The 72089-nt window shown below is 40.4% G+C and overlaps 1 protein-coding gene across 1 annotated transcript; it reads right to left on the bottom strand.

The window, feature by feature from the left end:
* Positions 1-19989: 19989 nt before the first annotated feature.
* LOC135513884 (secreted frizzled-related protein 1-like) lies at positions 19990-50219 on the bottom strand. The gene is made up of 3 exons (XM_064936876.1): positions 49412-50219; positions 39648-39728; positions 19990-22145 (listed from the first exon to the last, which is right to left on the bottom strand). The coding sequence occupies exons 1-3, from the start codon at positions 49935-49937 to the stop codon at positions 21820-21822; spliced, it is 933 nt and encodes a 310-aa protein (XP_064792948.1). The 5' UTR covers positions 49938-50219; the 3' UTR covers positions 19990-21819.
* Positions 50220-72089: the final 21870 nt, after the last annotated feature.

The following is a 72089-nucleotide window of genomic DNA, read 5'->3' as shown; positions in this document are numbered from 1 at the left end:
CATGTAGTTTATGACTGGTCTATGGTATAGCAACATATAGTTCATGACTGGTCTATGGTATAGCCTGCATGTAGTTTATGACTGGTCTATGGTATAGCTACATATAGTTCATGACTGGTCTATGGTATAGCCTGCATGTAGTTTATGACTGGTCTATGGTATAGCTACATATAGTTCATGACTGGTCTATGGTATAGCCTGCATGTAGTTTATGACTGGTCTATGGTATAGCCTGCATGTAGTTTATGACTGGTCTATGGTATAGCCTACATATAGTTTATGACTTGGCTATGGTATAGCCTACATATAGTTCATGACTGGTCTATGGTATAGCCTACATGTAGTTTATGACTGGTCTATGGTATAGCCTGCATGTAGTTTATGACTTGGCTATGGTATAGCCTGCATGTAGTTTATGACTGGTCTATGGTATAGCCTACATGTAGTTCATGACTGGTCTATGGTATAGCTACATATAGTTCATGACTGGTCTATGGTATAGCTACATATAGTTCATGACTGGTCTATGGTATAGCTACATATAGTTCATGACTGGTCTATGGTTTAGCCTACATGTAGTTTATGACTGGTCTATGGTATAGCCTGCATGTAGTTTATGACTTGGCTATGGTATAGCCTGCATGTAGTTTATGACTTGGCTATGGTATAGCCTGCATGACTGGCATAGTTTATGACTTGGCTATGGTATAGCTACATATAGTTCATGACTGGTCTATGGTATAGCTACATATAGTTCATGACTGGTCTATGGTATAGCCTGCATGTAGTTTATGACTTGGCTATGGTATAGCTACATATAGTTCATGACTGGTCTATGGTATAGCTACATATAGTTCATGACTGGTCTATGGTATAGCCTGCATGTAGTTTATGACTTGGCTATGGTATAGCTACATATAGTTCATGACTGGTCTATGGTATAGCCTGCATGTAGTTTATGACTTGGCTATGGTATAGCCTACATACAGTTCATGACTGGTCTATGGTATAGCCTGCATGTAATTTATGACTTGGCTATGGTATAGCTAGCTACATATAGTTCATGACTGGTCTATGGTATAGCTACATATAGTTCATGACTGGTCTATGGTATAGCTACATATAGTTCATGACTGGTCTATGGTATAGCCTGCATGTAGTTTATGACTTGGCTATGGTATAGCCTACATATAGTTTATGACTGGTCTATGGTATAGCTACATATAGTTTATGACTTGGCTATGGTATAGCCTACATGTAGTTTATGACTTGGCTATGGTAGTTCATGACTGGTCTATGGTATAGCCTACATGTAGTTTATGACTTGGCTATGGTATAGCTACATATAGTTCATGACTGGTCTATGGTATAGCCTACATGTAGTTTATGACTTGGCTATGGTATAGCTACATATAGTTCATGACTGGTCTATGGTATAGCCTACATATAGTTTATGACTTGGCTATGGTATAGCTACATATAGTTCATGACTGGTCTATGGTATAGCCTGCATGTAGTTTATGACTGGTCTATGGTATAGCAACATATAGTTCATGACTGGTCTATGGTATAGCCTGCATGTAGTTTATGACTGGTCTATGGTATAGCTACATATAGTTCATGACTGGTCTATGGTATAGCCTGCATGTAGTTTATGACTTGGCTACTTGGCTATGATAGCTACATATAGTTCATGACTGGTCTATGGTATAGCCTGCATGTAGTTTATGACTGGTCTATGGTATAGCCTGCATGTAGTTTATGACTGGTCTATGGTATAGCCTACATATAGTTTATGACTGGTCTATGGTATAGCCTGCATGTAGTTTATGACTTGGCTATGGTATAGCCTGCATGTAGTTTATGACTGGTCTATGGTATAGCCTACATGTAGTTCATGACTGGTCTATGGTATAGCTACATATAGTTCATGACTGGTCTATGGTATAGCTACATATAGTTCATGACTGGTCTATGGTATAGCTAAATATAGTTCATGACTGGTCTATGGTATAGCCTACATGTAGTTTATGACTGGTCTATGGTATAGCCTGCATGTAGTTTATGACTTGGCTATGGTATAGCCTGCATGTAGTTTATGACTTGGCTATGGTATAGCCTGCATGTAGTTTATGACTTGGCTATGGTATAGCTACATATAGTTCATGACTGGTCTATGGTATAGCTACATATAGTTCATGACTGGTCTATGGTATAGCCTGCATGTAGTTTATGACTTGGCTATGGTATAGCTACATATAGTTCATGACTGGTCTATGGTATAGCCTGCATGTAGTTTATGACTTGGCTATGGTATAGCCTACATACAGTTCATGACTGGTCTATGGTATAGCCTGCATGTAGTTTATGACTTGGCTATGGTATAGCTAGCTACATATAGTTCATGACTGGTCTATGGTATAGCTACATATAGTTCATGACTGGTCTATGGTATAGCTACATATAGTTCATGACTGGTCTATGGTATAGCCTGCATGTAGTTTATGACTTGGCTATGGTATAGCCTACATATAGTTTATGACTGGTCTATGGTATAGCTACATATAGTTTATGACTTGGCTATGGTATAGCCTACATGTAGTTTATGACTGGTCTATGGTATAGCTACATATAGTTCATGACTGGTCTATGGTATAGCCTGCATGTAGTTTATGACTGGTCTATGGTATAGCTACATATAGTTCATGACTGGTCTATGGTATAGCCTGCGTGTAGTTTATGACTGGTCTATGGTATAGCCTGCATGTATTTTATGACTGGTCTATGGTATAGCCTACATATAGTTTATGACTTGGCTATGGTATAGCCTACATATAGTTCATGACTGGTCTATGGTATAGCCTACATATAGTTTATGACTTGGCTATGGTACAGCCTGCATGTAGTTTATGACTTGGCTATGGTATAGCCTACATGTAGTTTATGACTTGGCTATGGTATAGCCTGCATGTAGTTTATGACTGGTCTATGGTATAGCCTACATGTAGTTCATGACTGGTCTATGGTATAGCTACATATAGTTCATGACTGGTCTATGGTATAGCTACATATAGTTCATGACTGGTCTATGGTATAGCTACATATAGTTTATGACTTGGCTATGGTATAGCCTACATGTAGTTTATGACTTGGCTATGGTATAGCTACATATAGTTCATGACTGGTCTATGGTATAGCCTACATGTAGTTTATGACTTGGCTATGGTATAGCTACATATAGTTCATGACTGGTCTATGGTATAGCCTACATATAGTTTATGACTTGGCTATGGTATAGCTACATATAGTTCATGACTGGTCTATGGTATAGCCTGCATGTAGTTTATGACTGGTCTATGGTATAGCTACATATAGTTCATGACTGGTCTATGGTATAGCCTGCATGTAGTTTATGACTGGTCTATGGTATAGCTACATATAGTTCATGACTGGTCTATGGTATAGCCTGCATGTAGTTTATGACTGGTCTATGGTATAGCTACATATAGTTCATGACTGGTCTATGGAATAGCCTGCATGTAGTTTATGACTTGGCTATGGTATAGCCTACATATAGTTTATGACTGGTCTATGGTATAGCTACATATAGTTTATGACTTGGCTATGGTATAGCCTACATGTAGTTTATGACTTGGCTATGGTATAGCTACATATAGTTCATGACTGGTCTATGGTATAGCCTACATGTAGTTTATGACTTGGCTATGGTATAGCTACATATAGTTCATGACTGGTCTATGGTATAGCCTACATATAGTTTATGACTTGGCTATGGTATAGCTACATATAGTTCATGACTGGTCTATGGTATAGCCTGCATGTAGTTTATGACTGGTCTATGGTATAGCCTGCATGTAGTTTATGACTGGTCTATGGTATAGCCTACATATAGTTTATGACTTGGCTATGGTATAGCCTACATATAGTTCATGACTGGTCTATGGTATAGCCTACATATAGTTTATGACTTGGCTATGGTATAGCCTACATATAGTTCATGACTGGTCTATGGTATAGCCTACATATAGTTTATGACTTGGCTATGGTATAGCCTGCATGTAGTTTATGACTTGACTATGGTATAGCCTGCATGTAGTTTATGACTGGTCTATGGTATAGCTACATATAGTTTATGACTGGTCTATGGTATAGCTACATGTAGTTTATGACTGGTCTATGGTATAGCCTACATATAGTTTATGACTTGACTATGGTATAGCCTGCATGTAGTTTATGACTGGTCTATGGTATAGCTAAATATAGTTTATGACTGGTCTATGGTATAGCTACATGTAGTTTATGACTGGTCTATGGTATAGCCTACATATAGTTTATGACTTGACTATGGTATAGCTACATATAGTTCATGACTGGTCTATGGTATAGCCTACATGTAGTTTATGACTTGACTATGGTATAGCCTGCATGTAGTTTTTGACTTGACTATGGTATAGCTACATATAGTTCATGACTGGTCTATGGTATAGCCTGCATGTAGTTTATGACTGGTCTATGGTATAGCTACATATATTTCATGACTGGTCTATGGTATAGCCTGCATGTAGTTTATGACTGGTCTATGGTATAGCTACATATAGTTCATGACTGGTCTATGGTATAGCCTGCATGTAGTTTATGACTGGTCTATGGTATAGCTACATATAGTTCATGACTGGTCTATGGTATAGCCTGCATGTAGTTTATGACTGGTCTATGGTATAGCTACATATAGTTCATGACTGGTCTATGGAATAGCCTGCATGTAGTTTATGACTTGGCTATGGTATAGCCTACATATAGTTTATGACTGGTCTATGGTATAGCTACATATAGTTTATGACTTGGCTATGGTATAGCCTACATGTAGTTTATGACTTGGCTATGGTATAGCTACATATAGTTCATGACTGGTCTATGGTATAGCCTACATGTAGTTTATGACTTGGCTATGGTATAGCTACATATAGTTCATGACTGGTCTATGGTATAGCCTACATATAGTTTATGACTTGGCTATGGTATAGCTACATATAGTTCATGACTGGTCTATGGTATAGCCTGCATGTAGTTTATGACTGGTCTATGGTATAGCCTGCATGTAGTTTATGACTGGTCTATGGTATAGCCTACATATAGTTTATGACTTGGCTATGGTATAGCCTACATATAGTTCATGACTGGTCTATGGTATAGCCTACATATAGTTTATGACTTGGCTATGGTATAGCCTACATATAGTTCATGACTGGTCTATGGTATAGCCTACATATAGTTTATGACTTGGCTATGGTATAGCCTGCATGTAGTTTATGACTTGACTATGGTATAGCCTGCATGTAGTTTATGACTGGTCTATGGTATAGCTACATATAGTTTATGACTGGTCTATGGTATAGCTACATTTAGTTTATGACTGGTCTATGGTATAGCCTACATATAGTTTATGACTTGACTATGGTATAGCCTGCATGTAGTTTATGACTGGTCTATGGTATAGCTAAATATAGTTTATGACTGGTCTATGGTATAGCTACATGTAGTTTATGACTGGTCTATGGTATAGCCTACATATAGTTTATGACTTGACTATGGTATAGCTACATATAGTTCATGACTGGTCTATGGTATAGCCTACATGTAGTTTATGACTTGACTATGGTATAGCCTGCATGTAGTTTTTGACTTGACTATGGTATAGCTACATATAGTTCATGACTGGTCTATGGTATAGCCTGCATGTAGTTTATGACTGGTCTATGGTATAGCTACATATATTTCATGACTGGTCTATGGTATAGCCTGCATGTAGTTTATGACTGGTCTATTGTATAGCTACATATATTTCATGACTGGTCTATGGTATAGCCTGCATGAAGTTTATGACTTGACTATGGTATAGTCTGCATGTAGTTTATGACTGGTCTATGGTATAGCTACATATAGTTTATGACTGGTCTATGGTATAGCTACATGTAGTTTATGACTGGTCTATGGTATAGCCTACATATAGTTTATGACTTGGCTATGGTATAGCTACATATAGTTTATGACTTGGCTATGGTATAGCTACATATAGTTTATGACTGGTCTATGGTATAGCTACATATAGTTCATGACTGGTCTATGGTAAAGCTACATATAGTTTATGACTTGGCTATGGTATAGCTACATATAGTTTATGACTGGTCTATGGTATAGCTACATATAGTTTATGACTGGTCTATGGTATAGCTACATATAGTTTATGACTGGTCTATGGTATAGCTACATGTAGTTTATGACTGGTCTATGGTATAGCTACATGTAGTTTATGATTGGTCTATGGTATAGCCTACATATAGTTTATGACTTGGCTATGGTATAGCTACATATAGTTTATGACTTGGCTATGGTATAGCCTACATGTAGTTTATGACTTGGCTATGGTATAGCTACATATAGTTCATGACTGGTCTATGGTATAGCCTACATGTAGTTTATGACTTGGCTATGGTATAGCTACATATAGTTCATGACTGGTCTATGGTATAGCCTACATATAGTTTATGACTTGGCTATGGTATAGCTACATATAGTTCATGACTGGTCTATGGTATAGCCTGCATGTAGTTTATGACTGGTCTATGGTATAGCCTGCATGTAGTTTATGACTGGTCTATGGTATAGCCTACATATAGTTTATGACTTGGCTATGGTATAGCCTACATATAGTTCATGACTGGTCTATGGTATAGCCTACATATAGTTTATGACTTGGCTATGGTATAGCCTACATATAGTTCATGACTGGTCTATGGTATAGCCTACATATAGTTTATGACTTGGCTATGGTATAGCCTGCATGTAGTTTATGACTTGACTATGGTATAGCCTGCATGTAGTTTATGACTGGTCTATGGTATAGCTACATATAGTTTATGACTGGTCTATGGTATAGCTACATGTAGTTTATGACTGGTCTATGGTATAGCCTACATATAGTTTATGACTTGACTATGGTATAGCCTGCATGTAGTTTATGACTGGTCTATGGTATAGCTAAATATAGTTTATGACTGGTCTATGGTATAGCTACATGTAGTTTATGACTGGTCTATGGTATAGCCTACATATAGTTTATGACTTGACTATGGTATAGCTACATATAGTTCATGACTGGTCTATGGTATAGCCTGCATGTAGTTTATGACTGGTCTATGGTATAGCTACATATATTTCATGACTGGTCTATGGTATAGCCTGCATGTAGTTTATGACTGGTCTATTGTATAGCTACATATATTTCATGACTGGTCTATGGTATAGCCTGCATGAAGTTTATGACTTGACTATGGTATAGTCTGCATGTAGTTTATGACTGGTCTATGGTATAGCTACATATAGTTTATGACTGGTCTATGGTATAGCTACATGTAGTTTATGACTGGTCTATGGTATAGCTACATGTAGTTTATGACTGGTCTATGGTATAGCCTACATATAGTTTATGACTTGGCTATGGTATAGCTACATATAGTTTATGACTTGGCTATGGTATAGCTACATATAGTTTATGACTGGTCTATGGTATAGCTACATATAGTTCATGACTGGTCTATGGTAAAGCTACATATAGTTTATGACTTGGCTATGGTATAGCTACATATAGTTTATGACTGGTCTATGGTATAGCTACATATAGTTTATGACTGGTCTATGGTATAGCTACATATAGTTTATGACTGGTCTATGGTATAGCTACATGTAGTTTATGACTGGTCTATGGTATAGCTACATGTAGTTTATGATTGGTCTATGGTATAGCCTACATATAGTTTATGACTTGGCTATGGTATAGCTACATATAGTTTATGACTTGGCTATGGTATAGCTACATATAGTTTATGACTGGTCTATGGTATAGCTACATATAGTTTATGACTGGTCTATGGTATAGCTACATATAGTTCATGACTGGTCTATGGTATAGCTACATATAGTTTATGACTGGTCTATGGTATAGCTACATGTAGTTTATGACTGGTCTATGGTATAGCTACATGTAGTTTATGACTGGTCTATGGTATAGCTACATATAGTTTATGACTGGTCTATGGTATAGCTACATGTAGTTTATGACTGGTCTATGTTATAGCTACATGTAGTTTATGACTGGTCTATGGTATAGCTACATATAGTTCATGACTGGTCTATGGTATAGCCTACATATAGTTTATGACTGGTCTATGGTATAGCTACATATAGTTTATGACTGGTCTATGGTATAGCTACATGTAGTTTATGACTGGTCTATGGTATAGCTACATATAGTTCATGACTGGTCTATGGTATAGCTACATATAGTTTATGACTTGGCTATGGTATAGCTACATATAGTTCATGACTGGTCTATGGTATAGCTACATATAGTTCATGACTGGTCTATGGTATAGCTACATATAGTTTATGACTGGTCTATGGTATAGCTACATGTAGTTTATGACTTGGCTATGGTATAGCTACATATAGTTTATGACTGGTCTATGGTATAGCTACATATAGTTTATGACTGGTCTATGGTATAGCTACATATAGTTCATGACTGGTCTATGGTATAGCTACATATAGTTTATGACTGGTCTATGGTATAGCTACATGTAGTTGATTACTGGTACATGTAGTTTATGACTATGGTATAGCTACATATAGTTTATGACTGGTCTATGGTATAGCTACATATAGTTTATGACTGGTCTATGGTATAGCTACATGTAGTTTATGACTGGTCTATGGTATAGCCTACATGTAGTTTATGACTGGTCTATGGTATAGCTACATATAGTTCATGACTGGTCTATGGTATACCTGCATGTAGTTTATGACTGGTCTATGGCATAGCCTACATATAGTTTATGACTGGTCTATGGTATAGCCTGCATGTAGTTTATGACTGGTCTATGGTATAGCCTGCATGTAGTTTATGACTGGTCTATGGTATAGCTACATATAGTTTATGACTGGTCTATTGTATAGCCTACATATAGTTCATGACTGGTCTATGGTATAGCTACATGTAGTTTATGACTGGTCTATGTTATAGCCTACATATAGTTTATGACTGGTCTATGGTATAGCCTGCATGTAGTTTATGACTGGTCTATGGTATAGCTACATATAGTTTATGACTGGTCTATGGTATAGCTACATATAGTTTATGAGTGGTCTATGGTATAGCTACATATAGTTTATGACTGGTCTATGGTATAGCTACATATAGTTTATGACTTGACTATGGTATAGCCTGCATGTAGTTTATGACTGGTCTATGGTATAGCTACATATAGTTTATGACTGGTCTATGGTATAGCTACATATAGTTCATGACTGGTCTATGGTATAGCTACATATAGTTTATGACTGGTCTATGGTATAGCTACATGTAGTTTATGACTGGTCTATGGTATAGCTACATGTAGTTTATGACTGGTCTATGGTATAGCTACATATAGTTCATGACTGGTCTATGGTATAGCTACATATAGTTTATGACTTCGCTATGGTATAGCTACATATAATTCATGACTGGTCTATGGTATAGCTACATATAGTTCATGACTGGTCTATGGTATAGCTACATATAGTTTATGACTGGTCTATGGTATAGCTACATGTAGTTTATGACTGGTCTATGGTATAGCTACATGTAGTTTATGACTGGTCTATGGTATAGCTACATATAGTTTATGACTTGGCTATGGTATAGCTACATATAGTTTATGACTGGTCTATGGTATAGCTACATATAGTTTATGACTGGTCTATGGTATAGCTACATATAGTTCATGACTGGTCTATGGTATAGCTACATATAGTTTATGACTGGTCTATGGTATAGCTACATGTAGTTTATGACTGGTCTATGGTATAGCTACATATAGTTTATGACTGGTCTATGGTATAGCTACATGTAGTTTATGACTGGTCTATGGTATAGCCTACATGTAGTTTATGACTGGTCTATGGTATAGCTACATATAGTTCATGACTGGTCTATGGTATAGCCTGCATGTAGTTTATGACTGGTCTATGGTATAGCCTACATATAGTTTATGACTGGTCTATGGTATAGCCTACATATAGTTCATGACTGGTCTATGGTATAGCTACATGTAGTTTATGACTGGTCTATGGTATAGCCTACATATAGTTTATGACTGGTCTATGGTATAGCCTGCATGTAGTTTATGACTGGTCTATGGTATAGCTACATATAGTTTATGACTGGTCTATGGTATAGCCACATATAGTTTATGACTGGTCTATGTTATAGCTACATATAGTTTATGACTGGTCTATGGTATAGCTACATATAGTTTATGACTTGACTATGGTATAGCCTGCATGTAGTTTATGACTGGTCCTGCATATAGTTTATGACTGGTCTATGGTATAGCTACATATAGTTTATGACTGGTCTATGGTATAGCTACATATAGTTTATGACTGGTCTATGGTATAGCCTGGTCATGTAGTTTATGACTGGTCTATGGTATAGCTACATATAGTTCATGACTGGTCTATGGTATAGCTACATATAGTTTATGACTGGTCTATGGTATAGCTACATGTAGTTTATGACTGGTCTATGGTATAGCTACATGTAGTTTATGACTGGTCTATGGTATAGCTACATGTAGTTTATGACTGGTCTATGGTATAGCTACATATAGTTCATGACTGGTCTATGGTATAGCTACATATAGTTTATGACTTGGCTATGGTATAGCTACATGTAGTTTATGACTGGTCTATGGTATAGCTACATATAGTTCATGACTGGTCTATGGTATAGCTACATGTAGTTTATGACTGGTCTATGGTATAGCTACATATAGTTCATGACTGGTCTATGGTATAGCTACATGTAGTTTATGACTGGTCTATGGTATAGCCTACATATAGTTTATGACTGGTCTATGGTATAGCCTGCATGTAGTTTATGACTGGTCTATGGTATAGCCTACATATAGTTTATGACTGGTCTATGGTATAGCCTGCATGTAGTTTATGACTGGTCTATGGTATAGCTACATATAGTTTATGACTGGTCTATGGTATAGCTACATATAGTTTATGACTGGTCTATGGTATAGCTACATATAGTTTATGACTTGACTATGGTATAGCCTGCATGTAGTTTATGACTGGTCTATGGTATAGCTACATATAGTTTATGACTGGTCTATGGTATAGCTACATATAGTTTATGACTGGTCTATGGTATAGCTACATATAGTTTATGACTTGACTATGGTATAGCTACATATAGTTTATGACTGGTCTATGGTATAGCTACATATAGTTTATGACTGGTCTATGGTATAGCTACATATAGTTTATGACTGGTCTATGGTATAGCTACATATAGTTTATGACTTGACTATGGTATAGCCAGCATGTAGTTTATGACTGGTCTATGGTATAGCTACATATAGTTTATGACTGGTCTATGGTATAGCTACATATAGTTTATGACTGGTCTATGGTATAGCTACATATAGTTTATGACTGGTCTATGGTATAGCTACATATAGTTTATGACTTGACTATGGTATAGCCTGCATGTAGTTTATGACTGGTCTATGTTATAGCTACATATAGTTCATGACTGGTCTATGGTATAGCTACATATAGTTTATGACTGGTCTATGGTATAGCTACATATAGTTTATGACTTGACTATGGTATAGCTACATACAGTTTATGACTTGACTATGGTATAGCCTGCATGTAGTTTATGACTGGTCTATGGTATAGCTACATATAGTTTATGACTTGACTATGGTATAGCCTGCATGTAGTTTATGACTGGTCTATGGTATAGCTACATATAGTTAATGACTGGTCTATGGTATAGCTACATATAGTTTATGACTGGTCTATGGTATAGCCTGCATGTAGTTTATGACTGGTCTATGGTATAGCCTGCATGTAGTTTATGACTGGTCTATGGTATAGCCTGCATGTAGTTTATGACTGGTCTATGGTATAGCCTGCATGTAGTTTATGACTGGTCTATGGTATAGCCTACATACAGTAAGGTCATTTTTTATTTGTGGTACCTGCGAATCATCTCTGTGTCATTGGCACTCTTCACTGCTGCCTATGGAAATTCTACATCATGCCCTTTCATGATTACAGCTACTGATTCTGTTAATGTTTTTAAAGACCACCTATAACTTTGTCCTGTTCCAAAGAGATGCAGCCAAGATGGAAAAGTACATATGTAATGTGCTGAATGTTAATTTCAGATGGAAAAAACTATAAAGCTGTCTTGTTTTCATAAATATATCAAGATAACAAAGCAACCAGGCGGCTGGAGTTCAAAGCTGTTTTGGAAGGAGAAGGTAGAGTAGACATGGAGACTAATCACTGTGCAGAGCAGAGCAGCCCTGCAGATGTGATGTGAGGAGAAGTAGACCTCTCAGTGTAGCTCCCTCTCAGGGATAGAAAACTGAAACAAGAGAAAACATGGAATGCGTCCCAAATTGCATCCTATTCTCTATTTAGTACACAGCCTCCCTGGTTAAAAGTAGTGCACTAAATATGTAATAGGGTGCAATTTGAGACACATACATGGATCTAAATCAGCACTAATTTATGGAAACAGGAATTATATATGCAAAGTAAGTTACGGATGAATGAAACTGCACATCGAACTACTCCCATAAAAATGCCCTTTTTTATCTTCACTTTTAGGACGAGTATTAGGTTTAGTATCAATAAAGATGTAAGATGGCTCTGCTCACCCCATTATGCAACAGCTGTTGGTGGTTTCTCTGTTGGAAGATTGTTTAGGAAATTCCCTTAAAATTGTTGACATGCAAAGCTGCGGAACACATTAGAGCAATAACTGAACTTTATGATGTCAACATGGGGTAGGCTGCTTGAAAGTAATGAATTTCCTCATGTGGCTACTGTGCTCTCTGGACAAAACATAGAGGACTTATAGGAGATTATAAACATGTCTTCTACATCGAGCTGCATTCATCAACTTCATGTGGGCTGCATGGTCTAATGTCATCTCAAATAACTGGCTGTCTGTAAGGCATGGTGTGGTCAAAGTATCTGCTGTGTCCCTGAACACAAAAAGTCATACTGCAAAATGTGAAGAAATTAATTTATCTAGTGTGTAAAATGAACATGCCTACTTGGAATACATTACTTTTTGAAAAATGAAAGATTTCAGATTCCACAATACAAAAGTGATCCTTGAATTCTATCACCTGCTATGTAATATGCTACAGCTATCAGAATTTAGTTTTGCCTACATTGCCTCAACATACCCAGTCCTTTTCAGATCAGTGGTCATTGAAGACAACACACACTCAGGTGTGCTAGACTCAAGTCTAGGTCTTGAGTCACGTTGGCTGCAGCAATGTTTACATTTGAAGCCTGGATACCAGTCTGTTTCTGCTCTCTTGCAAACTCCTAATGGAATTGTCATGCCAAACACATGACAAGGAGTGACAATGAGTGACAAGGAGTGACAATGGAGAAGAAATAGACTGGCATCCCAAAAAAATTGCATAAACAGATCTGGGACCAGGCTATTACATTTGCACACAATTACATAAATAGAATCTCCCATCAACATCATACCATCTGACACTGCAGCTGCAAAGGAATTATTCAGATTTTCATTGCTGTAGTTTAGACAGGTTTGATGCATTTTTCACTGACAAATTATTCAGTCTCGTATTTTTACCCAAATATTTGAACAAGTCCGTCTGGAATTTTGGGGGTGGTTGGTCACACTGGTGACAAATATAGAAGAGCTTCCAAAAATAAAATGACTGGGTTGACATTGGCGTCACCGCACTTTACTCATAGGTGCTTATTTGCATTTGCCTTGCCCAGTGCTCGGTGACAGTGAGGAAAATAATCACTGAGAGATTGTTACAGGTAACTTCATGTTGAAAGCTGACAAATAGGAGTTCTATAAATTAATCAAACTTCACAGTGTCTAAATGAGGTGCTAATGTTTTAACTTCACGAGGATACAGATTCTTCAGAGCCAACCATTTTAACTTCAACTGGAGGGGTAGCTTGTAGCTTACACTGACCTAATGTTTTGTATTTTTACTGCTAATATTTTCTTCCCTGTAAATGACATGGCAATGTAACAATCTTTCATGTATGTCAGGAATCCTATCATGTGAGAGAGCAGAAACAGGACGGAATGAAGGAATATAGTTACTGGAACAGCAAACCTACCATGACATCATACTCTTAAACTGAACGGCTATTACTCAAAAACACATGGCAGTTGGTGCAGTGAGTTTGCTTCAACATCCCCCTTCTCGCTGTGAACCATCTCAAATGCTAGCCTCATGTTTGAGAGAAACACCTCCCGTGTTTTAACAGAGGGTCATTCGTTGCTGTCTGCTTGAGCAAATGCAGAAGTTTAAAAGCATGATTAGATGCTTCTGAGAACAACAAGGAAACATTTAAAACTATTTCAAGTCCAGAAAAGAAAGTGCCTTGGAGGCCTGAGTTGGTCAAAAGTATGAATGATCTGCCAAATTTAATCCATTCCAAGAATTCTACGCCTGGACCCAAATGCAGCCTGTATTAACCTATTCCTCCCATGTAAGAATGCTGTAGACAATCCCAGGAAATCAGAATAGCTGTTTGAAACTAGGATACAGATACTACCTATTACATATCTATTACATTGTGTTTGTATGACAATGTTTTGGATTGTGCAACATGGTTCTGGTGAGAGGTTTGCATGCCAGATGGGCAAAGCAGAGTACACAGCGGAGAGCAGACCACCTCTGTTGAAGCTTCATTGGAACATGTATATTGTATACGGTCAGTTCATGGTTGTAAAAAGGTGTTGTTCAACTGCAAGAAAAGAACACCAAAAGCTTACTGGGCAGCAGGTAGACTGGGCCAGTAACCCAAAGGCCGCTAGTTTGAATCCTAGAATTGACAAGGTGAAAAATGTGTCTATTTTCCCTTAGAGCAAGGCACTTAATCCTAATTGCTTCAAGGTTGCCATTTAAAATGGCTGGCTGTGACCCCACTCTCTGGGGGTGTCCCAGGAAGAGTTATAGGGATATACAAACAAACACAATTCACATACGGTTGAAGTCGGAAGATTACATACCCTTAGGTTGGAGTCATTAAAACTCGTTTTTCAACCACTCCACACATTTCTTGTTAACAAATAATTGTTTTGGCAAGTCGGTTAGGACATCTAGTTTTCTACATCTACAATTGTTTACAGACAAATTATTTCACTTATAATTCACTGTATCACAATTCCAGTGGGTCAGAAGTTTACATACACTAAGTTGACCGTGCCTTTAAACAGCTTGGAAAATTCCAGAAAATTATGTCATGGCTTTAGAAGCTTCTGATAGGCTAATTGACATAATTTGAGTTAATTGGTTGTGTACCTGTGGATGTATTTCAAGGCCTACCTTCAAACTCAGTGCCTCTCTGCTTGAGATCTTGGGAAAATCAAAAGAAATCAGCCAAGACCTCAGAAAACAATTTGTAGACCTCCACAAGTCTGGTTCATACTTGGGAGCAATTTCCAAACGCCTGAAGGTACCACGTTCATCTGTACAAACAATATTATAAACACCATGGGACCACGCAGCCGTCATATCGCTCAGGAAGGGGACGTGTTCTGTCTCCTAGAGATGAACGTACTTTGGTGCAAAAAGTGCAAATCAATCCCAGAACAACAACAAAGGACCCTGTGAAGATGCTGGAGGAAACAGGTACAAAAGTATCTATATCCACAGTAAAATGAGTCGTAAAATATCGACATAACCTGAAAGGCAGCTCAGCAAGGAAGAAGCCACTGCTCCAAAACTGCCATAAAAAAAAGTCAGACTACGGTTTGCAACTAAACATGGGGACAAAGATCGACATTTTTGGAGAAATGTCCTCTGGTTTGGCCATAATCACCATTGTTATGTTTGGAGGAGAAAGTGGGAGGCTTGCAACCTGAAGATCACCATCCCAAACGTGAAGCACGGTGATGGCAGCATCATGTTGTGGGGGTGCTTTGCTGCAGGAGGGACTGGTGCACTTCACAAAATAGATAGCATCATGAGGTAGATTATATATCCATTATGTGGATATATTGAAGCAACATCTCAAGACATCAGTCAGGAAGTTAAAGCTTGGTCGCAAATGGATCTTCCAAATGGACAATGACCCCAAGCATACCTTCCAATGTTGTGGCAAAATGGTGAAATGACAACAAAGTCAAGGTATTGGAGTGGCCATCACAAAGCCCTGACCTCAATTAGTATTTGGTCACATTGCCTTTACATTTTTCAACTTTGGTCAAACGTTTCAGGTAGCCTTCCACAAACTTCCCACAATAAGTTGGGAGAATTTTGGCCCATTCCTCCTGATAGAGCTGGTGTAACTGAGTCAGATCTGTAGGCCTCCTTGCTCGCACATGCTTTTTCAGTTCTGCCCACATTTCTATGGGATTGAGTGTATGTAAACTTCTGACCCACTAGGAATGTGATGAAAAATAATAAAAACTGAATTAAATAATTCTCTCTACTATTATTCTGACATTTCACATTCTAAAAATAAGGTGGTGATCCTAACTGACCTAACAGGGAATTTTTACTACGATTAAATGTAAGTGATTGTGAAAAACTGAGTTTAAATGTATTTGGCTAAGGTGTATGTAAACTTCCGACTTCAACTGTATGTGTACTAAAACTAAATATATGAGCACCAAATGAATAACCAACATTTATTTGAAATGTAAGTACTGTGGAAGTCATGTGCATGATTTAAGGTTCAGCATGATTCCCTCTCTTGTCTCACATGTCTTGGTGTAGTTTATTTTACGGCTGCTTATATCATGGATGGGTGCCTACTCCAAACACCTAACATGACCCTTTTATGTTGTTGGTTACTGATGGGGCTCCATAAAACAAGAGAATACAGCTATACCATTAAACACAAAGAATGTTTTTTACTGGAGTTCGAGGAATGGTTTTGATGTCTTTGAAGGCCCTTACGTGGATTAAGAACAGAGAAATAACTGCCTTACTTTTAAAAACCTGCAGGCTCAGCCATGGTAAAGAAAAGAGAAAACACTCTTCGGTTACAACGACCCATTTGCTGCCAAAAAAAGTCAAAATAACACTTTACGGTTTCCTCCAGTTAATGTAAGGGCGTGGAGTTGCATCCTGACAACAACAGATAGTAATTACCATAAGGCTACAGATGTGGCGAGGAGGGCAGATTGTCTCCCAAATGTGCAGCCTGGGCACCTCTCTAAACGGAACAATTCCATACCATGAAAAATACATTCTTCCCCAGCCGTTTATTTATTTCACAGCGGACGTCTCTGTAAGACTCATCTAACCCATGTCACGTCTTAGCGTGACGAGACATTTACATTTTAGTCATTTAGCAGACGCCCTTATCCAGAGCGACTTACAATAGAGCGCATGCATTTCCATACTTTTATTTTCTTGTTTTTATATTGACAGTGTAGTGCGTATGTGTAAAGACGTTATGTTCTTGTTCCAGTGTGGAGTGGAATGATCTCGCCCATTTTAAAACCGTGTGCACCACGGGAAACATGCCAAATCTGCACAATCTTCTGCAAACAAATAATTTCATTTTGACAATTGATTAGACAGTGTTGCTTTATTCCCTCAGCATTTCACTGTCAACATGAGTTGTTAATGATGTATATCTCAATTGATTTTGTATAATATACACAACATACCAGGCAACCAACAGCCTGTGAAACCACACTGAATGTTAGTGGAAGAGACAAGAATCTGTATACTTTGAAAAATAAGGTCTCACGAAAATAAATCAAAACAGCACGCATGAGAGATCAATTCTTTCTATAAATATGGAGATGTAAATATGGCTCCACCAAGAACAACTCCAATCTGTTTGACAGCCAAGACAGTCCTGCATGCCATGATGAAGACTGACTTTGAACTCCCACAAGTTATTCTGTCTGGCATAGGATCTCCTGTTTCTGTCTTTACAGCATCAGATAACGTGCATCACATCATATTAAAGTTGACTGAACGTTAAGACTTCACACTTATTTTAAGATTGACACTGCTCTTAAGAGTGGCCTAGCAGTCTATGCTAAAAGTCTCTTCATACATCGCTGCCAGCGATAACTGAGGTCCTCCTCATGAAGTGGAACTAATTATACGGAAACTGCAAATCCCTGACAATTAGGTCAGCATTAGCATTAAAACTAAAGCTCAGTATGTTAACCCATTGCGTACATGGTGCATACAGTATGTGTGAGGGCTCAGGTTTGTGTCAGCGTGTCAGTTCTTTAAGATGAAATAATGACTTTTACCATCCCGTGGGGAAATGTTGTTTATGGCTCTGTGAATACTTTAACAAAACGGCAAACACACAAGCCTCAGGTCGACACGGAGCAGAGCCCTTTGGAAGGTCTAGATTGTACCATGTTCTACATATACAGTACCTATCAGAAGTATTCACCCCACTTGGATTTCTTCACATTTTGTGTTACAAAGTGGGATGAAAACATATTTAATTGTCATTTGTCAACACTACACAAAACACTCTGTAATGTCAAAGTGAAAGATGTTTTTTTACAAGAATAATGACAAATAAAACGCTAATATACAGTACCTTCATTAGATAAGAATTCACCAATACATGTTAGAGTCAATACATGTTAGAAACACCTTTAGCAGCAATTACAGCTGCTTGTCTTATTAGGTAAGTGTCTAAGAGCTTTGTTTGTTTGCCCTTTATTTTGTTTCAAAATTCTGTCAAGGTGTTGGGGATCATGGCAAGACAGCAATTTCAAAGTATTGCCATAGATTTTAAAGCACATTTAAGTCCAAATTGTAACTTGGCCACTCACTGGAACGTTCACTGTCTTCTTGGTAAGCAACCAATGTAGATTTGGCCTTGTGTTATACGTTATTGTCCTGCTGAAATGTGAATTCCTCTCCCAGCCATTGAACTATGTAGCCATTTTAAAATCACCAATGGCCTCGTGGTGACATCCCTGAGCAGTTTCATTCAGTTCAGAAGGATGACTGTACCTTTGATGTGTCTGGGTGGTTTAATACATCATCCACAGCATAATTCTTAACTTGAACATGCTAAAGAGATATTCAATGTCTGATTTGTTATTGTTGCCCATCTACCAATCACTGCCATTTTTTTAGGCTTTTGAAAAGCTCCCTGGTCTTTGTAGTTGAATCTTTGCTTGAAATGCAATAATTGAGTGAAGGACCTTATATATATATATATGCTGTATGTATGGCGGACAGAGGAAGGGGTAGTCATTCAAAAATCATGCCAACCCTTATTATTTTACAGAGTGAGGGAGTCCATGTAAATTATGTGATTTGTTAAGTCAAATGTTCCTCTCCCTGTGCGGGCGGCGCTCGGCGGTCGTCGTCGCCGGTCTACTTGCTGCCACCAATCCTTTTTCCTTTTCTTTTGGTTATGTCTGTTTTGTGTTTCACCCTGTTTCATTTTGGTTAATTAGGGGGGGTATTTATCTCGACATTTCCTTTGGGGTTTTGTGCGGGATTATTTTTTGTTTGACTGTCAGAGAGTTTGGGTTTCGTTTTCATTGGTTCATGTTTAGCAGGTGTTTTTTCCCTGGAGTGGGGTTTCGTGGCTACTGCTGTAGTCCGGTGTCCTGTCATTTTTGAGCTGGTTGAATAAAACGCCCTTTTCTTCAGAACTTGTTTCTCCTGCGCCTGACTCCACACCCACATCTCCTCAGGGAGATCTGAAAGTTACTCCTGAACTAATTTAGGCTTGCCTAAGCAAAGGGGGTGAATATTTATGCAAATACTATACTTTATTTATCATTTGTTTTGTACATTTTTTTTACATTTTCTTTTCAGTTTGACATTATGGAGTATTTTGTGTAGATCAATGACAAAATAAATCACAATTAAATCTATTTCAATCCCACTTTGTAACGCAACAATATGAAAAAAATCCAAGATGGGTGATATCCACAGTATGCTTAAATCTTAGAACTGAAAGAAATCTCAAGCTGTACAAGCATAGCCAAGAATTCTCATCATGTGCAAATAGTTTGGAGGTTTGAAAATCATTATAGACATTACACGCAGGAAGCTGATATTCCAAAAAATAACCTGTAGAGTACTGTGCCATGTATGTGGTTGTCACGCCCTGACCTTAGAGATCCTTTTATGTCTCCATTTTGGTTTGGTCAGGGCGTGAGTTGGGGTGGGCATTCTATGTTGTGGGTTCTATGTTCTCTATTTCTGTGTGTTTGGCCAGGTGTGGTTCTCAATCAGAGGCAGCTGTCTATCGTTATCTCTGATTGAGAACCATACTTAGGAAGCCTTTTCCCACCTGTGTGGTGTGGGTAGTTGTTTTCTGTTTTGTGTCTTTCTGCACCAGACACAACTGTTTCAGTTTCGTTCGTTCTCTTCGTTGGTTTTTTTGTTAATCAGTGTTCAGTTCAGATAATAAAGATGAACACGTTGCACCTTCATCCTCCACTCCTTCCAACAGCCGTTACAGTGCTTTCCCATTTTATTACTGTGTTGTATGAGTATAAGTTCTGGGTATCATTGAAATACAAGCCACACTTGATACTTAATTCCAGCTTTAGCTGCTTGAGAGCAAGCAGTACTGGGAGTAATATCTCCACAAAAATGGTATAGGTCACACAATCTGAAATGGAAAGACCATTCCAGACAACATGGCATTGTTTTCTATATTTATGTAAAATGTGTATGTACATAACGGGCAGCAATGCACTGCAGCCATAAAACAATCTGTAATTTAATGTGATAGTGCTAAGATGTACCACCAATACTGAACAAAACAATTAAAAATACAGATTTGTCAAGCAACTATATGCACTTTCAAAGCTGTCACAAACTTAATAAACATCAATCTGGAGGGACAGCAATTGAAGACTGCATTAACAAAAAACAATAAGAAAACTTTTGGTCAAATATTATCTGACATCATATACAAATACAAGGGATTTATTTAATTATTCTATACCAGAGTGGCCACTCAAGAGACTGTCGTACAATTGAATTGAAACACTGAACAATGCATGCATTATAACATACAGAGTTTGGCACACAGTACAATTCATATACTGTACCATTAAGCAAAAGGTATTTTCACTCAGATGATGCAGTTGATGTTCTGGAATTGATTGGATTGACATTTGTATATATTTGTTAAAGTCAAAGAAAATGTCAAACAAATGAGGCAAGTGAAAAGAGGACGACATTCTTAATATCAACTGTAGTGCAGTCATTATTTTGATGAAACAATCAGGTGAAGGCACGCTATCATAATATCGTCAATAAGTTATCCAATGACCCTATCCATGCCTCCTCTATGATGTGGCTTTTAAAGCTAAAATACACGTTATTATTGATTCTGTATAATCTATTCAATGTGATCTAATTGATGATTCTATGATCTACTTATCCATGTTCAGAGCAAGAGAAGCAAGTCCATCCACTTCAGCAGAACTCACTGAATTTCAATAGAGGAGGAAGAGGGTGCAGTGTCATTAACTTTTTCAGATAACTGGAAACCACTATGGCAGGAGGTCTCAATGATCACAACGCTCCACTGCAAAATGGATGGTGGAAAAAATTAAAGCAGGACTGTAAATATAGAAAGATATACAGTTTATATATGAACAAAAAGAAAATGTGGATTGTTGGTTGTGCAAGTTCTTGTGTATCATGATGATGAGATGCTTCTAAAAAAAGTTGGGTCTGATTATTTAAAGACATTCTCGAAAGCTGGACACTTGTGGGTCTTGAGTTTCTTGATGGCCTTTTTGAACTCTTTGCTGGACTTGTCCCACTTGTGGATGCCCGTCAGGAGGAACTGCATGTCCACCTTGCGCCCCATGATCAGGTAAGTGTTGCCTAAGTTATCCAGCTGCTGGCAGGGGCAGTCGGCTCCATTCTTCAGGTACAGAACCAGCTTTTTTAGGTCATTCTTCTTTAGGTTTCCCAGTTTCAATGGCTTCTTCCTCTTCTGCAGAATTACCTTGCGGTCCATGCCTTCCCGTCTCACCTCCTTGATCTTGGTCCTGATAGCTAAGATCAAAAGAGACATCAAAAGAAAGAAGGTGGTTGTTAAAAACAATAATATATGGGCACAGACATCAGTTCAATGTCTATTTTTTATTTACATTTGGTTGAGTTGTCAAGTAACGTGAATTCAACAAAAAAGATCACGATGACATTGGATTTAGGTTAAAAGTTGCGTGAAAGACAAAATTCCCTTACGTTGATGACTTTTTACAAATCCAATAAATTTTTCACGTGATTCAACATTATCACATAGATTTATTTGTTATTGAAATGACAATGCTGATTCAACCAGTTCTTGCCTATTGGGATGCGCCTTTAGAAAGTATTCATACCCCTGGACTTATTTCACATTTTCTTGTGTTAAAGCCTGAATTCAACATTGATTAAATATATTTTCTCACCCATCTAAACACAATAACCCATCATGACAAAATGAAAATGTGTTTAGACATTTTAGCAAATGTATTGAAAACGAAATACAGAAATATTCATTTACATAAGTATTCACACCCGAGTCAATACTTTGTAGAAGCACCTATAGCTTTGATTACTGCTTTGAGTCGTCTGTATCAGCTTTGCACATCTGGATTTGGTGATTTACTCCCATTCTTCCTTGCAGATTTTCTCAAGCTCTGTTAAGTTAGATGGGGAGCGGCGGTCAACAGCAGGCTTCAAGTCTTTCCACAGATTTTCAATGGGATTCAAGTCTGAGCTTTGGCTGGGCCACTCAAGGACTTTCACATTCTTGATCTGAAGCCATTTCAGTGTTGAATTGGCTCTTTGCTCGGGGTCATTGTCCTGTTGGAGGTCATTTACACTATGAAGGAGGTTCTCGTCAAGACTTTGCTTGTATTTTGCTCCATTCGTTGTTCCCTCTATCCTTACCAGTCTCACAGTCCCTGCCGCTGAAAAGCATCCCCATAGCAAGCTGCCACCACCATTGAGATGGGGTTAAAAGGGTGATGAGCTCTGCCTGGTTTTCTCCAGACATAGCGAAGAGTTACATTTTTGTCTCATCAGATAACATAATATTTTGCCTTACGATCTCAGAGTCATGTGCCTTTTACTCAGGAGTTGCTTCCATCTGGCCACTCTACCATAAAGCCCAGATTGGTGAAGTGCTGTAGAGACTGGCAGGTTCTCCCATCTCAGCCAAGGAACTCTGTAGTTCTGTCAGAATGGTCATTGGGCTGTCGGTCACCTCCCTGACCAAGGTCCTTCTTGCCAGATGCTCAGTTTGGTTGGATGGGCAGAACTAGGGAGAGTCTGGATAGTTCCATATTTTCTTCAATTTCCAAATGATGGAGACCACTGTTCTCTTTCAACACTCTAGAAATTATTTTAAACCATTAACCAGATAGAATTGTGATGAGCCTTATCTCTCAGAGATATAAGGACAGTTCCTTGGACTTCATGATATAGTTTCTACTCTGACATGCAGTGTCAACTGTGGGACCTTATATAGACAGGTGTGTTTCCTTCTAAATCATGTCCAAACAATTGAATTGGCCACAGGTGGACTCCATTCAAGTTATAATGACACCAAGGATGCTCAAAGGAAATTGGATGCACCAGAGCTCAATTTGGAGTGTCATAGCAAAGGGGTCTGAATACTTACAGTATGTAAATGAGACATTTCTGTATTTCATTTTCAATATATTTGCTAAACTTTCTAAAGACATGCAGTGCTCCTCAAAATGCTTACTATCGTGCTCTGAGCACACAATTTGGAGCATGGGAGCGTCAGAGTCCAAATCAAAGTATGCGAAGCGGAGCATAGAGGGCTCCGTTTGTACATATTTTGAAGCATGCGTCGATGCAAGCTTCAATGGAAAGTATGCAAAGAAATATGATGCGACCACATAAAAATTACATTTTTTTTTTCAATCAATGGCGGCAGTTATTTGAGCTGAAACGAGAGAAAATACACTCCGACTTCGGAATGAAATGATGCTTATTCACATATCATATGTTGCTTGACTACAATATTTTATCTTGATACATTAATAAATACATGCAGTGTTAAATGTGGCATGTTTACCTGCCTACGTACTTTAGATTGCAAGCCCATAATGAATAAATAGGGTTATCTAGTACTGTTATCTAGCCAGATAGCCACAAAGAATTGTTAGCTACCTACCCACGAAGAATTGACATTAACTTGAAAAATATTATTATGAGGTCATTTTTGCCTGTTAAATATCTGGTGAGCTAGATTATTATGATTCACATATAGCTAGCTGATAGTTATGAAGTAAAACGGTTGCTTTGTGTATATGTTGGAAGAAGGTTCAGTGAATGGGGAGATGAAGCGTGAGGTAATACAATAGGGGGAACATGAGATTGTAGAGCACGGTAGTATGCATAATGAGAAACACCCTTTAATTAACTTCGTCATCATGGGGTATTGTGTGTACTGTAGATGGGTGAGAAAAACATATAAATGTAATCCATTTTGAAATCAGGCTTTAACACTACAAAATGTGGAATAAGTCAATGGGTATGAATACTTTATGGAGGTACTGTGTGTCGCGGTAAATATGTAGCTCGTGGGCAAGTTCAGCATGTTGTATCATATCTATGGTTAGCCTGAGGAAGAGGAGTGTGCGGAGTAAACAAGTATCGTAATGAATTTGGGCAATATTCTGGATGCGATTATGATCCAAGTATTTTTTTTTTATCCTTGATCGGGGGAAAAAATGGCTAGTTTGCCTGTCTGTAAAGAGAAGGGTGGGCTGTACACTGTACGCTGCTGTGATTGGATAGAGTGATGGTGTATTTCTCCATCCACTCGCTTCATAATTTGACACAATCACTTTTTCCTGCATGTTTTCGGTCTGATCATTTAGATTGCTGCTGCCTGCTACTATATGAATCACATGGCAAGGACAATTGTTATCAAGCGATCAATGTGCATAATATCTAACTAGTGGGGCAAGGGCAAGGAAAACAGATGAAATGCTGATGTGCAATCTGACTTAGTGCCAGGAAATTTGGCTGTCCGCTGCAAGTTGAGGACACAGACATGCATAAATACACACACTGCTCCGTGGGGAAGGGTGTGTGTGTGAAAAATCTGTTGATTTTTTGCAGTGAGAACATGCAGAGTAGTATTTTGCCAAAATCTATTTAGTCATATTAAAACACTTCCGTTTTTTTTTCTGATTTTCTGATCACGAGTATCAACCGATCCGACTGTCAATTTACAGATACGATTAAGAATACGAGTATGTCCATGTCGGCACACCCCTACTGAGGACTATGGTTAGCCTGAAGACTGTGGTTAGCCACTTTTCCTTTTAGCTGTGTTAATATTTAATGTCAGAACAGAATGACAGTCATAAACATTGTGTATGCATTGTACCAGAGCCTGCGGCTCTGAGGAAAGATGGCAGGCAGAAGGGTTGGGTTGCAGAGCAGAGGGTATCCGTGGTTAGATAGCTAGGCCCCAGATGCCCAGGACCATTAAGGAAAGATTAGAGGGATTACACAGTGAATGCATCTGCATCTCAAATGGAACCCTATTCCCTATATATGGCACTACTTTTAATCTAAGCCTTATAGGTCCTGGTCAAAAGTAGTGCGCTATAAAGGAAATAGGGTGACATTGCCAGAGGTATGGCTATTCTATATCAACCTCACCCTGCAAGGTCTTGGGGGTAGTTATGTTAGGAAAAGTATTTATGTGTTTCATGACTAAGAGACAGCATCCAGACGTATTAATCTCTATGGGAACTGATCAGTTTACATTTGCTGTCCTTTTCCATGGACAGGAATGTTCAAATTACTGCCTGTCTGCCCTGTGCCCCTCCAGCTGTAACAGGACTTGTTTTTTCCCCCCCTTGAGTACCTCCTCTCTCTGTCGCATAGGCTTTTAGGGAAGTGGCCCTGTACCTCAGTGAGCTAGACTTCAAATATATTGAGTGAGATTAATGATCTATTTGTGAAATGCACCACCTAGAGTTGGAAAATTCTCGTAACTTCCCCCAAATTCCTAGTGTTTTCCACAAATCCTGGTTGAACGATTCCGAATTTCCTGCTTATCTCTTCTGGTTCCGGGAATCTTCCAACCAGGCTTTCTGGAAGACCTGGACATGTTGGGAAAGTTACTATTTTGCAACCATACCATACCTTTAAGTTCAATGGATGGGAGGCATGACAACTTTGCAAAAATTATGCGCACACATCTCGGAGGCTGAAGGCTGTGTGTTGTTAGGATTCTGAACGGTCACAATATGGCTCAAATTCGCTAATTGGCAAACAACCCACCCGTCAGTGGAGGCTGCTGAGGGGAGAATGGCTCATAATAATGGTCGGAATAGAATCAAACATGGTTGTGTTTGATACCATTCACTCAATTCCAGCCACGACACTTCATTCCAGCCATTATTATAAGCTGTCCTCCCCTCAGCAGCCTCCACTGCCACCCGTCTATTCCACTACTACTACTCCCACTTCAATACCACCACTGATTGGTTACTGAACGAAAGTGGAACCTTTGATGCTACAGTACATTATAACCCAGACTCTCATTGTTCCTTGATATAAGGCCAAGTATTGCCACAATTTTCAACCCACCAAATGTCTGAATAATCATAATCCGTTTTTATTCACTTATAGCTCTCCAAATCTTACCTCTGAATTGTCTTAAATCAGTCTGATCTTTCACTAAACTTAATTTAACCTCCTAATCTTCTTGGTTCCTCCACCTCACCTCTTGAAATGGTACACGAGTCAACCCCATGGTGGTCCAAATCTCAGCCTCCATGGATGAGTCCCAAATGACACCCTATTCCGTACATATTACTTTTGACCAGGACCCAAGTCAAAAGTAGTTTACAATATAGGGAATAGGGTGTCATTTCAAATCAATTTGTATTTGTCACATGCTCCGAATACAACAGTAGACCTTACTGAGAAATGCTTACCTACAAGCCGTTTACCAACAATGCAGTTCAAGAAAGAGTTATGAAAATATTTACTAAATAAACTAAAGTAAAAATAGAAAGTAATATAATACAAAATAACAATAACGAGGGTATATACAGGGGGTACCGGTACCGAGTCAATTAGTTATTTTGAACATGTAAGTAGATAATAAACAGCGAGTAGCAGCAGTGTAGAAACAAAGGGGGGTGTCAATGTAAATAGTCTGGTGGCCATTTGATGAATTGTTCAGCAGTCTTATGGCTTGGGGGTAGAAGCTGTTAAGGATCCTTTTGGTCCTAGACTTGGCGCTCCGGTACATCTTGCTGTGCGGTAGCAGAGAGAACAGTGTATGACTTGACAATTTTTTGGGCCTTCCTCAGACATCTCCTATTATATAGGTTATGGATTGTAGGAAGCTTGGCCCCAGTGATGTACTGGGCCGTGAGCACTACCCTCTGTAGTGCCTTGCGGTTGGAGGCCAAGCAGTTGCCATGCCAGGCGGTGATGCAACCGGTCAGGATGCTCTCGATCGTGCAGCTGTAGAACTTTTTGAAGATATTTTCAGTCTCCTGAGGGGGAAAAGGTGCTGTCATGCCCTCTTCACGACTGTCTTGGTGTGTTTGGATCTGGTTAGTTTGTTGGGGATGTGGACACCAAGAACCTTGAAACTCTCGATCCGCTCCACTACAGCCTTGTCGATGTTAATGGGGGCCTGTTCGGCCCGCAATTTCCTGTAGTCCACGATCAGCTCCTTTTTCTTGCCTACAATGAGGGAGAGGTTGTTGTCCTGGCACCACACTGACAGATATCTGACCTCCTCCCTATAGGCTGTCTCATCGTTGTCGGTGATCGGGCCTACCACTGTTGTGTCATCAGGAAACTTAATGATGGTGTTGGAGTTGTGTTTGGCCACGCAGTTGTCGGTGAACTGGGAGTACAGGAGGGGACTAAGCATGCACCCGAGGGGCCCCAGCACCCGAGGGGCCGCAGTGTTGAGGATCAGCGTGGCGGATGTGTTGTTACCTACCCTTAACACCTGGGTGCGGCCCGTCATGAAGTCCAGGATCCAGTTGCAGAGGGAGGTGTTTAGTCCCATAAGTCCTTAGCTTAGTGATGAGATTTGTGGGCACTATGGTGTTGAACGCTGAGCTGTAGTCAATGAACAGCATTCTCACAAAGGTGTTCCTTTTGTCCAGGAGCATGATTGCGATTGTGTCATCTGTGGATCTGTTGGGGTGGAATGTGAATTGGAGTGGGTCTAGGGTTTCCGGGATGATGACCAGCCTTTCAAAGCACTTCGTGGCTATAGACATGAGTGCTATGGGACGGTAATCATTTGGGCAGGTTACCTTCGAGTCCTTGGGCACAGGGACTAAGGTGGTCTGCTTGAAACATGTAGATATTCAGACTCGGTCAGGGAGAGGTTGAAAATGTCAGTGAAGACACTTGTCAGTTGGTCAACGCATGCTCCGAGTACACATCCTGGTCATCCGTCTGGCTCTGCGGCTTTGTGAATATTGATCTGCTTAAAGGTCTTGCTCACGTCGGCTACCGATAGCGTGATCACACAGCCGTCCAGAACGGCTCTCATGCATGCTTCAGTGATGCTTGCCTCGATGCGAGCATAAAATGTATTTTGAGATGCAGACTCAGCCATTATGGGTATAGGCCAACCTCTTCATCTCCCCGCGCAAATGTAATGTAGGCTACTGCGTGGTAGTAAAATAGACTACTACACCAGTGAAGGTGAACTTGATACACGGTAATTTAAGGAAAACATTTGGTAGGTTGCTGTGATGACCAGATTAGTGACCACCTTGTGATCTATTAATACAGGAATTTTCACCTGCACTTGGTAAAATGACTGCTGCTTGAGATTTTAGTTCTGAATGATCTGTCTTTGAATATCTGATAAAAAAATGTATATTCATAGGCCTACATGTAACTAAAATTACATTATTATCAGTGTAGCTAACAGGTAGGGGTAAAGACTGGTACAAGAAATATAGGCTACTATATCTGAACTAAATAGGCCCCTACTTAAAATGCAACATGGTCTTCTATAAAGACTTGAATAACTAAAGCATGAAACACACCGAGCATCTCACTGCCAATAGACTGCCGATAGATACCTATCACAGTGGGAGGCCGTTCCTTCTCTTGCAAGAAATAAAGCGGAACCTGCTCCGTGCCGACTCGGTAGTGAAGAACCTACCGATTGTACGTGGAAAAGCAAACAAAAAAATAGATTTAAAAAAATGGCATTTTCTAGCCAAGTGCACAGACAATGCACACAATACTAAATACTTCCTCCAAGCTAGCTAACCACAACGTATTTGTCATGCCCTGGTCGAAATATATTATGTTTGTCTTCATTTATTTGGTCAGGCCAGGGTGTGACATGGGTTTTTTGTGGTGTGTTTTGTCTTGGGGGTGTATAGCATAGTCTATGGCTGCCTGAGGCGGTTCTCAATCAGAGTCAGGTGATTATCGTTGTCTCTGATTGGGAACCATATTTAGGCAGCCATATTCTTTGAGTATTTCGTGGGTGATTGTTCCTGTCTGTTTGTTGTTACCAGATAGGCTGTATAAGTTTTCACGTTCCGTTTGTTGTTTTGTATTTTCAAGTTATTTTCATGTCGAGTCATTTTTCATTAAAGAACATGAGTAACCACCACGCTGCATTTTGGTCCACTTATCCTTCAACAGACGAACGCCGTTACAGTATTAGCTAGCTTCCATGAGACAGTTGCCTGTGTTAGTTACCGAGTTAGTGCAGTGACCTTTGCAAGCTAGCTATGTTATGCTAGCTAATGAATATGTAGCTTTGAATCTAGACCATAATTAACACTTATGGATATGCAATGCCAAACAGCTCTACTGCCACCTTCTGGTTTGGAGTATTTTAACAAGACTGAGTGAACACAAAAGAGGTGCTAAGCACTGTCGGCAGGCAAACGTTTGACAATCCTTCCAGTGTGTTTTAGCTTTAAAAAGCATAAAATATATCAGAAGTTGTATACAAGCAACTCAAGTGAGACCAGTCAACACGTTTGAAAGTTTGAACAGTGTTTCTATCTTAAACAGTGTAAGAAGAGGAGTAGCATGCTCAAGAATAATAGACTAAATTATAATTGTAAATGAAATACAATTGATGGGACTTTAACTCTTTAAAAGTATTTTTGTGTTAGTAGTAAAAGTTTAAAAAGGTTTACTTTACCATTTAAATCAAATCAGTTTTCAATGATTTATGGATTTGAAAAACCTTAGTGGTAATCTCGGTTTCCCAGAAGTAACATTTTTGCAAAAGGAAACTCTTGGCCAAATCCGTCAATTCTGCTATTTTCACCCGTGTTTATGATCCTTGTGGACACGTGTGAAGCAGTAAACATGGAAGCTGTGAGTTAAGATGTTTTCAACACAGCTATTTCCAATCTTATCCGCTGTAACAGTTGTGCTTAACCTCTCTGCGCACGGAACCCGCTAGCGGGCTGAAATTCCACAACATACGGTGATCGCTACATAAAGTCATATTAAACATTAATGATAATACAAGTGTCTCACATGTATCGAAAGCCTAGAATCTTGCTAATCCAACTGCGTTGTCAGATTTAAAAAAGGATTTACTGCGAAAGAATACGATGCGATTACCTGAGCATAGAGCCCCATAAAAAGAAACAATTTTAACCTGCACAGGCGTAACATATTCAAAAACTGCATTAAGGTATAGGGGGCAGCATTTTCACTTTTGGATAAATAGCGTGCCCAATTACAACTTCCTACTACTCATGCCAAGAATATAAGATATACATATTAGTCGATTTGGATAGAAAACACTCTGAAGTTTCTAAAACTGTTTGAATTTGATTTTTTTTTTGGTCTCTGTCTATTCACTGAATTCTCATTGGCAAATTATATTTCTTAGGAACCTGTTTTCAGTTCCTACCGCTTCCACTGGATGTCACCAGCCTTTGGAATTTGGTTGAGGTTATTCATTTGTGCAATGAAGAAGTAGGCCATCTAGGAACTGGGTAACACTGTTGAGAGTGCGCAAGACGTGAAAAGTAGCATGGTTTGTTGTCTTCTTGTATTGAACACAGATAGACCCGTCTACAATTTGATTGATTATTAACGTTTAAAAATACCTAAAGTTGGATTACAAAAGTAGTTTGAAATATTTTGGCAAAGTTTATAGGCAACTTTTGAAATATTTTGTAGTGAAGTCGTGTTTTTTGAAGCTGTTTTCTTCTGGATCAAACGCGTCAAATAAATGTACATTTGGATATATACAGTGGGGAGAACAAGTATTTGATAACCTGCAGAATCTGCAGTGTTTCTTACTTACAAAGCATGTAGAGGTCTGTAATTTTTATCATAGGTACACTTCAACTGTGAGAGACGGAATCTAAAACAAAAATCCAGAAAATCACATTGTATGATTTTTAAGTAATTAATTTGCACAACGTTACAGAATAACGCCTCACCAAAGGGAAGCATCAGGGAGTGTTTTTAGTTTGGAGGTGATGTCGGGTCCGTCTATCAGTACCGGAGCTACCACGGAGGCCTCAGTGGGCTCGACAGGCTCCCGTGCCTCTGCTGGGTGAGCTGGTTCCCGTTCCTCGATCGAAGCAACCGGGGAGTTTTCAGCCGGCTTATCAGGCTCTCACGCCTCAGCCGGTTTGTCAGGGTTCTGATCCGCAGTGGAGGCGACCGGTCCACTCCTGATCCCCGGGATCATCCCTTTGGTTGGCGTCCTGCGGCTGGAGCTGCGTGCTGGAAAGGGGGTACTGTCACGCATGCTCTCTCTGAAGCTCTAGGTCGCCATGCTCCCGCACCTCCGCCGGATCAACAGGTTCCTGCGCCTCAGCAGAGGTGACTCGTCCACTCCTGATCTCCATCATCCCCATTGTCTGGGGTTCCTGGGGTTCCTTCCCCAGGCGTTATGGTTTCTGTTTCATGTCTGTGCGTTGTTCGTGTTTCTTGTTTTGTATTATGTTTCGTTCTTTTATTAAATTATTCACTCCCTGAACTTGCTTTCCGACGTTACACCCCCTATCTTCCCATTCTTACACCCTCTATCTTCCATTGCCAGAATAAGGAGAGTCCCAGTGGTTTTCCAGGTATTAACAGTGCCTATGGTAGGGATTAGGACCTTCATCAACCATCTCTGGTCCCTGAAATGTCTCTGTGAGGAGGCTTAGTGTTAAATGAAACCAAAATGGGCAGCTTTCATAATTATCAGGTCATAAAATAATTTCTATGCCATCCCTGAAACCACTATCTGGATAAATCCAGCTCAAACTGGATCCAGCTGAACTTTCTTTGCATCTTGGTTGTTTGTGTGCATAATCTCCCTTCCAGCCAAAGTGTATAGTACAGTGACTGACCAGCTAGGCTATGGCACGTAATGTTTTAACTGTTAAGGGCAAAAGCTTCAGCCATTGATCAGTTGTGCCTTCGGGGCAGTTAAACTAGAAGTTAATCTAACACATTCTGGGCATGTGTTTTGGAAAACTATTCTTCCCAAACTATCATCTGACACGAGTTATAATCATTTCACAATTTTCCTTTCAATGTTACCAGGGCGAAAATAGTTGAAGCTTGCTGTTTTTGCATTATTTCCTGTCATTCTATATTCAACATCATCTCCATCTGTCAGAGGTTACAGGTTTGGACAAATCCAGAGCAATCAAACTCTCTCCATCAATCAGGCAATGCTGTACATTTTGTGGACATCTAGGCTGCAACCTTTGTCTCCGAAACTCAACCTGATTTCCTCTCCTGGTTTAGAAAGCAAGACAGGCTTTCAGCCAGCTCAGATGGTGTCATACACCCAGCAGGAAAACAACCATGGAATAACACAGCTCTGGCACATTCACAACCATGGAACCTGTCTGCCCCCATTACCCAATGTATGCATCCCAAATGGCAACCTATTCCTTACATAATAAAAGGTCAAAAGTAGTGCACTATGTTCCCTGGTCAAAAGTAGTGTACTATATAGGGATCAGGGTGCCATTTGGGAAGCAGCCTATGTAATCAGTTTATACCAGGGCCAGGGCTGCTGCACTTTTATTTAACGCATTAGAATGGGGAGGGATGGATGGTGCAATTGCCTATACCACCAGAGAGAGAGTATCTGTCTGAAGTAGAGCAGGGTGGGTTTGAATTGAAGTGTTCTGACACTGTCACAAAGAGCTGCAGTAATAACAGATTAACTATGGAGATAAATCACAGTGGGGAAAAAGTGTTGCGTTGGATGTACCATAAAACCATCAGCAGGTCAGAAAGCACCATTACTCTGTTAAGAAACAGAATCATGAAATCAAAACTGGTTGGTGGTCAGAGACACATGTAGATGAGAGGGGTTAAGTGGAGTTGAATGGTGGGACTAAAAATGACAAGATAACTAATGTAAAATATACTGTGTGTATACACAGTGCATTTTCTTATGTTACAGCCTTATTCTAAAATTGATGAAAATAAGTATTATCAATCTACACACAATACCCCATCATGACAATGTAAAATTGTTTTTTTATAAATGTTTGCAAATTTATTGAAAAAAATTGAAACTGAAATAACTTACTTAGATGAGTATTCAGACCCTTTGCTATGAGACTCTAAATTGAGCTCAGGTGCATGCTTTTCCATTGATCATCATTGAGATGTTTTTACAACTTGATTGGAGTCCACCTGTGGTAAATTCAACTGATTGGACATAATTTGGAAAGGCACACTCCTGTCTATATAAGGTGCTACAGTTGACAGTGCATGTCAGTGCAAAAACCAAGCCATGAGGTTGAAGGAATTGTCCCTAGAGTGCCGAGACAGGGTTGTGTCGAGACACTGATCTGGGGAAGGGAACCAAGAAATGTCTGCAGTATTGAAGGTCCTCAAGAACAGTGGCCTCCATCATTCTTAAATTGAAAATGTTTGGAACCACCGAGACTCTTTCTAGAGTTGGCAGCTCGTCCAAACTGAGCAATCAAGGGAGACGGGCCTTGGTCATGGAGGTGACAAAGACCCGAGGGTCACTCTGACAGAACACCAGAGTTCCTCTGTGGAGATGGGAGAACCTTCCAGAAGGACAACCATCTCTGCAGCTCTCCACCAATCAGGCCTTTACAGTAGAGTGGCCAGACGGAAGCCACTCCTCAGTAAAAAGGCACGACAGCCTGCTAAAGGACTCTCAGACCATGAGAAGCATTATTCTCTGGTCCGATGAAACCAAGATTGAACTCTATGGCCTGAATGCCAAGCGTCACGAAACCTGGCACCATCCCTACGGTGAAGCATGGTGGTGGCAACATCATGCCGTGGGAATGTTTTTCAGTGTCAGGGACTGGGAGACTAGTCACGATCAAGGGAAAGATGAACGGAGCAAAGTACAGAGAGATCCTTGATGAAAACCTGCTCCAGAGAGCTCAGGACCTCAGACTGGGGGCAAAGGTTCACCTTCCAACAAGACAACGACCCTTAGCACAGTGCAAGAGTGGCTCCGGGACAAGTCTCTGAATGTCCTTGAGTGGCCCAGCCAGAACCCGGACTTGAACCCGATCAAATATCTCTGGAGAGACCTGAAAATAGCTGTGCAGCGACGCTCCCCATCCAATCTGACAGAGCTTGAGAGGATCTGCAGAGAAGAATGGGAGAAACTCCCCAAATACAGGTGTGGCAAGCTTGTAGCGTCATTCCCAAGAAGACTCAAGGTTGTAATCGGTGCTTTAATAAAGTAATAAAGTACTAAGTAAATGGTCTGAGTACTTGTGTAAAATGTGCTTTTTCAGTTTTTTTTACGTATGTAAAAATGTATAAAAAACAGTTTTCGCTTTGTCATTATGGGGTATTGTGTGTACATTGATGAGGGGAAAAACACTTTAATCCATTTCAGAATAAGGCTGTAACCTAGCAAAATGTGGAAAAAGTCAAGGGGTCTGAATGCTTTCCGAATACACTGTAGGTTGACTTTTGTGAAACAGCACAGTGGAAAAATATATGTCAAATAGAAATCAAAACTGGATGTTATTCAGAGATAGATCGGAGGGGTTGAAGGTAGCTGAAGGATGGGACTAAAAACAAACAAATATAACTATTGTAAAATATACTGTGTCTGTAAAATGTATATAGTATGTATAAGATGGAAGTAGAAGCCTAAGTGTTTTTGTCGTCCATTAGTTTACTCTAATTAGGGAAGGGGTGTTAGGGTTAGGGGAAAATAATAAAGGAAAATATATATACACACATACATACAATAAAAATAAACAAATGAATCATGATCTCTGAAGGACCAGTGACTGGGAGGGGTTTAAACTAGCTATATTGTTATTTTCCTCAGGTTTGATCATGGTCACCAACACGTAACATTTGGTTATCTGAACTGTTGATTTTTTTGTTTGTCTTTGCATCTTCACTCTTCAATTGGAGCTGAAAATGCAGTTCAGTTACTCAGACAAACTGCGGTCCCTACTCAAGTCACTGCTAAATGGCATATATTATAGTACATACAGCATGGTCACACTGACCTTCAAGAAACATCCCCTTCTACTTACATTTTTTACATTTAATTTATCTATTCCTCCATGACTTTTTCAAACACATGTATTCTTCCTCTGCCAGATTGTCTTGTATCCAACCACAAAGCATAAAACAACTCTTGCCTCATCTCAAAATACTCCAACTTCATCAAGATAAATTCTCCTGAGAATGTCAAAACTGATTGTGAGATTGGAAGAAGGCAATTATTCATGACTTCAAACAATGGCACACAATATTAATAAGCCTCTCGTTCACACTTAACTTTCATGTTAAATGAGAACAGACCTTTCGCAGTGAGATGTTTCCAGGAACTGAGTGTTTCAGTGAGCAAAAATGCTCATTCTGTGCCAGCAGAGGCATTTTTTTGACATGATTAGTCCATGCAGATTAATAAAACTGACCTCGATGTAAGTCTCAGATTCCTCCAGCTTGCTGCCCTGACTGAGGTAACCTATCAACTACACAGTCTGAAGTTAGTCAAAATGTACCTATACCAGGCCTAAGGTTATGCTGTCGTCTCTACAGTACATGTAAATATATGGGTATATACATGTACCCTTTATGTGAATAGTAGTGATAAAAAGTGATACATTCAGCATCCCTTGCTTGCCAGGCAGGCAGGATATTTCATAGTGAAAGCCTAGAGTAGTGCACTTAACTTATCAATCGGTGTCTATTATAAGCTATCCCTCCCTCTTATCCATTTTGGTCTGACCAAAAGTGGCTTGATGAAAGCGTAATAATAGATTGGCTCACAAGTCACGACTGACATGACCAGATGCTTTGTTGAGGTCAAAACAGAGCAAATCATGTCCTAATTACTTCCACATTTTACTCATATCTCCCTCCTCTGACAAAAATGTATGACAGATCTTTCACACCATATAATAGTTGTTTTCGAGTCAAGCCCAACCTTGCATCAGTTTTAGGGCAAAATAAGAAGGGCTCAAGCCAGTTCGGAGGAACATCACGTCAGACAACTTATAGTGAAAATCGTCTAAATCTGCACAATGTTAATGCTTTAAAAAAAACATGACCTAATGTTTGTCCCTCCAGAAGTTTAATCAAACTAAAACCATAGGTTACTGCTTACATTATTTATTAACCTGTGGCAGCCATCTTAGAAGCCTGCTTTCTCATTTCTTTAGTCAATTAGAACATCTCTGGGGAGCATAAACATTGCTTGTTTACATGTTGCCCAACCGGTAGAGCAAAGCAAAGTAAACTAACCACCATATAGCCCATGGCATTGCCACACTGCATGAAGATTAGCTCATCAGCTCCTGACAGTGACCCAAATGTCACCCTATTACCTACATACTGCACTACTTTTTAATAGAGCCTTTTGGGCTCTGGTCAAAAGTAGTGCAATTTTATAGGGAATAGTGAGCCATTTGGGACATAAACCCTGTTTTTTCTCATGGGAGTTGGGACTCTCCCTTTGTGGGCCACTCCTGCTGTGATTACGTCTCATGGATGCAATAACAGTCTCATTTAACCGCCATTGTCAGCGGCCATGCTCAGTCTGCCTGGATAAACTCAGGCATCAAGCGTTAAAGAGATTATGACAAGAAATCAAAACAAAATCTATCTTAATCATAGATGAAACAGACCAATAATGTGCCACTCTCTCTTGGCAAACCAGGGAGGGTTTCTGAGGACAGAAAAGTGAGGCCCATCATTACAGTGTAACAATGGGACACTTCATTTAATAGACCTAACTTTGTATTAGCTGTTCCTGAGAACCACTCTGAAAGAAAACTTGTTTTTAACGCACAAAGTCTGTCTTCCCAACGTCTGTTGCTTGGAATTGATTTGGAAACCACCAAAAATGAGAGAGGCCAGCTACAAGCAATAAAGAATAAGGCACAGCATCCTGTAAACTTGTGCACATTCTCACTGCACACAATCAGTGTCTCAAGGTGGGTTGAATTTACAGTGTCCCTGCATGCGAGAACCTATCAATGCATTTTAATTGCATTCAAAAACAAAACATTCCAACAGCTGTTGCTTCTCTGCATTGACACCGTGTGGATAGAATGGCATAAAGACATGTCCATACATGTGACATCAGTCCCATGTGACATCAGACAGTCTGTGATATGGACCAATAGGAATTAAACTTTAAAGTACAACCCTACGGACACCTCCAGAATAGCAGACAGCAAAACAAACATACCGATTTACAGCGAAAAAATAACTGCCAAAATAAAGACTTTCGGGCCACAATTCAATAGTTACAGAATATTAGCTTTTAAATGTTTTTATTTATTTTTATTTAACCTTTATTTAACTAGGCAAGTCATAACTGTGGTAATACATACAGTGCCTTGCGAAAGTATTCGGCCCCCTTGAGGAATCAACAACAAGTGGGACACAATCATGAAGTGGAACGACATTTATTGGATATTTCAAACTTTTTTAACAAATCAAAAACTGAAAAATTGGGCGTGCAAAATTATTCAGCCCCCTTAAGTTAATACTTTGTAGCGCCACCTTTTGCTGTGATTACAGCTGTAAGTCGCTTGGCCGCCTTTCCTCCCAATTCTCTGCTGCCAATGACTGGAACGAATTGCAAAAATCACTGATGCTAGATACTCATATCTCCCTCACTAACTTTAAGCATCAGCTGTCAGAGCAGCTTACAGATCATTGCACCTGTACATAGCCCAACTACCTCATCCCCATATTGTTATTTATTTTTTTGGTCCTTTGCACCCCAGTATCTCTACTTGCACATTCATCTTCTGCACATCTGTCACTCCAGCGTTTAATTGCTAAATTGTAATTATTTCGCCACTATGGCCTATTTATTTCCTTACCTCCTTAATCTTACCTCATTTGCACACACTGTATATAGACTTTTCTATTGTGTTATTGACTGTACGTTTGTTTATTCCACGTGTAATACTGTGTTGTTGTTTGTGTCGCACTGCTTTGCTTTATCTTGGCCAGGTCGCAGTTGTAAATGAGAACTTTGTTCTCAACTGGCCTACCTGGTTAAATAAAGGTGAAATAAATAAAATACTCAGACAGAACAACTACCCTGAGCACTGTCTGAGAGTAGGCTCTGTGAAATGTTGGTCAAAGCCACAATTTCTCCGATAATGAAAGTTTTTGTTTATGCTCATTCATCACTATGCTAGTAAAGCAAGTTTATGCTCATTCATCACTATGCTAGTAAAGCAAGTTTATACTCATTCATTACTATGCTAGTAAAGCGTGTTTATGCTTATTCATCACTATGCTAGTAAAGCACGTTTATACTCATTCATTACTATGCTAGTAAAGCAAGTTTATACTCATTCATTACTATGCTAGTAAAGCGTGTTTATGCTCATTCATCTCTATGCTAGTAAAGCATGTTGATGCTCGTTCATCGCTAGGTTAGTAAAGCATTTTTATGCTATAGAGTAGTAGAAGAAGGTGGGTTTGTATTTTCTTCACCTTCTAAATCTACAGTCAGCTGGAACTAAATCCATGAGCCTCTATGAGACTTAATGTCGAACTGATCCCTTTTTCTGTTTGTCTTACAGTTAATCTACATTAACTAGCTTTTCTTTTCAGAACCCTTCTGTTTCCAATAGACTGTTTAACCCCACTAAAGACCTCACTGTTAAGATCATACCGAGAGATGACTGTGCAGTGCTATGGGCCATCATCTATAGCTGAGATAAAGCAAGAGATAAAACAAAAGGCAAGAGTTGGGAATGCATGTAAGTAAGAAAACCTAGTGCCAAGAGTCATTTTAACTTCTCAAAGCCTGACATGAAAATATCTTACTATGTACTTTGTCGACATAAGGTGGGTGGGAGGAAGGGATCATTAGGTCTGTCTGAGGCATATATTCCAGAGCTGTAAGGATAAACATACTGCTGTAGCCTACTGTATGTGGTTCCAGGTGTATAGGCTACTATCCTGTGGTGTTGGCAAACATGATCCACAGGTATGGTAGCCCATAGGAAAACATGTCATGACAAAACGTGTGTGTGCATGTGTATGATCGGTATGTAAATGGTAGTGTTAGGAGAAGCTTACCAAACTCGCTGGCACACATGTGCTCTAGAATGATGTCTGTTTTCATTTCATTGTCACATGGGGGACATATGGGGGAATAACCTGTGGAAAGGAGGGAGGAGAGACAGTCTATTTAGAGGGTAAGACATGTAGCACTGACACAGTAATCTACCAGTTAACATAGCTCTGAAAAGACATGGAACAATACTGAAAGGATCAGCAGGAAATACAGTATCCTCAAAACAGGATTTCTACAATACCTACCAATTCAAACAGCTGTCAGGCAATACAACTGAATCCCTAACAGACCCAAGCATTGTTCACACCTCTATTTACTTCAACATCAGATCATTTCCCATGGTAGTAACACTGTTTTACCACCTATCTCCCTGCCTGTGCTTCACATCAGTCTTGCAGACAAAATCTTATGTAAACACCTACAGTACAGTTAAAAAGTTTGGGGTCACTTATAAATGCTCTTGTTTTAAAAGAAAACCACATTTTTTTTGTCAATTAAAATAACATCAAATTGATCAGAAATACAGTGTAGACATTGTTATGGTTGTAAATGACTATTGCACCTGGAAACGACTGATTTGTAATGGAATATATATAGGCAAAGGCAAACAGAGGCCCATTATCAGCAACCATCACTCCTGTGTTCCAATGGCACGTTATGTTAGCTAATCCAAGTTTATTATTTTAAAAGGCTAATTGATCATTAGAAAACCCTTTTGCAATAATGTTAGCACAGCTGAAAACTGTTGTCCTGATTAAAGAAGAAATAAAACTGGCCTAAAATAACGTACTTTACTCAGAAAAATAAACAGCCAATAAATCCACGCAGGGATAACAAACCAACACAAAAGACTAACACAAAACCAGGAACAATCACGCACAAAACATAATGGGAACCAGAGGGTTAAATAGGGAAAGAATAATAACGTAATGGTAACCAGGTGTGTACAAGACATAACAAATGGAAAAAGAAACGTGGATCGGTGGCAGCTAGAAAGCTGGGGTCGACGACCGCCGAACGCCGCCCGAACAAGGAGAGGCACCAACTTCGGCGGAAGTCGTGACACGAATGCACACTAGGGCCGGCACAGTTACTATATAAGCCTGTAACTTACGGTTATGGATTAAGACCGCCGTCATGAAAATAAAATAACCGTCATCAATAGTCTTTCTTTTTTGGGAAAAACAGAAGACTGAAGACTGGTATTGTGGTATGCAATAATTGACATGATAATTTAGAATGTTCATTCAAATTATGCTAACTGATGTGGCTCATGCAATGGAATGTATTTTTGTAATGTCAGTTGAGTTGAATCAACAAATCACAGCACATACTGTATTCATGGGTACACTTACTGCTTTTACTTCCTGCTTTGCTCCTATGGGCACACTTGCAATGGCCGCCAGTCCAACCATTATGCCACCATTGACTTGAATGGGGACACCCCTTTATATTAATTATATTTCTATGGTAGCACATGCAGAGGAGAGGAGAAAATGTGAACATTTGGGTGGCCAATTATCATCATCCAAAATTCCATGACTGTCACAGCCCTAACGCACACACAGCCACGTACACATACAGATACACATACAGTTGAAGTCGGAAGTTTACATACACTTAGGTTAGTCATTAAAATGAATTTTTCAACCACTCCACAAATTTCTTGTTAACAAACTATAGTTTTGGCAAGTCGTTTAGGACATCTACTTTGTGCGTGACACAAGTAAAAACATTTTTTAAATGTTTACAGACAGATTACTTCACTTATAATTCACTATATCACAATTCCAGGAGGACAGAAGTTAACATTCACCTTTAAACAGCTTGGAAAATTTCACAAAATTATGTCATGGCTTTAGAAGCTTCTGATTGACTCAAACGATGTCAATTAGCTTATTGGAGATGTACCTGTGGATGTATTTCAAGGCCTACCTTCAAACTCAGTGCCTCTTTGCTTGACATCATGGGAAAATCAAAAGAAATCAGCCAAGACCACAGAAAAAAAATTGTAGACCTCACAAGTCTCTTTAATCCTTGGGAACAATTTCCAAATGCCTGAAGGTACCATGTTCATCTGTTCAAACAATAGTACGCAAGTATAAACACCATGGGACCACACAGCCGTCATACCACTCAGGAAGGAGACTCGTTTTGTCTCCTAGAGATGAACATACTTTGGTGCGAAAAGTGCAAATCAATCCCAGAACAGCAAAGGACTTTGTGAAGATGCTGGAGGAAACAGGTACAAAAGTACACACACACACACACACACACACACACACACACACACACACACACACACACACACACACACACACACACACACAGTAAAACGAGACCTATAATCGTCATAACCTGAAAGGCCGCTCATCAAGGAAGAAACCACTGCTCCAAAACCGCCATAAAAAAGCCAGACTACGGTTTGCAACTGCACATGGGGACAAAGATTGTACTTTCTGGAGAAATGTCCTCTGGTCTGATGAAACAAAAGTAGAACTGTTTGGCCATAGTAACCATTGTTATGTTTGAAGGAAAAAGGGGGAAGCTTGCAAGCCGAAGAACACCATCCCAACCGTGAAGCACGGTGGTGGCAGCATCATGTTTTGGGGGTGCTTTGCTGCAGGAGGGACTGGTGCACTTCACAAAATAGATGGCAACAAGAGAAAGGAAAATGATGTGGATATATTGAAGCAGCATCTCATGACATCAGTCAGGAAGTTAAAGCTTGGTCGCAAATGAATCTTCCAAATGGACAATGACCCCAAACAGGGTGTGAGGGTGGCCTAGTGGTTAGAGCGTTGGACAAGTAACCTAAAGGTTGCAAGTTCGAATCCCTGAGCTGACAAAGTACAAATCTGACATTCTGCCCCTGAACAGGCAGTTAACCCAGTGTTCCCAGTAGGCCAGCATTGAAAATAAGAATTTGTTCTTAACTGACTTGCCTAGTAAAATAAAGGAAAAAAATAAAGTAGTGGCAAAATTGTTTAAGGACATCAAAGTATTGGAGTGGCCGTCACAAAGCCCTGACCTCAATCCTATAGAAAATGTGTGGGCAGAACTGAAAAAGTGTTTGCGAGCAAGGAGGCCTACAAACCTGACTCAGTTACAGCAGCTCTGTCAGGAGGAGTGGGACAAAATTCACCCAACTTATTGTGGGAAGCTTGTGGAAGGCTACCCAAAACATTTGACCCAAGTTAAACAATTTAAATGCAATGCTACCAAATACACTCAATTTGTATGTAAACTTCTGACCCACTGGGAATGTGATGAAAGAAATTAAAGCTGAAATAAATCACTCTCTACTATTATTCTGACATTTCACATTCTTAAAATAAAATGGTGATCTAACCGATCTAAGACATGGAATTTTTATTAGGATTAAATGTCAGGAATTGTGAAAAACTAAGTTTAAATGTATTTGGCTAAGGTGTATGTGAACTTCCAACTTCAACTGTACATACACATTCCCTGTTACTTGAGACTTTTAAGGAAGATTAGGCCTTATTAATCACTGTCAGAACAGATTCTGAAGAAAAAGTATGTGAATCCTTTGGAATTACCCGGATTTCTCTATAAAATGGGCATCAAATTTTATCTGATCTGAATCTCAGTCACGGTAATAGACATAGTGTGCTTAAACTTATAACACACAAATTATTGTATTTTTCTTGTCTATATTGAATACATAATTTAAACATTCAACAGTAGGTTGGAAAAAGTATGTGAACCCCTAATCTAATGACTTCTCCAACAGCTAATTGGAGTCAGGAGCCAGCTAACCTGGAGTCCAATCAATGAGACGAGATTGGAGATGTTGGATAGAGCTGCCTTTCCCTATAAAAAAAAATCACAAAATTTGAGTTTGCTGTTCACTTGAAGCATTGCCTGATGTGAACCATGCCTCGAACAAAATAAATCTCAGAAGACCTAAGATTAAGCATTGTTGACCTGCATAAAACTGGAAAGGGTTACAAAAGTAACTCTAAAAGCCTTGATGTTCATCAGTCCACGGTAAGATAAATATTTTATAAATGGAGAAATCTCAGCACTGTTGCTATTCTCCCTAGGAGTGACCGCCCTGCAACGATCTGCAAGAGCACAGCGCAGAATGCTCAATGAGACTAAGAAAAATCCTAGAGTGTCTGCTAAAGACTTACAGATATTTATTGAACATCCTAACATCTCTGTTGACGAGTCAACTATACGTAAAACACTAAACAAGAATGGTGTTCATGGGACCCTCCCATGAAACAAAAATATTGCTGCACATCGGAAGTTTGCAAAGGTGCACCTAGATGTTCCACATCTGTCCACATATTATGTGGACAGATGAATCTACAGTTGAGTTGTTTGGAAGGAACATACAACACTATGTGTGGAGAAAAAAAGGACAGCACACCAGCATCAAAACTTCATCCCAACTGTAAAGTATGGTGGAGGGAGCATCATGGTTTGGGGCTGCTTTGCTTCCTCAGGGCCTGGACAGCTTGCCAACCTCTGACGGAAAAAGGAATTCCCAAGTTTATCAAGACATTTTTCAGGAGAATGTTAGGCTATCTGTCCGCCAATTGAAGCTTACAAGAAGTTGGTGATGCAACAGGACAACGACCCAAAACACATAAGTATATCAACAACAGAATGGCTTCAACATAAGAAAATATGCCTTCGAGTGGCCCAGTCAGAGTCCTGACCTCAACCCAATTGAGATGCTGTGGCATGACCTCAAGAGAGCAGTTCACACTAGACATTCTAAGAATATTGCTGAACTGAAACAGTTTTGTAAAGAGGAATGGTCCAAAATTCTGGATCTACAGAAAACGTTTGGTTGAGGTTATTGCCGACAAAGGAGGGTCAAGCAGTTATTAAATCCAAGGGTTCACATACTTTTTCGACCCTGCTCTGTGAATGTTTACATGGTATGTTCAATAAAGACATGAAAACGTATCATTGTTTGTGTGTTATTAGTTTAAGTAGACTGTGTTTGTCTGTTGTTTTGACCAAGGTGAAGATCAGATTTGATGACCAGTTTATGCAGAAATCCAGGTATTTCCAAAGGGTTCACATGGTCTTTCTTGCCACTGTATGCTCTGACTGTACAGATGGAGAGATGACAGAATGAAGCTGTAAAATCTTCCACTCAGGGTTCGATATTTATTTTCAGTTACAGGAGCTAAGTTACACATGAAATGTTTAGAATATTTTGACTTTATGATTTAAAACAATGAACGATTGTGACTATATAGTGTAACAACTATGGATAGTGTCTTTGTCAAGTTATGTTCATGAATTTTCTGATAACTTCTGTTCTCTCAAACAACATTTGGAAGGCTGCAAGGTTTAACATCTAAACTCTAAACAAATGAACAGATGGTGAAATATAAATCAATACATATTACCACGCACGTATTCTGTTTTGTTGTGATTGCTAGTTGTCCATGATGTGTGTTTGACAAAACCTTGTGAAAGTTACACCCAGGTGGAAAGAGCTTGTGAGAACAGGCACTGTTTACAGAGTCAGAGAGTCACTATTTTCTATTTCATCTGGTTTCTACTCTAAATCAATTACTGCTTGCTTCATACATGTTCAGCATCAGTGGAGAGGCTCTTTAAATAAAATACGTGACCCACTGGGCAAAACCTGGTTGAATCAATGTTGTTTCCACCACATTTAAAGACAAAAAACTAAATGATGACGTTAAATAAAAGTGGAAAACTAATTGGATTTGCAAAAAGTCATCAACGTAAGGGCATGCGTTCCAAATGGCACCTTGTTCCTTATGTAGTGCACTACTTTTGATGAGAGTTTTGTGACACACATTGTGGATCTCTGTGTGGTCCCAAAGCTCCAACAGGAGACCTTTCTGAGACTGCTGGGCTACTGCCCAAACAGCACACACACCACCATGTTGGCTCCACAAACACCAACATGTTGGCCCCCCTCAACCCAACACGTCCCATTAACAGAGGGACTACCTCAGACAGTAAGTGCTGTGTAACAGCAGCACCATGGAGTGAGAAAGACCTCTTCATCGGGTGCTGGACTGTATCAATCATATCAATGTAATCCTGCTGTAAGACGAGTAATTCATGTTCAGAATGGAGGAAATGTTTGAACACTAAGCTAACACTGTTTTGCAGCATGCATATGTTATACAATGTAGATCAAAACGTAAGGAGGTTGATGATGGAAAGTCCCTTTTAATTTATGAGCAAATCTGGATGAGGTGGTTGTACTTCCCCTTCTCTGGGACACCTCTAGTTAAAGAGCAGAGCAGAATTTCCAACTCATCCAGATTCCTGCCAGGGACACTGGTATGGCAATAAAATACTACAACCCATGGCAGGAACAAGAATTGTAGACAAAATGTGTCCTTTCATTGTGAAAGGCCTTCTGTAGCATTGATTTCTGTTGTAATTTCGTGATTTTTGTTTTGTTTGTTTACAAAACATATTTAAACCATTGTTATTACCAAGCTGTTGGGTAAATTTAGTCATTTTGACCACTGAAGCTGCATCCCAAATGGCACTAATTTCCCTTTATAGTGCACTACTTTTGACCAGAGCCCTAGACAGAAAGGCAGCATGGGTCTGAGGTCTTTTGGAGTTCACTGTAGTGTGGAAACACAATTTATTACATTAGCGAAATTGACATGGCCTGTTTTTCATTTTTTTTATCTCTCATCGTTGTCCACATTCCACATTAACAACATGATGCCGAGACTCATTCTTCACGTTAAAATGTATGTCAAACAAAAACCAATGATTGCAAAGCTAAACAAACCATACAACTATTTGCACAATGACTACTTTTAATAATTTCTACAGACTATGACAAAAAAACACATTTACTTGGTGACAGCACAAACAGCATAAACTGTCGTTCTGTTACCAAGCTTTGCATCTGCACTGCTCTTCACCAGAAGCGGGCAGGCAGAGCAAACAGAGCGAAGCGGTGGAAAGGACGGGACAGGCAGAGCAGTGACTGTATGGATAGTCCATATCTCCAATCATCTTTCTTTATAGTGATGTTGTGTTTCCATAAGTGAATGAATTGGTCTAATTTACAGTGGCTTGCGACAGTAAGTAACCCTTGGCATTTTTCCCATTTTGTTGCCTTACAACCTGGAATTTAAATTGATTTTTGAGGGGGTTGTATCGTTTAATTCACACAACATGCCTAACACTTTGAAGATGCAAAATAAGATCTGTTGTGAAACAAACAAGAAATAAGACAAAAAACTAGAAAACTTGAGCGTGCATAACTATTCACCCCCCAAAGTCAATGCTTTGTAGAACCACCTTTTGCAGCAATTACAGCTGCAAGTCTCTTGGGGTATGTCTCTAAAAGCTTGGCACATCTAGCCACTGGGATTTTTGCCCATTCTTCAAGGCAAAACTGCTCCAGCTCCTTCAAGTTGGATGGGTTACGCTGGTGTAGAGCAATCTTTAAGTCATAACACAGATTCTCAATCAGATTCTCAATTCTCGATTGAGGTCTGGACTTGAACTTCCAAGAAATGTAAATGTTTCCCCTTAAACCACTTGCATGTTGCTTTAGCAGTATGTTTAGGGTCATTGTCCTGCTGGAAGGTGAACCTCCGTTCCAGTCTCAAATCTCTGTAAGAGATTTCCCCGTATTTAGCGCCATCTATCATTCCTTCAATTCTGACCAGTTTCCCAGAAAAACATTCCCACAGCATGATGCTGCCACCACCATGCTTCACTGTGGGCATGGTGTTCTCGGGGTGATGAGGTGTTGGGTTTGCGCCAGACATAGCGTTTTCCTTGTTAGCCAAAAAGCAAAATTTGTGTCTCATCTGACCAGAGTACCTTCTTCCATATGTTTGGGGAGTCTCCCACATGCCTTTTGGTGAACACCAAATGCGTTTGCTTATTTTTCTTCTTTAAGCCATGTTTTTTTTCTGGCCACTCTTCTGTAAAGTCCAGCTCTGTAGAGTATTCAGCTTAAACTGGTCATATGGAAAGATACTCCAATCTCCACTGTGGAGCTTTGCAGCTCCTTCTGGGTCATCTTTGGTCTCTTTATTGCCTCTCTGATTAATGCCCTCCTTGCCTGGTCTATGAGTTTTGGTTTGTGGGCCTCTCTTGGCAGGTTTGTTGTGGTGCCATATTCTTTCAATTTTTTTAGAATGGATTTAATGGTACTCTGTGGGATGTTCAAAGTTCGGTATTTTTGTATAATCCAACCCTGATATGTACTTCTCCACAACTTTGTCCCTGACCTGTTTGGAGAGCTCCTTGGTCTTCATGGTGCAGCTTGCTTGGTGGTGCCCCTTGCTTACTGGTGTTGCAGACTCTGGGGCCTTTCAGAACAGGTCTATATATACACTGAGATCGTGTGACAGATCATGTGACACTTAAATCCACCTGTGTGCAATTATGTGACTTCTGAAAGTAATTGGATGCACCAGATCTTATTTAGGGGCTTCATAGCAAAGGGGGTGAATACATACGCACACACCACTTTTCTGCTTTTTATTTTTTTGAATTTGAAACAAGTTATTTTTTTCATTTCACGTCACCAATTTGGACTATTTTGTGTATGTCCATTACATGCAATCCAAATAAAAAGACAATTTAAAGTACAGGTTGTAATACAACAAAATAGGAAAAACGCCAAGGGGGATGAATACTTTTGCAAGGCACTGTAGCATGTACAGTATGGTAAAGACAACCAATCGCCTGCCTGCCCAGCTGGGTCATTACAATTCAAAACAATGCATTCTAAAATAAATGACACTCACCTTTGGTGAGTTTAGGCCATAAATGTGTTTTTGTAAAATGTTCTGTTGAAATTGTTAAAAGTAGTCCCTAGGATTGTTTAACTTTGCAATCATTGGTTTTTGTTTAACATACATTATAAAGTGAAAATTGGAGTCTCAGCATCACTCACTCTGTTACCGTGGAATTGCCCTATGCACCTTTCTTGGGGGTTCTAAAGGAAGAGGTCAGTAATTGAGAGGTGGTTATTAATAGATGTATTAGTTATTTGGCTGGACTCCCAGTATTCAACAAACACCTTGAAATTCATTGCTACCATCTGTTAAGGAGTTTTACAATATAACTTGTTTGTCAACAGCAAGCAACATAACATTTGCTCGAAAGGATATCTCTTGGTAAAGACAGCGTATATTGCTCTGAACTAACGAAGTAAATGCTTTACTATCTCACTCTTATATTCTTTGAGATAATCTAATCGAGAAATAATCTAAGCAGTCATGGGAAAAATGATCCCAAAAGGTTGGGAATGGTCATTTGCATGAGGTTTGAGATCAACAAACAGATTTTAACCCCTGAAACAACATTCTGCTGCCTGTAGAACTGCATGGGTGTTGATTCTCACACTTTGTCAAAGCAGTGACTGAGTGTTCTCAGTCAAGTACTGCAGCTATATGGTGTTCACATTAGTTTGTGTTCCCCAATCCAGATATTTGATAATGATTATTACAGATTATCATGTTTTATTCACAAAATGTATTTAAAAAATGTTTATACAATTGAAAATAAATCATAAAAACTGCTTCCAAGTGAAGAATGTAATGTCAGTTGAACAATATAGCTTACAAACTCCTAGCCAACACCTCAGTTATTTAAGCATTATGCCAAGCAATGGCACAGTTTCAGATCTGGTACCTGGCTGAGAGATCTTATAAATCACATAGGGATTTTATATGTAATTATATATAGACATGATGACAGGCATGATGCCTGCTGGTAGGTATGTAAGTAGGTATAGCCTTACCTGTGGGCTTGGTAGCTTCAGTGGCGTTGGGTGCAGTCATGGCAATGCACACATCATCCTGGGGAAACTTGTCACAGGTGAGCATCTCAGGCCAGGGGAAGCCGAAGGACTCCATGATAGGGGTGCAGCCATCTCGTACAGCCTCACACAGCCAGCGGCAGGGGTATATAGGACGCTCCAGGCACACTGGGGCAAACAGGGAGCAGAGGAACACCTGGGTACCCGGGTGGCAGCTCTTATGCACCAGGGGCACCCAGCTGCCCGCCTGCTGCTTAACCTCAGCCATAGTCTCATGCTCCAGTAGGTTAGGCAGCAGCATCTGGTTGTAGCCCACATTGTGGCACAGCCTCAGGTCCTCTGGGATATCCACACATTGAGGAGGCTTGCCATAGCTGCGGCCACCATTGTACAAGTCCGATTTCCAGCTCAGATATTCATACTCAGAGGCTCTGCTCGTAGACACCACTGCCATGGTCAAAGCCAGGGGGATGATTCTCCAACGGCACAAAGGTTCAATGGACCTCATTGTTCACAACAGAGGAGAGTCTACAGGATAAAAGTAAAATGCAACTCACTGGAGCTTTCAGTATAGAATAGAACAGACCTGCTTCAAGAGAAAAAAATAAATGTAGAAACGCTCCAAGAGTCCAGTGGATAAATGTTCTCTGAATAGAAAGTTTCAGGTTTCAGTATAACTCCACTCCTGCCTCCTCTTGTTGCACCCCCGCTGTTCTGTTCTCTTCTGCAGGGACTGACTCACACAACCGCCTGTAAAGATAACTGCCTGGAGTATGGCAGCTTGGAAACAAGAGGAAATTGTGAAGTGTGCTTCGGCCAATCCGAAAGCGTCTGCGCCTTTTGGCACTCACATGTCAATCAAAGTGCTCAATTACCCACTGCGTAGAACACCGCTAAACTTTCCCTACCCCCTTCATTAGCCTTTCTCTTCCTTTGTCAAAACAAAGACCTTTTCTTGACACCAAACTAAAAAAATATTTAATAGTGGGTCAAACGGACGCGCGCAATCAATTGACAGCCATTACGCACAGTAGCCTACATTTTTTTTTACGATTTTGGACAGTTATTTGGAGAATTAAATTTGACAAGAAACAGTATTTAGTTCCAACGTCAATATGCAAAAATACAGTATGCTCAACAAATATAAGGAACTAGGCGAAAAACTTGTAAAAGTTTTAAGTCAAAATAAACTATGTTAAATATATCTGAGTTCAGACCAATAGTTTTTAAATGTACATAACGTCACACATTCTAAATGTAAATGACAGAAGAACAGATAACTGTTAAATTAAATATACATTTTTATTTCAGTCTAGGCTACTTCGATGTAATTCGATTTTGTTCAAGTAAAAGTGTCCATCTGCATGTCACTCCAAGCATTAATAGCTTTCCCAGATTAGACAGGACTAAGACAAAAGATGGGGAATCTACCAATTTAAATGTGCATTCATTTCCATGCCATTGTCTTGTTAACGACGAAACCCAATGAAACACTCCACATTAGAAAACAAAGCAGACAAAGGTGGTCCCTATAGCCTAAACATTAAATCGCATTGGTCTTTCCATTTAGCAGAAATACTGTGAGCTTAAAATCAAATAAAAATGCGTCTAGATTTGACATCACAGAGGCCATGGTCTTCCACTATAGCCACATGTGGTTAGTTTAGGTGACACATACTTTTTCATTTATAATGCAATTCCAATCTACAGGATCATCATAGAACTGCCAATAAACTGGAATAAAAGGTTATGCTGACATTATGTCTGTTTAGCAGTGCTGCTACATAGACAGCTTAATGAGGTTTAGGCACCCAACTACAGTTTGCACACAGTAGGGATTGCTAAAACAAACTCCAAGTATTTTAGACTGGGGTGGAGGTGAGGGGAGTCTTTAAAAAAAATGCTCTCCTCTCTAGACCTGGCTACACTCAGATGGATGAGAAAACTGAATTCCTTGGCTGCAATCACAAATGGCACCCTATTCCCTATAAATAGTATACTACTTTTAACCAGGGCCTGTAAATCTCTGGTTTAAGGAAGTGCAATATGTAGGGAATAGGGTGCCATTTGGGATTCCTACCATGTCTGTCAGGAATGATGTGACTAACTGTGAAGCCAGCAGCTGAAAACAGTCTGTGACTGGGATGTTCCACATACATGGAGCTAGGTAGCAGAAACCTAAAACCAGTTCAGAGTACAGCCAAGAATAAACATGCAAAAATGACTATAGACCAATATATCAGCTTGTGTGACATTGGATGTCAGAGTCTGGACAATTTCTAATGGTACCATGTTGAGTCTAAACATACAGTACCAGTCAAATGTTTGGGCACACCTTCTCATGCAAGGGTTTTTCTTTATTTTGACTATTTTCTACATTGTGGAAGACATCAAAACTGAAATACAGATATAGAATCATGTAGTAAACGTAGCCACCCTTTGCCTTGAGGGTAGCCTAGTGGTTAGAGCGTTGGACTAGTAACCGAAAGGTTGCAAGTTCGAATCCCCGAGCTGACAAGGTACAAATCTGTCGTTCTGCCCCTGAACAAGCAGTTAACCCACTGTTCCTAGGCAGTCATTGAAAATAAGAATTTGTTCTTAACTGACTTGCCTAGTAAAGTAAAATGTCAACTTTGCACACTCTTGGCATTCTCTCAACTAGCTTCACCTGGAATGCTTTTTCAACAGTCTTGAAGGAGTTCCCACATATGCTGAGCACTTGTTGGCTGCTTTACCTTCACTCTGCGGTCCAACTCATCCCAAACCATCTCAATTGGGTTGTGGACTTCTGATGCGGTGCTCCATCACTCTCCTTCTTGGTCAAATAGCCCTTACACAGCCTGGAGGTGTGTTGGGTCATTGTCCTGTTGAAAAACAAATGAAATTCCTACTAAGCACAAACCAGATGGGATGGCGTATCGCTGCAGAATGCTGTGTTAGTCATGCTGGTTAAGTGTGCCTTGAATTCTAAATAAATCACTGACAGTAACACCAGCAAAGCACCCCCACACCATCACACCTCCTCCCCCATGCTTCACGGTGGGAACCACACATCCGGAGATCATCCATTCACTTACTCTGCGTTTCACAAAGACATGGCAGTTGGAACCAAACATCTCAAATTTGGACTCATCAGACCAAAGGACAGATTTCCACCGGTTTAATGTCCATTGCTTGTGTTTCTTGGCCCATGCAAGTCTTTTCTTCTTATTGGTGTCCTTTAGTAGTGGTTTCTTTGCTGCAATGCGTCCATGAAGGCCTGATTCACACAGTTTCCTCTAAACAGTTGATGTTAAGATGTGTCTGTTACTTGAAATCTGTGAAGCATTTATTTTGGCTGCAATTTCTGAGGGTGGTAACTCTAATCAACTTATCCTCTGCAGCAGAGGTAACTCTGGGTCTTCCTTTCCTGAGGCGGTCCCCATGTGAGCCAGTTTCATCATAGCGCTTGATGGTTTTTGCGACTGCACTTGAAACTTCTTTAAATTTTTCACATTGACTGACCTTCATGTCTGAAAGTAATGATGGACTGTCATTTCTCTTTGCTTATTTGAGCTACTATTTCCATAATGTGGACTTGGTCTTTTACCAAATAGGGCTATCTTCTGTATACCAACCCTACCTTGTCACAACACAACTGATTGGCTCAAACGCTTTAAGAAGGAAAGAAATTCCATAAATTAACTTTTAACAAGGCACACCTGTTGTTTGAAATGCATTCCAGGTGAAATGCATTCCTACCTCATGAAGCTGGTTGAGAGAATGCCAAGAGTGTGCAAAGCTGTCATCAAGGCAAAGCGTGCCAAATATAAAATATATTTTAATTTGTTTTTGGTTACTGCATGATTCCATATGTGTTATTTCATAGTTTAAATATCATCCCTATTATTCTACATTTTAGAAATTAGTACAAATAAAGAATGAGGTGGTGTGTGCAAACTTTTAACTGGTACTGTATGTACATTTTTTTATTATAGAAATAGACATTACATCTGTGAAGTGGCTTGCAAGGTTTGTGAGAAAAAAAATCTTACGGCACACCACAACAGTCATTTGCAGAGAAGAAAAGGATATTCAGCATACTATAGTCCTAGTTCTCCAGTGGAAGTCATTGTTAGCAACACATTGTTAAGCTAGCAAGCTAGACTGATTCATATTCATGTTGTATGAACTTCAAAAGGAGCACTTAGATTGGGGTTGCATATGTTTTAACAATAGAGACTAAATATTTGAACTTTCAGGGCCCAAGAAAAACTTGTTTGCCATCAGATCTTTAGCAATCATCCATCTCAATTCAACAGTGTTTAACTACATAATCTCACATACAGTACATGTTCATGTATAGTATCCCCATTTTGGTAGAGCAGAGCTAACATATATGTTGCTAAACATCAGTAATTAGTGTTAGCTAAACACCAGATCTCCTCTAGGCCATAACGTCTTAGTAAGTGTGACAAGTTGTATGTACACTGAACAAAAATATATGTTTATTGAGCTGAAATAAAAGATACCAGAAATGTTTAATACGCACAAAAATATTATTTCTCTAAAATATTGAGCACTAATTTGTTTACATCCCTGTTAGGGATCATTTCTCCTTTGCCAAGATAATCCATCTACCTGACAGGTGTGCATATCAGGAAGCTGATTAAACAGCAGAATCATTACATAGGTGCACCTTGTGCTGTGGACAATAAAAGGGCAATCTAAATGTGCAGTTTCATTACACAACACAATGCCACAGATGTCTCAAGTTTGAGGGAGCTTGCAATTGGCATGCTGACTGCAGGAATGTCCACAATATCTGTGGCCAAATAATTTAATGCTAACTTTCTACGATAAGCCACTTCCAATGTTGTTTTAGAGAATTTGGCAGTACATCCAACCGACCTCACAAGCGCAGACCACGTGTATGTTATTGTGGGGGCCGAGCAGTTTGCTGATGTCAACGTTGTGAACAGAGTGCCCCTTGGTGGTGGGTGGTGTTATGGTATAAACTATGGACAATGAACACAATTACATTTTATCGATGGCAATTTGAATGCACAGAGATAACGTGACGAGATCCCGAGGCCCATTGTCTTGCCATTCATCTGCCTTCATCACCTTATGTTTCAGCATTATAATGCACACACCCATGTCGCAAAGATCTGTACACAATTATTTAAAGCTGAAAATGTCCCATTTCTTCCATGGCCTGCATACTCACCAGACATGTCACCCATCAACGTGTACAACAGCGATTTCCAGTTCCCGCCAATACCAAGCAACTTCACACAGCTATCGAAAAGGAGTGGGACAGCATTCCACAGTCCACAATCAACAGCCTGATCATGAGTTGCACTGCATGAGGCAAATGGTGGTCACTTCAGATACTGACTGGGTTTCTGATTCACACCCCTACCCTTTTTTAAAGGTATCTATGACCAACAGATGCATATCTGTATTCCCAGTCATGTGAAATCTGTACAGTGCCATGTAAAAGTATTCATCCCCTTTGGCGATTTTCCTATTTTGTGGCATCACGACCTGTAATTTAAATGGATTGTTTTGGGGATACCATGTAATGGACATACACAAAATAGTCCAAATTGGTGAAGTGAAATGAAAATAATTACTTGTTTTAAAAAATTATTAAATAAAAAAAAACAGAAAAGTGGTGTGTGCATATGTATTCATCCCCTTTGCTATGAAGCCCCTAAATAAGATCTGGTGCAACCAATTACCTTTACATTTATTTTACCATTGCATTTCATGGGTGGCAGGTAGCCTAGTGGTTAGAGTGTTGGGCCAAAAACTGAAAGGTTGCTAGATTGAATCCCTGAAATGACAAGGTAAAAGTTTGTTGTTCTGCCCCTGAACAAGGCAGTTAACCCACTGTCATTGTAAACAAGAGTTTTTTCTTAACTGACTTGTCTAGATAAAAAAAAAATGTTCTGAGAACATAATCAAAACCTCCCAGGTCAACTTTCAGGGAACCATAGTAAAATGTTCTCAGAAACCCAAAAAATTAAGTTCCCTGAGCACGCAAAATGTTCTCAGAATGTAAAGAAACGTTTTTTTTTGCAGTCAGGAAATGTATGGCTTCGTTCCAAGAACCAATGGGAAACCAAATATGTACATTCCCACAACTTCCAAGGAACCAAATGTGCTAGCTGGGATAGCCCTGATACTGTATGTTGTGGCCAGGCACTCTCTACACAATGTGGGCCAGATAAGCAGTGTGCTCTCCCCTGCTGAGCAGTAATCCTGGAGTTATGTGAGAGGTATTTTGGCCCCAATCTTCAGGAGAACAGAAGCTTCTGTAACCTTGAGTAACCGGAGCAGCCTTTTTTTGTATCCAATCAAAAATCTCAAATCACCTGCATTAGTCATGGACAGGGCAGTGCATCCAGACAAGCCATCACAGGCCACGCTGCCATGCTACCTTACTGTCTTGTGAAATTCCCTCAAGGTATAACAGAAACATGTGCTTTGATTTGGCGATCACAACCCTTTAAGTAGCAGCAGAATGCAATGGTGGTACAATACAATGGCAATGTGGGGTTTTCAGTATTCCTCTACTTCTGCACAAAACAGACATTTAAAAAAATGTAAATGCATATTTTGATAGGATTGTGATCTGTTTCAGTTCCATTCACTTCTACCAAGGTAAAGGTTCTATTTATCTTTACAGCTTATCATTGTAAAGATAGGGATCCAATCTGCATTTTACCCCCTAATTGACCTTTCACAATGGGCCAGCTTCCTATGTGTCAAGCCTGTTTGCGGTAAGAATAAATTGTTTTTATTTCTTAGCGAGAAGATATGCATAATTTGATAAGGATCTTCATCATTACTCCTACAATAGCCTTACTTTAACATTAATGGACCATCAGCATGGACCTCCAGCTGTTAAGCTTTGTTTATTCTAATGTCATGCAAAGAGTCTTATCAAGAGGTTGTTCTCCGTCTTATGATTAGTCAAATACCCACAATGCAGGTATTATGCAGTAACGTTAGCTTAACTATCTCAGACTCTACTCAATGCCCATGAGCACAACCCACAAAGGTTGTCAACTGTGACAGAGACAACACTTGGCTCTCTAAAGTAAGACGTTAAGCGTTAAGGGAAAATTCCACCCCAAAACTAGGTTTTGGTATTTGTTTTATTAGTCCATTGTTGATACAGTCCTATAATATTTTGCATGTCAACAATCAAGTTTTCAAAATCTAGATCTTTCAAAATACCGCCGGTATAATACATTGTCTATGACACATTTTAGCATTTGGTTTTGGGTGGAGTTTTCCTTTAGGTGCTACCTGACAAAAAGCACTTGTGGTTGCTGTTTCAAAACATGTTCCTTTTCCTCTACCCCTCGGACATTCCAGAGTTTTTCAAGCTGATAATTTTCATGTATACTTTCATGTATACAGTCTCAAATCTCTGGAAGACTGAAACAGGTTTCCCTCAAGAATTCCCCCGTATTTAGTGCCATCCATCATTCCTTCAATTCTGACCAGTTTCCCAGAAAAATATCCCCAGAGCATGATGCTGCCACCACCATGCTTCACTGTGGGCATGGTGTTCTCGGGGTGATGAGAGGTGTTGGGTTTGCGCCAGACATAGCATTTTCCTAGATGGACAATTTTAGTCTCATCTGACCAGAATACCTTCTTCCATATTTATGGGGAGTCTCCCACATGCCTTTTGGTGAACACCAAATGTGCTTGCTTAATTTTTTATTTAAGCAATGGCTTTTTTCTTGCCACTCTTCCGTAAAGTCCAGCTCTGCGGAGTGTGTGGTTTAAAGTGGTCCTATGGACAGATACTCTTATATTTATACTTTGCAGCTCCTTAGGGGTTATCTTTGGTCTCTTTGTTCCCTCTCTGATTAACGCCCTCCTTGCCTGGTCTGTGAGTTTTGGTGGGCGGCCCTCTATTGCCAGGTTTGTTGTGGTTCCATATTCGTTCAGTTTTTTTTAGAATGGATTTAATGGTGCCCCATGGGATGTTCAAAGTTTCTGATATTTTTTTATAACCCAACCCTGGTCTGTACTTCTCCACAACTTTGTCCCTGACCTGTTAGGAGAGTTCCTTGGTCTTCATGGTGCCGCTTGCTTGGTGGTGCCACTTGCTTAGTGGTGTTGCAGACTCTGGAGCCTTTCAGAACAGGTGTATATATACTGTATCATCACGGTCCCTCCTCTGCAGTGCAGGGGAGGTTCCTCCTGCAGGCTGAGGAGGGTCGTTAGTGATTGGAGTCACCTGGGCTCAGGGTATTTAAACAGCTTCACTAATCATTCTGCTCTCCCTCTCTGCTCCTCCAGGTATGATCCTGTTTTGTTTGTTCCTTTGTAGTTTTGCATAGTTTTCACTCAGTCATTCACACACAGATTCATGCATCCCTGCACTTTACATACACCTTACATTATACTTTCACACCTCATTCCTTTTTCTTTGTTTAAAGTTAATAGATTTGGTTTACAATAAAGAACCTTTTTGATTGGCCTATACCGGTTGTTCGCGTCCCCTGCATCACTTGGAGACTTAACCTCTTACACCTATGGTGGCGCTATTTCATTTTTGGAAGAAAAACGTTCCCGTTTTAAACAAGATATTTTGTCACAAAAAGATGCTCGACTATGCATATAATTGCTACTGTTCGAAAGAAAACACTCTGACGTGTCCAGAAATACAAATATCTTCTCTGTGCGTGCCCTTTAACGTGAGCTTCAGGCAAAACCAAGATGACTTGGCATCCAGGAAATGACAAGGATTTTTGAGGCTCTGTCTTTCATGATCTCCTTATATGGCTGTGAACGCAAGAGGAATGAGTCTGCCCTTTCTGTCGTTTCCCCAAGGTGTCTGCAGCATTGTGACGTATTTGTAGGCAGATCATTGGAAGATTGACCATAAGAGACCACATTTACCACGTGTCCGCCCGGTGTCCTGCGCCGAAATTGGTGCGCAAAAGTCACCTGCCAGTATTTTTCCATGGGGCACAGAGAGAGAAGCAAGCTTCCACGAACTGCATGTCAATGAAGAGATATGTGAAAAAACACCTTGAGGATTGATTCCAAACAACATTTGCCATGTTTCGGTCGATATTATGTAGTTAATCCGGAAAAGTTTCACGTTGTAGGTGACTGCATATTTCGGTTCGTTTCGGTAGCCAGGCGCAATGTAGAAAACGGAACGATTTCTCCTACACACAGACGCTTTCAGGAAACACTGCGCATCTGGTATGTGGCTGGGAGTCTCCTCATTGAAAACATCAGAAGCTCTTCAAAGGTAAATGATTTTATTTATTTGGTTATCTGGCTTTTGTGAAAATGTTGCGTGCTACATGCTACACAAAATGCTATGCTAGCTTAGCATACTCTTACACAAATTAGTCAATTTCTATGGTTCAAAAGCATATTTTGAAAATCTGAGATGACAGTGTTGTTAAGAAAAGGCTAAGCTTGAGAGCAAACGCATTATTTTAATTTTATTTGCGATTTTCAGAAATCGTTAACGTTGCGTTATGCTAATGAGCCTGAGGCTTAGTCACAATCCCGGATCCGGGATGGGGAGTTTCAAGAGGTTAACTTTACATTCATTCATGTATGTAGCAGCCTGGTCAGACAGAATTTTTGAACTGTTCTAACACAAAATTAGACAGACCCTCAAAAGTACTAACTTCAGAAGCTGTACACCAATGATTAAATGCAGAAGTCAAATCACGAACAAACTCAGAATAGGTTTGTGAATCTGTTTCCTGTAACAAAAACGTTGAGGATATGCACAAGCTCATACCTTCAGAACTGCTGATTTAACTTTAGCAAAAACTTTAGTCAGCTGCACTCAGTGCTCCAAAAGCCTCACACACATTGCAACAACATAGTCGTGTCCAAATCTGACCAAGCTCTAGCTTCCGTAATACGCTCAAATAAAGCAAAGTATGTGTCTGGACCTGACTCATCAAATTTAGGCAACAAACGAAGTGAAACATCAAACTGTAGTAGTCCTTCTGGTCTATTAGCATTTCGCCAACTGCATTTGCAACAGCTCCCTCTGCTGCTCAAAAGTTAATGAAAGGCTAGACTGAAAACTTGCACCCTCACTACTAGCAGACTGACCGCAAAACAGCCATTTCTCTAAGACCCTGCTTTAATCTAGTTAACCTCTTAGAGCCACCCGACACGCTAGCGTCTCAACTTGCCAACAAGAAATGCAAATGCACAACGACAAATGCTAATAGCACTCGTTAAAACTCAAACTTTCATTAGAACACACATGCAGGGTACTCAATTAAAGCTACACTCGTTGTGAATCTAGCCAATAAGTCAGATTTTTAAAATGCTTTTCGGCAAAAGCATGAGAAGCTATTATCTGATAGCATGCAACACCCCGAAATACCTGAAGGGGACGTAAACAAAATAATTAGCGTAGCCGGCGCTACACAAAACGCAGAAATAAAATATAAAACATTCATTACCTTTGACGAGCTTCTTTGTTTGCACTCCTATATGTCCCATCAACATCACAATTGGGTCTTTTTTTCGATTAAATCGGTCCATGTATACCCAAAATGTCCATTTATGAAGACTGTGATCCAGGAAAAAACACTTTCAAAACGCAACGTTATTTTTTTAAATTAAAAAAGTTGCCTATAAACTTTGACAAAACACTTCAAACTACTTCTATAATCCAACTTTAGGTATTAGTAAACGTTAATAAGCAATCGAATTCATCACAGGGCAATCTGTATTCAATAGCAGCAGGTCTTGAAATGATGGTCGATATTCTCTCTACCAAAACTGCCTTTGTGATGCCCTGATGACAGGAAGTGCCTTTTTTTTCATTCAACCAAGGAATAACTTCACACCAATTGCCAAGACTGGCGACATCGTGTGGAAGCTGTAGGAATTGTTAACTGGGAGCTATCTATTTTCCCTTGCCATAGACAATACAGGCAACTGGCGCATTGATATTTTGGTGATCAGTTTTCCTTGGGGTTTTTCCCGCAACACACGTTCTGTTATAGTCACAGCTGTGATTTAACCAGTTTTAAAAACTTCAGAGTGTTTTCGATCCACACATACTAATCATATGCATATACTATATTCCTGGCATGAGTAGCAGGACGTTGAAATGTTGCACGATTTTTAACAAAATGTTGAAAACTTATTAACAGTCTTTAATTTTTTTATCAACAATCTCAATCTGATGATGTTCAGCAATTTCAATTAACTGCTCCTTAATACACAACTCTAAGGCTACCTCTGAAGGAGCTTGAACAAAACTGCTCAGAATGGAATACATTTTCCTCAACCAATACAATTATTACAAATTCTCAACAAAAAAAACACAACTCACCTGCTGTCAGTCTGGATTCAAGGACAGGAGCCACACCCCATTATCCTCCAAAAACAACTAACTAACTGGCCCTGGTCTTCGTGCAGTCACATGTGGTGGGGTTTTATGCACACAAAACCAGTGGAGTGGAAAAGACAACCAGAAACTGCCCTCCATAATCATGGAGGTGCTCCCGAGCCGATGTCAGGGACAAGGGAAAGGGATGCTCTAACCACGTTCACTGCCACCTAAAACAAAAACACCACGAGCCTCCTATTGACACTCGCTGATAAGCCTGAACAGGAGAGGAATCCCACCTGAACAAAACCCAGAAAAACCCAGAGTGAATTGCTAACCAAATTTAGCTACCAAACTAACTTAACCAAAAGAACACATGGCTCTCAACGCTCTCTTCAACAATATTGGCCCAACTAAAACATCCCCTCAAACAAAAAAATTGGCAATCTGAACTAACTAACCCAAGTTAACTACAAAACAATAATCAAATAAGCCAAATTACAAATAAACAAACTTATCAATAATTAGACAAAGACAATCTAGACAAAACCTTAACCAACTATGACAAAATGTTAAAGTAAACTAAAATGCTAAAGTAAGACTAAAGTACAATTAACTTTAACTTATTGATGAGCCACCACTTGTCACAGGCCGGCTCATAGCCTGTGGCAAAAATGAGGGGACGTGAACAACAGGTATAGGCCAATCAAAAAGGTTCTTTATGGTAAACCAAAACTATTAACTTTAAACAAAGAAAAAGGAATGAGGTGTGAAAGTATCATAATGTAAGGCGTATGTAAAGTGCAGGAATGCTTGAATCTGTGTGTGAATGACTGAGTGAAAACTATGCAAAACTACAAAGGAACAAACAAAACAGGATCATACCTGGAGAGAGCAGAGTGATTAGTGAAGCCGTTTAAATACCCTGAGCCCAGGTGACTCCAATCACTAACGACCCTCCTCTGCTTGCAGGAGGAACCACCCTTGCACTGCAGAGGAGGGGCCGTGACAGTATATACTGAGATCGTGACAGATCATGTGACACTTAGATTGCACACAGGTGCACTTTATTTAAAACTTCTTCGGGATCGGTGTCCCTTCCACGAGACTGCTGAGCTAACATAGGCTAATGCAGTTAGCATGAGGTTGTAAGTAATGAGAAATTTCCCAGGACATAGACATATCTGATATTGGCAGAAAGCTTAAATTCTTGTTAATGTTCTGAGATCCTGACATTAAATCAAACCATGAGGAAATCTGCAAAAAGTAATTAAACACCAAACAAAAACATGTTTTTTTGTCAAGTTCCGTAAAGCAGAAATCCGCTGGTCACTTCTTGTGTAGTGTTTTTATTTTGAACCAAATTAACTGGGTTGAGGCCTGAGCCGCTTTGCACTGGCCTGCTGAGCAAGGTGTGTCTATGCGCTAATCAAGCCTACTCGAATGACCCTGCTGCCCTGGAGCTGGAGAGGAAGTGAAAGTCAATTACACCCTAAGGTTACAGCCACGAGATACAAAAAGAGCATGTAGACGAAGCCAACAAGCATCATTCTCTGTTCTTGGATTTGAATAAACTTGACCCCAAAAGAGAAGAAGAAGCAAGAAAAATACCTCTCTCACCAAACTATAAGAAACATATGGTTTTCAGAACGTTATGTGCTAGCTGGATTTACTGCCTGTTGTGTAGATTATCCCTCAGACAGAAATTACAGATTGATTTGTGTAGAGGAAAAAAACAACTAGTCTTTGCTTTTATTTCTTATACACTGGTATAATCTGTTAGCATTGGCTGTCCTGATATACCACTCAAGTGAGAAGACATAATCTTTCACCCAGCTAGCCGCTCAAGGTGGAAGGGCCCTGAGCAGGTCTCTGGGTCACTGCCCAAGCCTGGAGTATCAATGGAGGTACATCCCAGCTAGCACATAACATTCTGAGAACCATAAGTTTCTTAGAGCTTGGTGAGAGCGTGATTGTCCTATGGTTATTTGCATACAGCCAGTGGTGGAAAAAGTACTCAATTCTCATACTTGAGTAAAAGTAAAGATACCTTAATAGAAAATGACTCAAGTAAAAGTGAAAGTCACCCAGTAAAATACTACTTGAGTTAAAGTTTAAAAGTATTTGGTCCATGATGGCTCGCAGAGTATACGCCGGGGCCCCCTCGATATCCAGAGGGGGCGGAGGAACCTCACGCACCTCAGACTGCTGGAGCGGACCAGCCACAACCGGCCTGAGGAGAGACACATGGAACGAGGGGTTAATACGGTATCAGGGGGAGCTGTAACCTATAACAAACCTTGTTCAGTCTCCTCAAGACTTTAAATAGCCCCACAAACCGCGGACCCATCTTCCGGCAGGGCGGGCGAAGGGGTAGGTTTTGGGTCGAGAGCCAGACCTGGTCCCCCGGTACATACACCGGGGCCTCACTGCGGTGGCAGTCGGCACTCGCCTTCTGCCACCTGATGGCCCGTTGCAGACGCACATGGGCAGCGTCCCACGTTTCCACCGAGCGTCAAAACCATTCGTCCACCGCAGGTGCCTCGATCTGGCTCTGATGCCACGGTGCCAGGACCTGCTGTTAACCTAGGACACACTGAAAAGGAGATAAGTTAGTGGAGGAGTGGCGGAGGGACTTTTGGGCCATCTCTGCCCAGTGGATGAAAACTGACCACTCCCCTGGCCGGTCATGGCAATAGGACAGCAGAAACCTACCCACATCTAGTTAACTCTATCCACCTGCCCGTTACCCTCTGGGTGAAAACCTGAGGTGAGGCTGACCGAGACCCCCAGGCGTTCCATAAACACCCTCCAGACCCTAGACATGAACTGGGGACCCCGATCAGAAACTATATCCTCAGGCACCCTGTAGTGCCGGAAGACGTGGGTGAAGACGTGGAATCGGCAGAAAACCGATCCACAATGACCAGGATGGTGTTGTTTCCCTGTGACGGAGGAAGATCCGTCACGAAATCCACAAATAGGTGTGACCACGGCCGTTGGGTAGGGGTTGGGTAGGGGTTGTAATTTCCCTCTGGGCAGGTGTCTAGGTGCCTGGCACTGGGCGCACATCGAGCAGGAGGAAACAAAAAGGGTGAAAACAAAATGGGTGAAAAACATGGCCCATCTTGCCTGGCGAGGGTTCAGTCTCCTCGCCGCCCGGATATACTCCAGATTGCGGTGGTAAGTCCAAATGAGGAAAGGGTGTTTAGCCCCCTCAAACCAATGCCTCCACTGAAGGCGTGCCTCCTTCAGAGCCTTGACAACAGCCAACAGCTCCCGATCCTCCACATCATAGTTTCACTCCGCCGGGCTGAGCTTCTTCGAAAAGAAAGCACAGGGGTGGAGCTTTGGTGGCGTACCCGAGCGCTGAGACAGCACAGCTCCTATCCCAGCCTCGAACGCGTCCACCTCGACTATGAATGCCAAAGAGGGATCAGGATGAGCCAGCACGGGAACCGAGGTAAACAGAGCCTTCAGGTGACAAAAAGCCATGTCCGCCCCAGCTGACCACTGCAGTCGCACCGGTCCCCCATTTAGCAAGGATGCCCACTTTAGCAAGGAGGTAATGGGAGCCTCTACCTGACCAAAGCCCCTGATAAACCTCCGGTAGTAGTTAGCAAACCCTAAGAACCTCTGCACCTCCATTACCGTGGTTGGAGTCGGCCAATTAGTCGGCCAATTACGCACACTGGTCATTTTCCATCTCCACCCCTGTCACTGACAGGCGGTACCCTAGGAAGGAGACAGACTGCTGGAAGAACAGACATTTCTCATTTCTCAGCCTTGATGTATAGGTCATGCTCCAACAGTCGACCAAGCACCTTGCGCACCAGAGACACATGCTCGGCGTGTGTAGCGGAGTATATTAGAATGTCATCTATATACTGTACACCCCTACACCCGGCCCGTGCAGGTCCCTGAAATTCTTGCCTACAAAGAATTGGAAGACTGATGGAACATTCATCAACCCATACAGTATGACGAGGTACTCATAGTACCCAGAGGTGGTACTAAATTCCGTCTTCCACTCATCCCCCTCCCGGATATGCACCAGGTTGTAAGCACTCCTGAGATCCAATTTTGTGAAGATGCGCGCCCCGTGCAATGACTCTGTCACACTGGCTATGAGGTAACTGTACTTCACTGTGATCTGATTTATACCTCGATAGTCAATACACAGGCGTAAACCTCCATCATTCTTCTTCACAAAAAAATAAACTCGAGGAGGCAGGTGCAGTGGAAGGCCGTCGATGGGGTGGTAAATCGGCATATTCAGGGGGGATGTGCATGGTGGAGACCTCGTTTGGTCTCTCCACCGTAGTTGCACCTACTGAAACACCTACACACCTCCCTGAGCACTAACGTGACCATCCCTTAAGAACCCCCTGTTCCCACGAAATAGTGTGGTCATGATAGGCCAACCAGGGAAGCCCCAGCACCACAGGGAAAGCAGGAGACTAATTCTCTCCTCATGACCCTCCTGCGTTATCATACGTAGTGGAGCTGTGACCTCCCTAATCAGCCCCGACCCTAAAGGACGACTATCTAAGGCATGTACAGGGAAGGGCACATCAACAGGAACAATAGGGATCCCTAATCTAAGTGCAAATGAACGGTCAATAAAGTTCCCAGCTGTGCCTGAATCTACTAGCACGTGCGCAACAGGGAGCTCTGGGTGAGTTGGGTGCCTACTCACCTGGGATGATCCACCAATGCCCTGCCTGCTGCCTCAACTCCCTGGGGAACCTCCCCAGCACCGACCAGCAGTGTGCCCTCTCTGGCCACATGTGGTGCAGGGAATGGCCCCTCTGGTCCCCCTCATAGAAGCCCCTCCTAGCTCCATTGGCGTCGGATCAGAGGTGCTGGGGGATGGAACTGATGGACCCCGATCTGGACGTCTGTGGGAGGCCAACGGGTTATCCAGCCGGATGGAGAGGTCCACCAGCTAGTCAAAGGTAAGGGTGGTGTCCCTGCAGGCTAGCTCCCTACAAACGTCCTCGTGTAGACTACACCTGTAGTGGTCAATCAGGGCCCGCTCATTCCATCCCACACCGGCGGCCAGAGTTCGAAAGTCCAGAGTGAATTCTTGTGCGCTCCTCATCCCCTGTCTTAGATGATACAAGCGTTCCCCCGCTCTCTCTTCAGGTGGATGATCGAAAACGGGTGAAATCCTCATAGTTGTCCAACGTCGGTCCTTCCCTTCCCCAGATGGCATTGGCCTATTCAAGTGCTTTACCAGTCATACAGGAGATGAGGGTGTTCACACTATCGCGTCCCGAAGGAGTTGGGTGAACGGTTGCCAGGTAGAGCTCCAGCTGGGGTAGGAACCCCTGGCACCACGCAGCCATTCCATCATATACCCTTGGGAGCGCGAGCCGAATCCCACTGGATCCAGGTGACAGCGGTGTGGGTTGTTGTGGGAGCTGGGGTGATGATGATGGGGTTGCTGTAAAACCCCTCTCTCCCATTGTTCCATGGTTTGCAGGACGCGCTCCTCCACGGGTAGAGGAGGGCTGTGTGCACCTGCTGACTCCATTAGAGGTGCGTGTTTTTGTCAATGGTCTAGGTGATGTTGGTAAGGCGGAGTCAGGCGCAGCACACAGAGATGAGTAATAATCAAAACTTTACTCAATAAACAATCTTCCATCAAAGAGAACAAAATTCCAGAGCACATAAACGAGAAAACTTGACAACAATAAACACGCACAAAACCATGATGGAACCAGAGGGTTAAATAGGGAATAAATTATAACGTAATGGAAACCAGGTGTGTACAATCAAGACCAAACAAAAGGAAAAAGAAATGTAGATCGGTGGAGACTAGAAAGCCGGTGACATCGACCGCCGAATGCCACCCGAACAAGGAGAGGCACCAACTTCGACAGTAGTACTTTAAAGTGTTTTTACACCACTGCATACAGCCTCCCACAACTTTCTAGAAATGGTGCAGAATAGTTGCTTGGCTTTGTAAAACTCTCACCCATTTAAAGAAATTGACAAAACATTTAGATTTTCTTTGTATTTCATTACTTTAACAGAATGTTTCCTAAAGGTTCAAACATGGTTATATTTCATAAACATTTTGGTAATTTTCTAGGAACAATTTCCAACTGGTTTGACATTGGGAATGTTTTCAAATTGTTCCAAGAACGTTAAGAAACAACATTGTATTGTGAGAATTTCAGTACTTCAGCATAACGTTTCTTACAGGTTTCTTTATAGTTCTATGTAAAGTCATGATGTCAAATTGTTCCGAGAACGTTAAGAAACAACTTGTCTGTGGGAATTTCAGTACTTTCACAGAACATTCCACACAAGATGTGGTTCTATTTAATGTCATATTTTTACTACATTCTGGGAACAGTGACTGAAGCAATGTTCTCAGAATGTTCTGAGAATATAAGGTTCTCTTTTATGTCAGTTCTTGGCAATATTCTGGGAATGTAAAAAAAAATCAATTATACACATTAAGATCAATAAGCTCTAAATTCTGTTCTCAGAACATGAAGAAAACATTCCATTCAAAACCACAAGAAAACTTTAGTAACGTTCATAAAACGTTATAAGAATGTTATTTAAAAACATATGCATTATGTTCTCAGCAAAAACAACAAAAAACAACAACAAAACTCTCTCTATCCTCTATCTTGTTCAGTGTGTTCAGGTGTCTTGACCATGCCAATGATGTGTTTGCATCATCAATACCTAAGAAAATGCATTCCCTTGTGTCTTATCTGTGCTTCCAGAATAAGCTAGCAGTGTTATTAAAACTCTTACTGAAACTTCCGGCTAAAGAAAAGGAAGTTATCCAGAACCTCCACATAACCTATAATTTATGTTCTCAGAGCATTAAACCTCCCAGGAAAACATTTAAGCATTTAACATTTAACCTCCCTGCAACCTAAAAATACAATTTTACACAACAGGCGAAATATTCACTTCTGTTCTCAGGATGTTAAAAAATGTGTGTTACCGGTCAGGAAATGCATGGCTTCGTTCCCACAACCAATGTGAAAACAAAAACATACTTTCCCACAACTTCCAAAGAGCCAAATGTGCTAGCTGGGCAAACATTTAGTGGATTCTTCTTCTACCTTTTTCAGTGGATGTTTTAGGTACCTTCTTGAAACTTTTGAAATAAATGGCTCTCTTGTTAGACATAATATTAAACAGTGGGGTGTTTATTACAAATGAAGTTTGTTGTCAAACAGTAAGCAGACTCAAAATGTGGTGACTACCAAACTGCTGAATATCAATATGCTATTAACGATGATACAAAATCGCATGATGAATGACTTGACTTAGAAAGCACGGACATAAAATATTAGATTGTTTCTCTGGCTACATTATGCTGTTCTGGATATTATCATTCACACACAGCAACTAACATTTCCTGACAGGGAAATGTCTCTTCACAAGTTCTCTACAGGCTGACAGCTAGTTTTGATGAGTTACAGATTGATTAACTGCTTCAGAGAACAGTGTGGTGGTTGTAGTCGTTTGGGGGGTGACTGTAGCTTTTGACATCCATCTATATGTAATTACTTTTGCTCTTCATGGCCACATTTGGATGTATTTATTTTCATCTGATATTTATCTTTGTGTCATTTATTTCCTTTTTAGTAATATGAATCTTGCTACATTCCTTTAAGTTGAAATCAGCCAATAACATTTTTACTAGAGGGTGACTGCCTAGCTCCTGTACCTTTCCTTACTACTGATTTCAGTGTAAATAATTTGTTGCATTCAGAATCAGTTCACTATTATAATGATACAGATTACAACATTTTCTTCAGTATAAAAAATATACAGGTTTTGAGTTTGAGGTAGTGTTATCAGAATTCAGGGAATGCTCACTCACTGTCAAAGAGTGTAAAGGCCCATGTAAGAGTAGAAAGCAGCTGAACACTTGTAAAATGCACAGAGCATGATCATGATGTGAGTGAGTGTGGACAGAGCCAGAGCCAGAGAGATATGTGCCATGGCTCCTTGGCCCAGTGCATTCTGCAAAGACATTAGACCACAGTTCTGGTCTCTAGGCTCCCCTCTCTGTCACATGCACGCTGTCTGTTTGACACAAAGCAGTGCTTGCAGGGCACTCTGGTTAACATTAACATGCATAAACATTCACATGAATGGGTCTTTTGTGACAGTGTAAGGCTAACACAACTCTCCCCCTAAAACAAATGTAGTGTCATTTTTCATGCAATCGATTATACCCCATCCTTCACTATGAGGCTAATACTACTACAGCCCTGTAAATTATAAACCCTGTAAATTGTCAAACCCAGCCCATCACCAACCCTCACCCCCAGGCTATTTGCCCCCCCCCCCCCCCCACTAAGTGATTGTATGGTGTCTTTACTAGTTTTCCTACACATAGGATGAGGAAACTGGCCACAGTGATTTGCCCTGCCAACTTGAGAAAAGTAAAACAGCAGTTAAATCCTGCAGGTCGGTCGACCAGGCTGTCTGCACCCTACTAACACGATCTGGCTAATCTTCCCCGATTACACTGTTTGTTTAAGATCAGCTGGGGCATATGCTAATGCACAAACGCGCACACATGCACAATCACACACACACAAAGAGAGAGATAGTTTCATCATGTTTTCTCACTGATGGAAAACTACAAATGATTTCTGACTTTTAATTAATGGCTGTACTGATTAATGGCTGTACTGATTGCATTGTTGGTAGGGGGAAGTATTGTTAGTATTAGTATTGTTGTACTATTCGCTCCAAACTGTACACAGTATATGTGATATATAGTACTGTAGCAATGTCTTCAAGAGTACGTCCCAAATGGCACCCTATTCCCTACATAGCACATTGGCCCCTCTCAAAATGAGTGTCTCTATCAGGACTGCAGACTGTGATCAGTAATTGGTGACATGAAGCAAATAATGATGTCATAGGCCAGTTTGGTAACAGCATCATTCCCCTCATCGTCCTACAGCAACATCACATATGAGCAGAGTTAAGACAGTAATCAAGAGCAGATTTTTACTGGACATTTTGTCACACGCTGGTAAATAACACCAAAGGAAATTGAGAACGTCTCATCCTTCCAACTTAAATTTTTTTTTCTCCCTTAAATAGCAACCCCAATGTGGTTTCATTAGGAACCCATTGCAGTTAACAAGGAAAGCATGTTGCCTTAAGTTTAGTCATCCCCACCACTGGATGCTTCTACCTACCCCACTCCCCACCCTATACTTGATAGAAATCATGTTACAGTGTTGAAAGTGTGAAACACTTCAACATTTTCTTGGACATGCAAATTCCACTGCAGCTCATTGCAACCATCACATTTCATATACTGTAACTTCACAGTTAAAGTTTTTGTGTCAATTGCTTAGATCAAAGATGAATCCATTGATATGTATTGTACCTGTAACTATTGTATGTTATCAACAAGTTCTTTGTGTGCATCTGTGTAATGTCTCGCATAAAATGTCACACACAGTCAAAATGCTCAACATGTGCGCTATAGAGAGATGACTAAAGAACAGCATTGGTTCCATTTCACTCTGCAGTGTCTCTCAAACACAAGAAGCTTCCACCATGCAAGCAGCATTGACTGACTGGCTGAGCTATGGGGACAACAGGACCAGGGTAGTCATTCCCAGCCTTTGAGCACCATGGGAAAGCCAGCCAATTGAGTATGGGTCAGGTCAACCTTGTCTCCTCGCCTGACTGTCAAAATAACAGTACTTCTCCCTCAGGCAGGCAGCACGGTCCCTTAAGACACAGCTGCTGAGTGCTATGGCACCGAGGGCTGGAAAAGCAATTAAATCAAACATGGGTGAGTGGCTGCGGGACAAATACCTCGTCAGCGTTTTTCAGCTCGGTCAGAGAAAAGCCTGTGGGGTTTTTGAAGGAGGGGTGTTGAAAGAAAAAGGAGTATTGAAAATGAGAAAGAGAGCCCTCAGGGGAAAAAAAAGACTAAGACATTTGGTGTCACCATGCAACCAGTACAGGCTAATCTATAGTGAAGGGGTAAGATAGACATTGGTCCAATTCAGCACCTCTCTGTCTTTCCTCTGGATGGCCTAAAACTTGGGGTCAGACACATTGTCTGACCTTTAGCCCCCTGGTTCTCATCTCCTCTTAATTACCTTTGCGCATCAACTCTCCTGCAACCCCCAATGAAAGACAATGCAACAATTTGTCTTTTCAATTGTCTGTCACTCTCTCTCTTGCGAACCTTTTCTGTGGGCGTATGTGGTTTCTTTTTACATTTGTATTTATTTATTTATCTTGCTTGGAGAAGTGGGGGATATCTGGTCCCAGAAACAGGGAGTCTTTGTTTGGGCAGGTTTCACTTGAATATACGCCCCCTCTTCTTCTACCCATGCCTTCACTCCAGCTCCAGACATTCAGGCTTTTCCCTCGGTTTGTTTAGGAGACAGCCTAAAACAGTCTAATCTCAGGGTCATTGTACATGGGATTTCCATGACCATACACAAATTAATCAGGCTTTTCTCTTGATTTGCCTGTAACTCATGGGGTGGCATGCAAATGTCCTTCTCCTTTCCAACTCACTTTCAAATTATGAGTCAACATAGAGGTTCTATAGGTCGCATGCATAGAAGGCCTATTAAAAAATATACACCTAAAAGTTTGACCTCAAAAACTGTAGCTAACATAATAACAAACTGAGGTTATACACTCCCTCCTCCTTTGCTCCCAGACTTTTTTAGAGTTGAACAAAGAACACACAAATGACGGTCGGTTTTAGTTTGCCAAGCCTTTCTATCTCCAAATGCTTGATCACAGGCTTTGTACTGTTCATCTATAATACGGCTTATGGACAGGCTCCATCCAAGGCCAAGTCTTTGATGCAGAATTCATGGTAAGTTCTCTGGCTTCTTACAGATCTAAGCCCTGCAAACAATCCTTAGACATTTGGCAGTTCCTCTATCCAATACAGTACAATAGACAGAACACACGACGCACATGCTGATTCATTTTGGTCGCCATTTTCCAACAAATGTCTCATGGTGGATGGGCCTCCACTCAGGTTCACTATTTGAAATACTATTGGCTGTACTCTGGTATAGATAAGCCAATATACTGTAATATATAATATAGCCTCAACCTCTGACAGCCAAGGTCCCACACCGACAAGTATAGTTAAAGATATGTGATTTGTGAATTTTCTAATTGAAAATTGTGGGTATCCACATGGGCTGCCTATCAGGCACTAAAGTTAAAAACTGTGATTTGGCAGGACGTTGCATACTTGCTTATGACGTGCAATAGCTCTCTGTGTTTCATGATCGCTGGTAGGTACTCTGTTCTGAGACGAGG

The sequence above is a fragment of the Oncorhynchus masou genome, chromosome 25 (genome assembly GCF_036934945.1).
Source record: "Oncorhynchus masou masou isolate Uvic2021 chromosome 25, UVic_Omas_1.1, whole genome shotgun sequence".
NCBI classification, from domain to species: domain Eukaryota; kingdom Metazoa; phylum Chordata; class Actinopteri; order Salmoniformes; family Salmonidae; genus Oncorhynchus; species Oncorhynchus masou.
Note: the sequence above shows the minus strand (reverse complement) of the source record. Positions and strands in the feature narration are given on the sequence as shown.

Coding starts and splice junctions, on each gene's coding strand:
- LOC135513884 (XM_064936876.1), bottom strand. CDS start 49,937: ATGAGGTCCATTGAACCTTTGTGCCGTTGGAGAATCATCCCCCTGGCT. Junction 39,729..49,411: donor TGAAGCTACCAAGCCCACAG/GTAAGGCTATAC, acceptor TCCTTTCCACAG/GTTATTCCCCCATATGTCCC. Junction 22,146..39,647: donor CATGTGTGCCAGCGAGTTTG/GTAAGCTTCTCC, acceptor TTTTGATCTTAG/CTATCAGGACCAAGATCAAG.